This window comes from Gymnoscopelus braueri (genome assembly GCF_963280865.1).
Source record: "Gymnoscopelus braueri genome assembly, chromosome: 22".
NCBI classification, from domain to species: Eukaryota; Metazoa; Chordata; class Actinopteri; order Myctophiformes; family Myctophidae; genus Gymnoscopelus; species Gymnoscopelus braueri.
This window is the reverse complement of record NC_137624.1, coordinates 7,466,007-7,526,954: the sequence shown is the minus strand read 5'-3', so window position 1 is coordinate 7,526,954 and position 60,948 is coordinate 7,466,007. Positions and strand designations below refer to the sequence as shown.

General features: G+C 39.4%; 4 protein-coding genes and 1 long non-coding RNA gene across 6 annotated transcripts; 3 read left to right on the top strand and 2 right to left on the bottom strand.

Annotated features, from left to right (window-relative positions):
• The first annotated feature begins 2,257 nt into the window (after window positions 1-2,257).
• On the top strand, window positions 2,258-16,315 carry bcl7a (BAF chromatin remodeling complex subunit BCL7A). The gene is made up of 6 exons (XM_080418732.1): window positions 2,258-2,421; window positions 4,413-4,494; window positions 6,720-6,816; window positions 7,426-7,575; window positions 8,783-8,892; window positions 13,558-16,315. Exons 1-6 carry the CDS (start codon window positions 2,330-2,332, stop codon window positions 13,630-13,632), a joined length of 606 nt encoding a protein of 201 aa, XP_080274858.1. The 5' UTR covers window positions 2,258-2,329; the 3' UTR covers window positions 13,633-16,315.
• A 7,882-nt stretch (window positions 16,316-24,197) lies between these two features.
• On the top strand, window positions 24,198-28,072 carry eif2b1 (eukaryotic translation initiation factor 2B, subunit 1 alpha). 2 transcript variants are annotated; one of them, XM_080420086.1, is made up of 9 exons: window positions 24,198-24,522; window positions 24,636-24,737; window positions 25,426-25,562; window positions 26,486-26,602; window positions 26,717-26,829; window positions 27,182-27,250; window positions 27,341-27,416; window positions 27,533-27,658; window positions 27,913-28,072. In XM_080420086.1, exons 1-9 carry the CDS (start codon window positions 24,510-24,512, stop codon window positions 28,066-28,068), a joined length of 909 nt encoding a protein of 302 aa, XP_080276212.1. In that variant the 5' UTR covers window positions 24,198-24,509; the 3' UTR covers window positions 28,069-28,072. The 2 variants fall into 2 exon arrangements, with proteins under 2 accessions (XP_080276212.1, XP_080276211.1); XM_080420085.1 differs by having other exon boundaries at window positions 25,426-25,622.
• A 629-nt stretch (window positions 28,073-28,701) lies between these two features.
• Window positions 28,702-37,276, bottom strand: ddx55 (DEAD (Asp-Glu-Ala-Asp) box polypeptide 55). Its single transcript, XM_080420084.1, has 14 exons — window positions 37,148-37,276; window positions 36,464-36,514; window positions 34,877-34,963; window positions 34,640-34,731; window positions 34,475-34,537; window positions 34,093-34,242; window positions 33,462-33,651; window positions 32,847-32,929; window positions 32,419-32,550; window positions 32,150-32,242; window positions 31,751-31,865; window positions 30,653-30,821; window positions 30,086-30,390; window positions 28,702-28,904 (listed from the first exon to the last, which is right to left on the bottom strand). Exons 1-14 carry the CDS (start codon window positions 37,244-37,246, stop codon window positions 28,713-28,715), a joined length of 1,821 nt encoding a protein of 606 aa, XP_080276210.1. The 5' UTR covers window positions 37,247-37,276; the 3' UTR covers window positions 28,702-28,712.
• Window positions 37,277-39,416: 2,140 nt separating this feature from the next.
• Window positions 39,417-46,103, bottom strand: tmed2 (transmembrane p24 trafficking protein 2). The gene is made up of 4 exons (XM_080419716.1): window positions 45,789-46,103; window positions 44,682-44,874; window positions 43,226-43,333; window positions 39,417-41,817 (listed from the first exon to the last, which is right to left on the bottom strand). Exons 1-4 carry the CDS (start codon window positions 45,966-45,968, stop codon window positions 41,693-41,695), a joined length of 606 nt encoding a protein of 201 aa, XP_080275842.1. The 5' UTR covers window positions 45,969-46,103; the 3' UTR covers window positions 39,417-41,692.
• A 10,331-nt stretch (window positions 46,104-56,434) lies between these two features.
• Window positions 56,435-57,326, top strand: LOC308078499. The gene is made up of 3 exons (XR_013932526.1): window positions 56,435-56,570; window positions 57,054-57,157; window positions 57,262-57,326. It is a non-coding gene; the product is annotated as an uncharacterized lncRNA (long non-coding RNA).
• The last annotated feature ends 3,622 nt before the right edge of the window (window positions 57,327-60,948 follow it).

Below are 60,948 nucleotides of genomic sequence, written 5' to 3'. Positions count from 1 at the left end.
ATGCCAATACTTTTGTAATTTTACTCAAGTATAATTTGGAATGCAGGACGGGTACTTGTGCCCGAGTATTCACTGTATTGCTACTTTTACCTAAGTAAAAAGACTTCTTCCATCACTGCTGAGCTGCCACAGGTTATATATAGCCTCTACATACTACAAACTCTAGTGAAGCCACAGGTTGAATGATAATCAGACCAGAACAGTTTTTTCCATACCACGACTCACTGTGTGTCAAATGTATTTCACAGTAAAATGTACATACATTTTAAATGTCCATGTTAACTTTACTGCATCCTTGTCATACTGCCTGTTTAATTGAGTAAAATTTTTAATTATGAAACTTTTCAATACTTAGTTTCTAAGAAGGGAGACGCATTGAACATAGCAAAAGTCAAGATGTATTACATACAACCAGGGCTGTTGCTGAAGTCCAAGGTCAAGGCACAAGACAAATCTGCCACATTTCATATCAAGTCCAGTTGACAAACTAACTGAACTAAAATTAGAAAAAGTGCTCCTCGGAGCACAGGTCTCGGCCAGGTCAGGTAGTTTCTTTCAAATCTCAAGTTCAGTCATTTGTGCTGTTGACCTGCAGTACATGCACATACATATTGTTCTATAATAATTTTTCTGACAAACCTGTTACTTCATGTCCAAACTTCCAAAATACTACAAAATGCTTTACTAAATCTGAAAAGGGTTTTGGGAAATGAGATATGAATGAGACTAATCTGTGAATTTTACTGACAAACATATTTGGCTACTATTCAAAGTTTTGGTCTCTGAATGAAAATTATGATGTATTTTGTAAACAAATCCCCCTTCCCTGAAACTATATACACTAGTATTTCAACTTGGATACCCTGTAGATTTTGTTTGCAAACATATCATATTCAAGCCCTGTCTGTGTGTGTAAACCAAACCAAACTCTCTCTCTCACTCATTTGTGTTTCTTTTGCCTATTTTTTACTGATGCCAATAATTTTGCATTATATTAACTATTGACATGATTATGTAATTCTTTGGATTAACTATTCTCAAGCTTTTGTCCCTCTCTTGAGCTCCATTGTTAGTAGCCTACTAGAGTGGCCTATCCCTATTTTAGTAGCCTTCAACTGTTCCCACACTCCGAAGAATCTGGGTTGTAGTGCCTATAATAAGCACAGAGCTAATAATTAATAAATAACAAACAACGATTACAGCCTCGAATAATACCACAAAGAATCAAAAGTTTTACTTGTTGGATGACTACACTAGTGGTCACACACATAATAGGAGCCTTTGCAGGCAAGCAGCCTTTGTTCTGTGATCACACACACAGCAGGGAGAAACAGGACGTCTGTCTCTGCCACTAGTACAGCTGCAGGGCCCTTTTAGTAGCTCCGGGTTTTACACTCGTACGTCGGTGTTGGAAAGGAATAGCAGATCTACAAGCTCACCACGCGTCGCGGATGCGACCCATGGGGAGCTTGTGAATCTGCTTTATTTCCCCCCGGGCACGCGACACCACCGTACGTAAACCTCTCGTCACCAGGCGTTCAGTAGCACCCGTGGAAAGCCTGGATGTTTCCATTCCGAATTAACCAGCTCGAGCTGGTCTAGAGCGGAGCCCGCCTACTGTATCCGGTACAATTCCCCATACACGGCATGTACCGTTTCCGTATCCGCCCCCCAGCAGCAGACCGGATCCGCAAAGTTCGTTGCAAAGCGAATTCGACCCACAGAAGCCTACCGTCGTACGGACGAAGCGCAAAAGTCGGCGCACGCGCGTTGGGGGCCATCGTGCAGTGTTGCCATGTCTTTTCATTATAAGCGACTTTGGGCTTGTTTTTCTGTTAAGTGGCTTGTAAATATTGGTAGTTGAGACGTTGCTTATTTTGGGCTTGCTCAGTGTAATGTTATTTAAACCAGTGGTTTTCAAACATTTTCATGTGAAGGACCCCCCAAATGAATATGTATTTGTCCACGGACCCCCATCTAAAAGTATTTTGTGACCCCTGTACGGGCTGTACCAGATTGGTGTTGTTAAAATGTTCAAAAAATATTCAAAATGTTTCACTTTTTTCAATATTTTTTGTTGTTGTTGAAAATAGCAGATCTACAAGCTCGTAAATCTACTATTTTCAAATATCCGATGCTGATGTGGCTAGTAGTCGCTTCTTTTGGGCTTGTTTTCCTAGACTTGGCTCCTTATTTCTCTCGCGACATCTGGCAACGCGGGCCCCCGTGTGTTTGCATTGTGTCTGTCTGGTGAGAACTGAAACTGCCGGCCGCGTCGCTGAGCCTTTAAAAAAATATCTCTAACCACCACCACCAAGCACCCGCTGCAATGTCGGGCAGGTCGGTCCGAGCGGAGACCCGGAGCAGGGCGAAAGATGACATCAAGCGGGTTATGGCCGCCATCGAGAAAGTACGAAAATGGTAAGAAAAAGGAAAAGAAAGGAAATTAAAAAAAAGCCCCACAGCCTTCGTTCGTTACCTAACACACGAGAAAAGGCTTGTTGGGGGAGGAGAGAGAGGGAACGAGAGAAGAACCCATAAAGACATTTTCAACGGCGCTTTTTTTTGGGTAGATGCAACTTCTTCAGGTGCACCGACCGGGGCGCACTTGCGCGACTTTTATTCGATTGACTTATTCGATAGCGATTGGATTTTTTTTATCGAATTTCTTTCTCCCCCTCCTCCCTCCTCCCTCCTCCCTCCACCACAAGGGAGGAGGAGGGTTGAACCCAACAGAGAAAGAAGAAGCCATGTCGTTGCAGTCACATGAAGCCATATTCCTTTCTCCCTCGCCTTGTTTGTGCTCCCTGCGACACCGGGGGAGGCGAGGCGACGCTCGGGACGACACTAAAAACCGTCCATGTCGTCGCCCCGGGAGACAATATTATGACGACGGCCGCTCTTCTTGAGTCAGGAGTAGTTTTAGTGCACCGTTTCCCAAACACCGGGTCGGGACCCATTCGTGGGTCGCGGACCAATTTGTATGGGTCACGAGTAAACATGCCTTTGTTTTTTGTTTCCTACATTTTGTTTTTGATTATTATTTCAAAATATGAAAAAAAAATCACCAGAAATGTACACATTTTCAGAAATTAAATACACAAATAAAAAATATATATATCTTTTTCAAAATAATAATAATAATAATACAACTTTTAAGAAGTAGTGAAAATAGCAGATCCACAAGCTCACAACGTGTCTCATCGCGACACGTTGTGCGCTTGTAGATCGGCTATTTTCACTAGTTTGGGTCCCGGGGAGACAGAAAACTCCTCTTTTGGGTCTCGAGCTAAAAAGTTTGGGAACCATTATTTTGTTTAGTGAGTGTGGAGTTTTAAATGAAGCGCTTTGAGTCGCACTGAAGGGCGGCCAGAGAGAATGAATGCTGCCTGCTGTCTGCACGGTGGGGGTTGGGAGAGAAGGGAAGTAAGGCTACTGATGGGAACATGGTGAAGTAGGCTACTTTTATTTTGCCATAGGCTTCTGTTTATTCAGCTTTCAGCATGATCACAGATGTTTAAAAAGACACTTGCCATTAAAACACTGGATCATTTTGCTGATTACAATATAAAACCAAAAAATGCAATTGCCTATCTAAAAATCTAATAACCTAGGCTAAGACACAAATCTAAAATCCATTATAATTTAAGTCTGCACATGTATAGGATTAGTGATTTCTTGTATCTCAGTTCTGTACTGGTGGTAACATGGTGAAGTAGGCTACTGACGGTAACATGGTGAAGTAGGCTACCGGTAGTATCATGGTGAAAACACCTAGTGACTCAGTATAAAGATCTATTGACATAAAATGACCCCCCCCCCCCCCGAGTTGTAATAAGACTTGTAATACAAAAAATCTACTTGCTTTTGGATGTGTTGTGTTCGTTAATAGAGGGCTTAGCTCCAAATGAATATACATTTTCTACAACTTAGATTTTTTTTGGTTTGTATTTCTGTAATAACAAGCTAACTGGCATCTAATCATGTTTGTAAGTTAAAGGCAGTGCAAGGCATGAATAATAATTTGATAATTGTGCAAGCATGAATAATAATTTGGTAATTCAGACAGTAATGTATTCCTAGATCCAAATTAATATAATAATGTTGCTACAAGATATTTTGGTTTGTATTTCTGTAATAACTTGGTATAGATAAAAAGTTAACTTACAAGCTAACTGGCATCTAATAATGTTTGTTAGTTAAAGGCAGTGTATGCATTTGGCTACTTGATTTCTCTTTTTTAATTGCTTGCAAGGTATATTTATGTGTTGTCTGCTGCTACTTGCCAGGGCAACATGGTTTTGTTTAGCTTTGATTAAATTACAACAGCTTCATTTAAAGATGTTTCGTGTCCACGGTAATGTCTTTATATTATACAGAGTCTCATTTCACTTTTGTGTCTTGCTAAATAGGGAGAAGAAATGGGTGACAGTCGGAGATACATCTCTTCGGATCTACAAGTGGGTCCCAGTGACAGAACCCAAATCCGATGATGTGAGTTAAACCCTTCCTTACCATACAACAAACACTCATGTTTTGTCGCATATATGCAATATGTACATATATTTGCCACATGAGATGGTGTCTAGACTATACATGCTGAAAAGGGACAAAGCGCTTTACGAAGAAGTGAAGTTTGAGAATGCTGAAGCAAGGCTCAAGTTTAGCTGAACCGTTGTGCTGATGAATATATGAAAAGATGAATGTGTCATGTGCTCTTGTTCTGGCTGCATTCATAATTGTATTATTACTATGTCTCCTCTTATACCAAGTAAAAGCATTTTCGCCCAGTTCCCACTGTTGTCATAAACATTTGGAAGGCACATAAGGCCCGAATCACTGATATTAGAGTGGCACTGAAGCATTGTTATTTAAAATTATTATTAGGCTATTACTTAAGTGTTTTTATGGTCGCAAAAAAAAAATCTGCTGTACTGGATTAGGTTCTTTGAATCACACAATATTTGCTCGTGTACAGTTAATATTGTTGTCTTTAGACATTAGGTTAGAGATGGTTAAGATTAGGTATATAATAAGGTTCATATGGTTGTGTTTGGGCAATAGTATGGTTTGAGTTTAGATATAAGGTTTTGTTTAGTTTAGTTTTAGGCATAGGTTTGGTGTTGGTCAGGGTAAGGATCTGGGAGGGCATTCATCAATCAGAGCACCCAATGGCCTTTTTATCCACTTAAACCCTCTAGTCTTAGTGAAACGTACTTGTCTTGGACTGTTTTCTTTTCTTCGTCAACACATGCTGTGGGTTCAAGTGGTTAACAATAATAATAATAGCTTACATTTATATAGCGCCTTTCAAGAGACCCGAGGACGCTTTACATTAAGAAATAGTCGTAATTGTCACAAATTAAACAATTAATTTCCAAAGAATTGGGTGGCCAACTGGCCATAGGCTGCCTTGGCCAAAGTATATTCTACCTACCTGCTGTAAATGCTCTAAAGATGGTCAAGGAATAATAACTGGGTAATCAGTGCTATAGGATCTTTACTCATAGGCATCAACTTCAGTAACTTTGGCGACTGTTAACCAAACTGAAGATTTCAGCAATTCTAAATGTATAATATCACTTCACAGTTATGTGAATATTAAAAGACGACACATTGTCTAACGACAGTATGGCTTCCCTGTGCAACTGAAAAGGCTTTCAGACAGCTAAATTAATGATCAGTTATCTGGACGTGATATGCATACTGTATGTTGAACGATGCCTACACAACCCGATGTGCGATCCCATGATTGCCACAACAAGTCTGGTATGGTGTTCATATAGTCCAAAGCATTCTGCACTCCATGCTAAATGGCACAAGTAGCACAGTTACATTCATTCTCAATAGAAGTGCTTTGGCTTTAACAATTTAACCCATATTATTCACCATTATCAATTTCTGCCATTCTAAATGTTGGAGAAATACACTTTGGGACATGGGGTATTTAGTTAATTATTTCAATTTAACATTGACATTTATTAGGGATAATATCTTCTTTTTTTTTTGCCAAACCTGCTATGGTTCCTTTCTCTTTTATGGTGTGGCTCTGTAGCAGTCTACAGTAGCTGTCTAAGATGGTCTTGTCTGTCTGTGTGTGTGGAGCTAACCTTGCAAACCACTTGACGGCTCGGCGCCAAAGTTCGTGTGCACCCTGCCTGTAGGCCAGATATTATTTTATACTTAAAAGAAAATATTAAAATGTAATAATTTAGTCAAAAGTAAAAATCAACAAAGATTTGATCGAGATCAAACCTTGCCCACATTTGGAGTCGTATGTCATAGATAAGTCATAGATGACTGACATCACAGGATCCACATTGGAGCCATTCCGTTCCCATGTGGATCCCGAGATGCACATGATTCAAATGTTTTTTATGTGCACATTAAGAGGAACACATGTACTACATCTACACAAACTGAGACTTAGAACATAAGATGTCTTTTATTGTGTTGAATAACTACAAACTATAATGTCCACTTTTTGAGTTGACACCATTTAGAATAGTGTCTATTCATGTTTATTGAACTTCCCTCCAAAGGTTAGCCTATATCTGAATTTCCGCATATCTCTGTTCGGTGCTTGGCCCTCGTAATTGCTACTTACATTGCTATTTAATTTTATCCTCATAACCTTTTGCGCTCAAAAGTTACATTTTTACTTACTCATTATCCACACATGCATAACTTAATTATTATTATTCCGTATTTGTTTTTAGAAGAACAAGAATAAGAAGAAGGGTAAGGATGAGAAGTATGGCTCTGAGGTGACCACTCCAGAGAATAGCTCTTCTCCTGGGATGATGGACATGCACGGTGAGTGTAATCACACTAGAACTTGATCTAGAAGCACTGGTTCTCAACTAGGGTCCTTGATGGGGTTCCAGGGTGACGCCAGCTAAATAATTAAGGAACCAAATAGAACCTTACGGGACTGTAACTGAGAGAATTGAACGATCAAGTTATAGTTAAACCTTTTGAAAAATGTGGAATAATTTTGAAAGAATTTACACAAATCTTCTCTTATGGGGGGTCAGAATCATCTTTATTGTCACACCACAGGTTTACAGGTGTAAAGAAGTGGGTGAAATAAATGTTTGTGCAAGGATCGTTTTTGTTGTTTTCAGGAAGAGAAAAATAAAAGTAAGAGGGCGGACGGCAGGGAAAGCAAGGAGAGAAAGAAAAAAAAAACAGAGAAACATGTCGAGGATAGGCAAAACAAAGATATCTACATAATATACACATTGCTTAATCCAGCTTGTACAGTATGTACTGGCACGAAATCTTTTCAGATGGGTTTCCACAACCAAGTACATCAATTTGGCGGGGGGGGGGGTACTCGTCCTTTACATGAAAATGTTTGAGAATCACTCTTATTTGGTGATCAGTGACTAATATGGTGCACCTGTCCTGTGTCCATTCTAGACGAATGCAGCAATCAGAGTTCCATCGCTGACTCGTCCCCGGTGAAGCAAGAAAATAGCTGTAGCACCAGCCCCACCCCCGAGCCCGCCGCCGTCTCTCACCGTGACAACACTGAAGCCAAGAACGACCAGAGTCCTGACAGCAAGAGGGGTCAGACACACACGCACACACGCACACACACACACACACAATCCGATATGGAAAAAAAATCGAATATAATTGTTTATTGGTGATAATCTTTTCCCATTTTTTTTTCTTTGGCTCGTTTAGCTATTTTTGAAAGTATCAAACGGGCATTAAGGGATTAAAACCAGGAAGAGACAACACTTATCTCATATCACAATATCCCAAATCCCAGAATGTATCTAGTCTCGTATCAATTTTTCCCAGTCCCAGTAGAGGCCTAACCACTATCTCTTTGAGTTGTACTTTGCTTACGTGTAAGACATCTAGCTACAGGTGTTATTGTACCTGGGAAATAACGTGAGGAGCTGGGAAATTACGTGAGGAGCTTAATTATTATTTATTTTCTTATTCTATCAAAATGCTGCTGTATTACTTCAGACCTATCAACAACACACTGAGGGAGAAAGAGACGACTTGTTCTTTGCAGTTACAAGCACACAAGGGGAAGACGAGGCTGCAGCTGTGATGCTGTTGCCCCCTAGGGGCTGTAACTGCCATCCTTTCATCTTTCATCCTGTTGTCTCAGTCGTTAGATATTTCTGATAAGATACCTGATTTGCTCTGTGTATTACTTCAGTTAGACAGGACTGATCTCTTATAAATGTTTATTAACACAGAGTTAGTTCTGATATATGGTTATTCCGTGGGTGTTTCAGACTTTGAGTTTTACCGCCAGATACCGCCAGGTATCAAGTATCAAATACACTGTTTTGTAACTTTGGTTATTATAGTGTCAGGATAGCACTTGAGCAATGATTTGGGAAAACTACCTAACAATTTCTCAGACCAATATTGCAATTCAATTTGCGGTTTGAGTCAATCTGCAGTCCTATATTCAATGTTTACAGTATAAACACCACAACATACTGTATACTGTCAACACATAAACTATTTAAAGAACTATACCATTGTTATTGCATATGTAGCCCACTGACTACAAGTCATGTATATACTTTCACATTACAGCTGACAGTTTCACAAAGAATATCACAGTTCTTTTTTTTAAATGTATTACACAATTCTTTTAATTCACATTTTTAAGTGATAAAAGTCACCTTTTAAAATGGTCTGCTTCTACAGGTCATGTTCATTTAGCGCTAAAATAATGTACAAATAAGTGTGCATGTGGTGCTGTTATTCATGTGGGTGTGCCATATGTTGTTGTCCTCAGGTAAGAGCATCCCAGCAGCCTCAGAGACCTCAGAAAGAGCACCAAGTGCCAAGAGAGACAGCCAGTCCTCAGGGGAGAAGGACTCTCCTTCAGAGAGCAAAGCCACTCAGGTATGGAAAACTCCACACATTTATCTTTGTTGCTTCTTAACCACTTAAACCCTCTATTCTTAGTCAAACGGACCTGAGTTACAACTATACTTGGACCCTAACCCTTTTAATATCTGCACAGCCCTCAGCAAGCTATAACCCTACTGTTTATCATTATTATTTATTATATTTATTATTATTATCCTTCTTCTGCCATGAGATGGCATCATGCCACCTGGCAAAATGATAGATATCCATGTGCATTAGCTTCCTGAGAACTGACCACTGTTGGCCAGATGGGGGTGCTAAAAGCTGCTAAAAACTGTACGCCTCTGTAACTATTGTTGCTGTATAAGTATAAAGTGTGCTCAAGAAGATGCATCTAGCAAACATTGTGTGATAGCATTCTTTCTGTGCAGACTGCACGGTTTTGGCCCTCTTATACTTTCATCACATGTCACACTGTGTGACGTGAAAAAGGGTAAAATCATGATTATCCACCTTGTCAGGCTGCCTGCCTGTCACATGGTGACCTATGTGAGCCGGGGCATTGTTTCACCTCGAGAAAACAGGACCTGGTCTTGACTTGGTAGAAAAGGAAGACATGAGTTGGCAAGTCTCCAAAGGGAGCTGATGATATCTGCATGTCATTCTTCACTAACACACACACACACTGTGTGTGTGTGTGTGTGTGTGTGTGTGTGTGTGTGTGTGTGTGTGTGTGTGTGTGTGTGTGTGTGTGTGTGTGTGTGTGTGTGTGTGTGTGTGTGTGTGTGTGTGTGTGTGTGTGTGTGTGTGTGTGTGTGTGTGTGTGTGTGTGTGTGTGTGTGTGTGTGTGTGTGTGTGTGTGTGTGCTCCTAATATCACAAACTGCACCGATATTAAGCCGCTATGTCATGTGCCAGCAGGCCAAAAAACTCTGGCTTGCTGGCACAAAAGAAAATACTTTGTTTTTGTGAGAATTAATAAATATATTTAATAAATATTACAAATTTAAATTCACAAATAAATACATCCTATACAGTACACACCAACAGAAATATTATAATTAAATTAATACTGTATGTAAATGAGAAGTATTTGTGAATAAATATAATTAGAGTTTTAGTAATCTTGGTCCTCTAGCTCAAGGCTTGTTATCTGCGTCTCTGCTCAGTGTGGTGGCCTGTTGATACAGCCAGGGAAACTCAGATAGTGCCTTCTTCTGGACCAGTGTACTGTTAGTCTGAAAGAGAGAGAGAGAGACAGTTAGAGTGTGCGTGTGTGCGTGTGCGTACCGTCACGTGTGTGTGTGCGTGTGCGTGCCATGTGTGTACCTTTATATTCTGTAGATTCAGCATCTGTTTCTTTAACAGACTGGAGTCCTGGTATCTATATTTCAGCAGATCTCTGACTTCTCCCAGCACATAGACCAGGTTCTGCCTGATCTCAGCCTCTCCTTCCTGGCCAGAGCCTTCAGGCGAGTCCCTGGTCTGATCCTGGCCTCCAAGACTCTGGTCCAACATCTGACCAATCATCTTCTCATATACCTCCAAAAAACCGACCATTAGGACTTTTTTTTCACTATTCTGAGGGAGAGAAAGACATATAGTAAATAGATATATTGTGATATAGTGATATGACATAAGTGTTTGTCTCTTCCTGGTTTATAATCCCTTAATGCCAGTTTTATACTTAATACTTAAAAAAATAGAATGTAATAGATTTTATTTTTTCATATCGCCCATTCCTATCCTCTAATCACTATCCCTGATACACCCATCCATCTTTGGAGAATGTTTGTGGATTGTGTGTGTGTGTGCGTGTGTGTACCTCTATGTTGCTGTCTCGTAGGAAGTCAATGGAGAACACAGGAGATCCAGTAATTCCCTGTTTGTTAGCTTTCTGCAAAGTCAACAAAAACAAACATACAATTAATTTGGTAGCTCTGTGTGTGCGTGCGCGCCTGCCCGTATTGCTATCTTAATTGTGAGAATCAAATGTCCTCACAAGGATAGTAAGATGAGGAACATTACGCTAAGTGAGGACATATTACACAGCCTCATTTCCAAGAGGTTATTTTAGGTTAGGATTGAAGCTAGTTAAGGTTAGGTTTAAGTTCAGTCATATAGTGGTGATGGTTAAGGTCATTAAGAGTTAGGTTGTTAGGGTTAAAATTAAAGGACCATACTGGTGGTCTGACATGGTTTAGTCCATTAACTATGACTCGCTGTATATTTGACTTTACTGCTGATCACTTGTTCTATTTCTGAGGAAGCTGTAGGGTTCCATTCATTTTTAGTACAGTATGTAAGGACTATTCAAACTGAAACTTGCTTTAGAATCCAACACATATTGGGTGCGTTCGGAAATACAGCACTGAGCGCACTGGCCAATACAAACTAATAGGCGAGTGCGCTCCGGTGCGCAATATCCGAACGCACCCTAAATATCATTGGGTGGTTATTGTTTGTCAAAGTTATGTTCTTGTTGCGATTGATTGGAAAAGTCTAGCCGAAAATGGTCACTGGGGAAAGATTGATTTATGAATTAAATTCACATAGCCTATGACTCATTAAGCACACAATTATGTTTTGGCCAAGCAGTTACACTGCCACACATTAAAATCCTTACTCTGTTAAAAGGGAATCGTTCCCTCCCTAGGATCCCAACCCTAGTCCTGTTACTGTAGTAGTCACAATATTAGTAATAGCAGTACTAGTTGTAGTAGTAATAGTAGTAGTAACAATGCAGTAATAGTACTTACATAGTGCAGAAAGAGTTTTTTCAGAGCATTGTTCATCCCGCCTTGCTGGTTATTCATACTGCCCAGACCGACCGACAGACACACACTGAGACACAACACACGCATTACAACTGATGCCATGCCAACGCTCCGCTGTACTGTCACAGGTTCAATTCCACAGGCTCTGGTGGTTGCTTTAAGTCCAGTTAGTCTCTGTAGTGTGTGCCTTTAATTGTTCCTAAGGGAAGTGTGATGAGTTTAGTGAAGTCTTTTACTACTACTTATACTGTACCCTGAGAGAGCGAGAGAGAGAGAGAGAGAGAGAGAGAGAGAGAGAGGTGTGAAAACTGTGGTTGTGGAGAATTTCCTTTTAAATCACCGAAATTCATAGAATTGATGCGCGGTGCCACACATGCATGCTTCCTTACTACGCTCTGATTCTTGTTCAGTGGAATAGATACTTTCCTGTCATTCATAAAGTGCCACATGTCTACGCACACTCACACGCCATTTTAGAGTAAGTTGTGACATCATAGGTGATTCCATCATTGGCATTTGCCAGTCAAACTTGCACAAGAGAAAATCCCTGGGTTCTATGTAAACTTCCATCCTAGATGGACAGAGAGTGAGACAAGCATTCACTGGTCATTAGGGCTGCAACTATCCATTACTTTTTCGATTAACCCATTAAGACCTGGAACGCATCTGTGTCTTTTTTTTTATTTGAGCTAAAAAGCATTATTTTACACTTTGGGCTACAAGCTCGTAGCGCGGCACTCTGTGTCTGAGCTTGTAGAAAAATCGTGAAAATGTGTGCAAATCTTTGAATATATATATATTCTGTTAAAGCGAACATTTTAACTAAAATCTTTGCTTCTGGGGGTCCCTGGAATAACATATTTTGAGATGGGGGTCGGTTGTCAAATACATACAACGGTGTCATGCAAAAATAGTGCAAATATCATATGTCAACGCATTGTAGATCTCCTCGTTTCACAATTTGTGAACAAAGTGTCTTTATTCCTCTACAATGACATTATAATGACATCAGACCACTTGTTAATTCTGTGGTACCAGGGGTTTGACGCATGAATACATGGTATACTAGATATGACTGACTGACAGACAGACAGCTGCACCCTGGAAATGGGCATGGTGCTATGCATGGTAGAGGTGCTCACCACGGATATCCCCCTACACACACGCACACGCACACAGCGATGCAGAGGTGTTTATTTTAAAGAAACTTCTTATGTGTCACCAGAAAACCCCTGAAACTACTTTTCAGGAATTTCCACTTTATGCTCAGGTAAAAACAGGGTGTACAGGTTTAGTGCAATATCATAACTCGCTGCTTGGCATCCACATTTGTAGGTCACTTGCCTAACTAACCCCCAAGCCCACAAATTGGGCAAATTTACCACCAAATCCTGCTATGATGGATTTCATGCAATTTGCATAATTGCAGGCAGTTAGTCCTTTTTTATCTTGCATCGTCACTGTCGGGCAGAAACCTTGTATCCATATTACATTTTTTATTATTTAGTTTTTCTTGTAAGTTAATGCCCTACTTAATTGTACGACAGCATTGTGCAAAAGTAGCAAAAATAGCCGCTCTACAAGCTCACATCGCGTCACGATGTAATATGTTGAGAGCTTGTAGATCTACAATTTACGCTACTTTAGAAATGTCTTGAAAGTGGTTAAGTGTGTCTGTGGGTTTAAAAAATATATTTTACAGATAAAGTATTAACAAGAGTTTGTGACTAAATAATAACTACATTAGAACACAATCGGGTTCCTTTTTTTCCCATTTCCTGAAAAGTACGTTTTGACATACAAGGTTTCCACCGACAGCGACGATATGCTACGACATCTAATGGGCTTGAGCCTCACATTTGCATGTATGTCTTGTACAAAAGTGACGATTGTGATCTTTATGTTTCTGTTTTCTCTGTCAGGATCTGGAGGAAGAGACCCCACCCAGCAAGAAAAGCAAACTGGAGTCCTCATCTCAGGACTTTGAGGAGAATTAAATGCTCTGTGCTGGGTCATTTTGTCTCCTTCAACCTCCCGTACCTCCCTCCATTGACCCTAGATCATTTGGGGACAATGGACACCGTGCCGGCTCTCCTCCCCTCTCTTCCTTACTCCGTAGTTTCCAATACCTGCTGTTAACCACATGAACCCTAGCGTCCCCATTCTGGGAAAAATAGCCGATTTACAAGCTCACAACGAGGTTGTGAGCTTGTACATGCGTCTATTTTCAACGACGATATTTGGTGTAGAGGGAAATACTAGCGGACCTAGTATAGAGCCCTGTGGGACCCCGGTCAACTAAGTATTTAGGGTTTAAGTGGTTAATACCAAAAGGGAGAACGGACGTCTCTCTAACCCCCTTTCTAACCTCTGAACCCTCCCCGATGACCCCACCCCGTTCCCTAACACTCCTCCTCGGCACACAGAGGGAGAATGGATATTACCTCTATTCATTGACCCCCTCCTCCTCCTCCTCCTCTCACACAGCTCTCCCAACACTTTTCACTAAATGCCAAGAGAAGCTCTGAAACCCGGGCTGCAAAATCGGCCTCCAGGACCAGGAGTTAGTGCTGCTAAACCCAGCCCAGTTCCAGCCCAGAAGAGATACACTGACCTGCATCTGTGACAAAAAAAAAGAGAAAGAAAAATAATTAACACTGGGGATTTTTTTTCGCGCCGATGTCCACGTCGGTGCGATTTAAAAGGGTGAGGTTTGGTCCTAGACCCTGGTCTGAGAACCCGTTTGAAAAGTTTTTTTTATCCTAATGGTTAAATTAGCTCAGGATACAAAAGAGGCTAACTTGGTCCTAGATCAGTGACTTTTACCAGTGGTTCTCAAAGAGGGTCCAGGGACCCTCAAGGGGTTCCAAATAGACCCCCTTACATTTCATTAACTCTGAGAGTGTACAAACGGAACAGTTTTGTACACTCTCAGAGTTATGGGGGTCCTTGATTAAATAAAAAAAGTTTGAGAACCACTGGACTATAGGAAACCTCGACCCGTCATAGACCACATCACTTCACTCTTCCCAATTTGCCTCCTGTTAGACTAATGTTATACATTTAATTTAGGAAATGTTTAGGGTTTTTTTCTCAGGAGGGTCAATGCACTGTTATGGTATAATCACAATCGATCACAGATAGATTTGCTGCTGTAGTGGATGTGTCTTTTTCTTTTCTCTATCCATTTTAAAGTTCTTCATTCGGTTGTTTTTGATTAGTTAGTTCTCATAGGTAGAGGAAGAAGACAATGGCACTGGTTAAGTTCCAACTGTTCCATAATTAGTGAAAACAAGCATTTGGTACAATAGGTCCTGAAGGTGTGCCTTGTGTTGCAATGATTACTGGTAAACATACGTTTTTATTAGGTCAAATAGTTCCTAATTGACATTTCTTTTGGTGCCATGTCTTGTTTGCCTTACAAGTGTCACTAATTGAAGTTATTCGATATTTATTTCCAGCTATAACCGTATCAGTTTAATATTGGCTGTAACAATTAGAGACTTGAGTTCAAACACTACCCACATGTAACATTTGTCTCCGACAAATTAAATGTGTACGATTTTTAAGCCTGATTTAGGAAAGTAGCTAATCTACAAGGCCACAGCGCACCGTGAGCTTGTAGATCTGCCATTTTTGTCGTCGTTGCCAGACACGTTGTGCAACCAAGTATCAACCAGAAGTCAAATTGAGAATTTCAGCAGTTTACTCTATACCTTGGTTACTGATCTTTTTCTGCTTTAGTTGACACTTGGATTCTTTGTATAGGTTGTGTTCAGGTCTAAAGTTGAGATAGACTAGTGCAGGTACTAGTTTCCTGCTTGGTCCAGGATGATGGGTTGTCATTTCTGGAAAATGTTCTGTGCATCACTACATACCTTTGAACTACACATGCATTTCCTGTAGCTCACTGTAGAGGGTCCAGTCTTTTACCACAAGCATTGGTTAGAATCCTCCTTCAAGGTGCTGTTTATTGGCTGAATCCATACTTGTGGCATCAAGTTGTTGGTTTTGTAAAGCCTTTTCATTGACATCAATATGCGATTTTACTTGAATTTAAGAGGAAGAATTTAGAGCTATGACATCCAGTGTAAAACCTCAAACCTGTAATATATATAGTTGCAAAAATGAATATTTAGTTGTAATTAAGGCATGAAATCAATTAAATTCCTGTGAACCAATGACTTCATACAGTGGGGCTATATGGGAATATTTTTTGACACAGAATTACTTGATCAAAAGGTTTTTGATTTTTAGCAAATAAGCAGTCATCATGGATGGAGAGAAAATGAAATAAAAAAAAGAATCGTCTCAGTTTAGAGGATGGATTAGCATATACCTCATTCCCAGTCCAGCAGCGCTGGTACTTAAAATGCTATGTATTGACATTAACCGTTACAAACAGCATTATTATGTACACTCAGTTTAAAATAAATCTCACTTATGTTGTGGGTCTCACCTGATCGAGCCGATTGCTTATAGTTTGCTCATAATTGTGTGTAAAACGATCTGTGAGATATGAAAACGTGTATGTTGTTTTTTTCTTGGGACCATGTCGTTTCACTTTAGATTGATCTTGTACAGATTTATGGTTTGGTTTGACTTATTTATTCCATCAGTAGTGCTTGGTTTTTATCATGTACAATGGTTTGTTTTCTTAATAAAACTTCACAAAACGTTCTTCCGTTCACTGTGTTTTCATGGGACTAATCAGAACTAGATTAAACCGTAGTTTCAACCTGGTGTTCATATTTTGGGCGTGCCATTATAGGTGATATTTTTCAAAGAATGAGAAAGGCTGATTTGTAGTTTTCTAGTTCAGATTAAAAAAAAACATCAGGCTGCATAAGACTGACCTTAATACACTGTTATGTAAGCAATGCAGCTGAAGCTAACACAAATAATAATGGGTGTAGATTTGTGTGAATGCAAGCATTGACCAGTGGCACTCTGAGAAGACGTTAATCTAACACACCCATTTTTAAAGGTAGGGTAAGTCATATTTTTGGTGAAAAAGTCAAAGCTCTATATTCTGATATAGTGGGGCAGATAACCAAAACGATTGTGCATTTTGTGATAAAAGCGTGAAATTTGGTTCATTTGGTACAGCCAAAGGCATTCCCCCCTAAATGTGATATGAAGGCATCATGAATTTTCATATGGTACCCATGGCAGCCATTGTTCAAAATGGCCACCAACAACTGTATTATGAGTGATTGATATAATATATGATATAGAGGACAACGATTTACAACTATTTCATTTGTTTATGGAATATTTTGGTGTGACAGGGCCTGACGATTTAGCTTGCCCTCCTAAAAAAACATGCAAAAACAAGCTGTATTGCATCCAAAACCACATACTATCATAGTACACATGCTATTATCAGCCTACTATTTAGTATATACTAATCAGTAGGGTTTCGCTTCGGCTATAGGGCCTACTAAAAAGTAATTTGGCATACTAAATAGTATGTTAGTATGCGATTTCGGACAGACCGCTAGCACTGCATCCAAAATCACATACTAACATACTACGGTATTTAGAATGCCAAATTACTTTTTAGTATGTCCGAAGTGAAACCCTACTGCTTAGTAGATACTAAATGAGCACCATAGTAAGCACCATAACAGGTAAGAACCATAGTAAGCACCATATAGTAAGCACCATAGATAATGGGTGGGCAAACTTACCTAAAAATTTTACTCAAGTACAGTACTAGTAAATGTACTATCCACCACTGCAGCTGTTGCAATAGCATATCAGTTTTAGTTCAGTATTTGTTGCTGAATTTTAACAACCTAAACCCTATATACTTTATTCACCGGGATCCCCAGAGGTCTATATTTGGCCCCCATTTTTCCCCCCTCTAATCCTTCGCTGAAAAATTGCAAATCTACAAGCTCACAGCGTGTCTCAAATGCAGACTACATTATTCTCATAAAAGTTCATGTGGAACAGCCTTTACATTGGACAGAGCAAATCTTCTTTAGAATAATGGGAAACCAGCCTCATAGTGGGCCTGTTTCCTGACTGTATATTAACATGAACCCTAGCGTCCCTATTCTGGGGGCGAACATTCAGCAAAAAATAGCCAATCTACAAGCTCACAATGCATAGCAGCCTAGTGTAGTATAGACCCTGCCCGGGGGGACTCTGGTCAATTAAGTAGTTAAGATAGATGGATGCTTTATTTGTCCTTGCAGAAATTCATTTTGCGCCAAGGAGCCATCAGGACACAATACATTGACAATATTACGCAACACATCTCTTAAAGAGAGAACAGAATAGGCTACCAGTCATTTCATAACCTGTCAAATTAAAATAAATTGTCAAAACCCTCACAAAATTCAAGCCACAGGATTAAGTTGGAAGTTTAAAAAGTGTGAATTACTATCAGTCTATGACTGCCCTCTTGTGGCAGCCCTTATAGATGGGTTTCCGCGCGACGTCATCACAGAGCAGAGTGTGCGATCTGCGCATGCGGGAGGTAGAACGACCCGGAAGTGCCATTCACTCTATTGTTATTTTCGGGATTTAGATAGGCATAATGCTGCTATTATAGGCATAATAGGCATAATGCTGCTATTATATACAGACAGATCCAACTTCCGACAAATCATTTTTATTGAGTAAAGAAGATATTACAAACTGCATCATTTAATCTACTTTCATTAAACCCGGTGAAGACCATTTATTTTATCAATGTGCAATGGCCAGAGCTGCTGCGGGTAATAGCGCCCTCTACAGGCTCTTCCCTCCACTGCGCGCGCATCATCCTCTCATGTTTACCAACGGGAAACCCATCTTGGTTTCTTCTGCTGAGACCAAAAGTGACTGAGTGATAGTGTAAGCCAGGGGTCTAATGATCTGACTTTCAACTTAGAGGTTCCGTGTTCAAATCCCTGTCCTCCTTTAGTTCAATGTTGGAATACTTTGGAATTTTCAAGGCTAAAATACCAAAAAACAACTCAAAAGCATTAGAAGACAGTAAGACACCTGCTGAGGGCCCGAAGGTCCCTTGGCGCACTGGAGTCGTGTGCAAATCGGTTGCCTCTACTACAGAAATTTCTCAGGTTCAAGTCCCACGCCATCAAGGTACAGGAGGACCATCAGGTGGGACTGCATCTCTTTCCTGAGAGGTGAAGGTGGGGGGTTATTTCTGGAAGAACTCTGTCTAGCTAACCTTTCACAGAAATACATTCAAAAGTGCTGGAGTATTTCACGTTAACTTTACTAACTGAGGGCTATCATACAAATTAAATATATATTACTAAGACACTTCCAATATGTATGGCTGATTGATGGTGAAGTGGTCTACGCATCAGACTCTCATTGCAGAGATTCTATGTTCAAATCCCAAATTTCCTCTGGGTCAGTGCTGGATGGACTATGTCAATTTATATTGATTAACTTGAGGGTAACATACTGGGCACACTGCCAGCTCAGTCAGTGTATGATTATACAATGTCAACAGATAAGATAAATAATCAATTAAGTGTTCTTCATAACTGTTGTGTTCGTGTTTATTTAATTGTTCAGGGCTGGATTTTGTCAGCACGACAGCACCTGTAATTACCTTCTTTTGGCAATTTGGCATACAGGGAAAAGCCATCTAAAACTTACATTTTCAACAAAAAATCCTTAATTGAAGTTGCAAAAAGACATTAATATGAAGTTTTTTCAGCAGACCTCTCTCTGCCCACTGTGCACCCATACGCTAGCCTGATTATCAGCCTGAAGCCACTCAGAGAGTAGGCGGGGTCTATGGTTTGGAACCAGGTTACACAAACGCCGGACGGACGTCCATACGACGTCCATACGACGTCCAAGTCCAAGACCTATGTAACCACTAACGTCCGTCCGTCCACACAACGTCCGAACCAGACGTCCACACAACGTCGATACAACGTCCGACTCATACATCAGCTGCTGCTAAAAAGACGTTGAAACGACGTCGACACGACGTTCCTCTGTACGTCCATACGACGTCCATACGACGAGTCCAAGTTAGACCGCGTCCCAAAAAGACGCTGATGATTTCTGAAAATTAATGAAGAAATGGTAGAATACCCTCCCCTCCCTCTAAATCATTAAGCAAAGATATATGATTGCTATTAACGACCATAAATAACATAAGCAGCAACATAAGCAGGCTAAAATAATTATGTCAACAAGGCAGGAACATTACCTGGTATAATAATAATTTGTATTATTATTATTTTAGTATTGTTATTAATAATAATATTAAATATTGATGTACCTACAGAAACACCTTGATGTAAATACATTTGACTACAAAAGACACGTGACTATCAAGCGTTTTGGTCTCATGTTGTTCCCATGACACCTGCTGGCTGAAAAAAAAGTCAATGCAGGGCAACAGCACTGACAACATAATTATTCATGGCATTTTTATTTTGATTGATTGATTGAATATTTTATTAGGCAAAAAAAATGTAAAACAGCACAGTTACATTTAAAATACTTTGTCTAACAGGTCCGTTCATAAAAGTCCTTGCGGACTTGTTTCCAATGAGGGCCTTGGTATTTAATTCATAGGCATATATAGTGGCACCACAGTTCAAATATCATTACAAAATAAACAGCAAAAAAAATAACACTATGTACGACAAAAAAAAAAAAAGAGGGGGGAAAAAATATATATGTACAAGAACAGGGGGGGGAGGGTCTGCTGTCTAACGGGAAAATGGTACTACCTCCTCCTTTGGCCTCCTGAAAGGTGATTTTTTTAAGGCTCTTTTAAATGAGCCCAGCGAACTGCATTTTTTGAGGGATGGAGTTAGACTATTCCAATCCTGGGTGGCAGTGCTGTAGAAGGAGAATTTGCCCATGTTTGTTTTATGGGTGGGTGGTACCAAATTGTTGTTAACGCTCCCTCTGGTATTGTGACTGTGGGTGTCGCTAACCTATTGATGTAGTATAGTGTGACATTCGTCATAACCCTGTTACTGATATGATATGATTATTAGTAGGGGGTACTAAGCACAAAAAATGGCCAAATCGTTACGCGGCGGATAAAAGCATGAAATTTGATACAGATGTCCCTTGGGTCATCCTAAAACATCCTAGAAGGGGTGCCCAAAAAAATCTTAAACAGGAAGTGAGTTATGGACAAAATTCAAAATGGCCACTTAAACTTTTGACCGTTGACTCAAAAGACATCAAAAGAATCTCCAAAAAGCATAAAATTTGGCACATATGTCCCTTGGGTCATCCTAAGACATCCTAGAAGGGGTGCCCAAAGGAATCTGAAACAGGAAGTGAGTTATTGACGAAATTGAAAATGACCGCCTAGTGTTGTCGATTGACTCAAAAGACAACTAAAGAATCTCATAAAAGCATACAATTTGGCACACATGTCCCTTTGGTCATCCTAAGACATCCTAGAAGGGGTGCCCAAAAAAATCTTAAACAGGAAGTGAGTTATTGACACATTTTAAAATGACCGCCTACAGTGTTATCGATTGACTCAAAAGACAACTAAAGAATCTCATAAAAGCATACAATTTGGCATACATGTCCCTTGGGTCATCCCAAGACATCCCAGAAGGGGTGCCCAAAAAAATCTTAAACAGGAAGTGAGTTATTGACAAAATTGAAAATGACCACCTACAGTGTTGTCGATTGACTCAACAGACAACTAAAGAATCTCATAAAAGCATACAATTTGGCATACATGTCCCTTGGGTCATCCTAAGACATCCTAGAAGGGGTGCCTGAAATGATCTGAAACAGGAAGTGAGTTATTGACTAAATTGAAAATGGCCGTGTAGAAGATGATGCAGAAGACACTCATAAAAAATAATCTCATAAAAGCATGAAATTTGGTACAAATGTCCCTTGGGTGATCTGAATGCATCTTAAAGGGGAAATCCACCCATTTTCAATATTTAACTATGTCATTAATATAGCATAAAGGAGTTGTGTGGAAATAAGAAAAAATTAAAAAAAAAAATTAACATTGCAAAAAAATTTAACATTGCAAAAAAATTAACATTGCAAATTACACTGTGATGACTCATCATGGTGTAATTTGCAATGTTAATTTTTTTGCAATGTTAAATTTTTTTGCAATGTTAATTTTTTTTTTAATTTTTTCTTATTTCCACACAACTCCTTTATGCTATATTAATGACATAGTTAAATATTGAAAATGGGTGGATTTCCCCTTTAAGGGGTGCCAAAAAAAAGTTTGAATAGTCTCTCAATGGAAAACACTCCTCCCCCACGGGCTGCACTGCTACAACATTCAAATCGAGCAGTTTGCCAATCTGGCATTTGGTCCAGAAGCCTGAAAGCTATGCAATCTCTACCATCTCCTGACAAATATGGATGGATTAAAGTCGCTGATTCGTGGACACCTTTATGGACACTCTTGCCAGAGGCTGCCAAAGTTTGTAGAGAACTCAAGTGTGGCTGCAAAGCTGAGCCCTTCTGTTCGAGAAAGTGTAGATGCCGGGATGCTGGGGTACCTTGCAGAGCATTATGCCAATGTGCTGGTAATTGCGAAATGGCACACATGAATACATGTAGTTACTAAACACTAATCACAAAAAAACAGTAATGATCAAGAAGAAAATACATGAGAAGATAGAGTGTAAAACCAGCAAGAAGATGTAGAGTGCAAAATAAATAAGATGCAGAGAGTAAAATAAGAATATGCAGAGTAAGATAAGATGCAGAGTAAAATAAATAAGAATATGCAGAGAGTTAGATAAATAAAGAAGATTCAAAGAGTAAAATAAAATAAAAAATGCAGAATGTAAAATAAATAAGATGATGTAGAAATGAAAACAGAAGGTAGACTACAAAATAAGGCAGGTTATGCGCTGCATAACCTGTCGTATTGAGTCTGCATAATATGCAGACTGCCGTGGTCAACTGTTTAAACAGCCATTTAGAATTTCTTCAACATGGTCCCTTCCTAAAAAGTTTAATAAACAAGCAAACAAACAAAGAAATAACACCTTCTAGGATATATTAAGAAGCACTCAATGTACGTACCAAATGATACACTTTTATGACGTCCCTTTATGTTTTATTTTGTGTCAACTGCTTTAGGCGGTCACTTCCTGTTTAAAACCTCTTTGGGCACCCCTTGTAGGATGCGTTCAGATCACCCAAGGGACATTTGTACCACATTTCATGCTTTTATGAGATTCTTTAGGTATCTTGCATGATCTTTCACACTGTAGGCGGCCATTTTCAATTTAGTCAATAACTCACTTCCTGTTTCAGATTATTTTGAGCACCCCTTCTAGGATGTGTTAGGATGACCCAAGGGACATATGTGCCAAATTGTATGCTTTTTGGAGATTCTATAGGCTTTTTGAGCCAATCGCCAACACTGTAGGCGGCCATTTTCAATTTTGTCAATAACTCACTTCCTGTTGAAGAATGTTTTGGGCACCCCTTCTAGGATGTCTTAGGATGACCCAAGGGACATGTGTGCCAAATTTTATGCTTTTTGGAGATTCTTTAGTTGTCTTTTGAGTCAATCGACAACACTAGGCGGCCATTTTCAATTTGGTCAATAACTCACTTCCTGTTTCAGATTCTTTTGGGCACCCCTTCTAGGATGTCTTAGGATGACCCAAGGGACATGTGTGCCAAATTTTATGCTTTTTGGAGATTCTTTTGATGTCTTTTGAGTCAACGGTCAACAGTTTACGTGGCCATTTTGGATTTTGTCCATAACTCACTTCCTGTTTAAGATTTTTTTGGGCACCCCTTCTAGGATGTTTTAGGATGACCCAAGGGACATCTGTATCAAATTTCATGCTTTTATCCGCCGCGTAACGATTTTTCACTTAGTACCCCCTACTATATAGTATTCTGTATTTATTGTGATAGTGTAGTGTAGTAGGCTACAGTGGTTCTCAAAGGGTTTTTTTTATGTCAAGGACCCCCAAATTAATGTATTTGGCCGTGGACCTCCATATAAGCTCCATTTGTGCAGTTAAAATGTTTCAAAATGTAGGCCTACTTAATATAGTAATGTATCAGATCTACAAGCTCACAATGCATCGCATCACAACACGTTGTGAGCTTGTAGATCTGCTATTTTCAAATGGCTGAAATGTAGAGGAGCTGAAGTGGTTAATTTACGTTTGTAATAATAAGCAAAAAATAATAATCAAGTAACTAGTAACTACATTTTTTAAATAAGTGTAGTGGAGTAAAAGTACAACATTTGCCTCTGAGATGTATAGAAGTAAATGCACTGATAATTGGAAATACTGCAGTAAAGTAAAATATACCTAATTTTTTTTACTTAAGTACAGTATTTGAGTAAATGTGCTTAGTTACTTTACACCACTGAAAACTTGTAGGCTAGAGTCATAGAGGTATAATATCATGGCTAGAGTAGACAACCAGACTGTACAGGGTTGAGCATCAGGTGAACAAACAAACTAACTAAAATAGCAGATCTACAAGCTCACAATGCGTCGCGAAAGCGACGCGTTGTGAGCTTGTAGATCTGCTATTTTCCGGCGGATGCGCTGGGGAAACACGCGTCATCAATCCGCGACACACATTGCAGCACCATCACTGACGGGAGGAAAACAGCAGCTGAAGTTTAGTGGTATAAATGTGACCAGAATATCATCAAACACAGGCTCTTAATCTTAATAAATATTACATCAAGTTGAATTGAAGGACGAATGACCTCTTAGTTCGTTTACAGGACGTTTGTTTTGTTTTAGAAAGACTGGTTTCCCCCCGATCAAAGCAAACTCACGTGTGCACACAAAAACTGTCACATTGAAAGGATCATCAAGTGCAAGTCACTGAGCGTGTGATATAAGCTTAAAGAATCAACCTTTGTGGTTGTGTTGCTGCCTTAACGATGAATGAAGAAGGTGAGTTCTCTTGCTCCCAACACATTTAAAATTGATTTAAAAGTCATCCCCGCCATAGCTTGTTTGAATGTAATATAACGGTCCCTCAATTCTCACCTCCATATGCAACCCAGAACTGGTGGAGTATTTCAGGAATCAGATGAAGAAAGACCCAGACATGGCATCTGCTGTAGCTGCCATCCGCACCCTGCTGGAATTCCTCAAGAGAGATAAAGGTTTGAGCAGCATCACTCCACTGTAACCACCTGTACACTGATATTATTCATGGGATGTTGTTGTTATGCCACTGATTGCTTCCACATAGTAGTGATGATATAGTTAAGCATAGGCGGCTTATTGGCATGGCGTGTCTGAATCAGAGCTGTACTGTCTAGGGCAGAGGGGTCTTCAGCCCAAGGACCCCCTAGCTGAGAGAGAGGTGAAGCAGGACCCCCCCCCCCCCCCCCACTACATGTTATATAAAATTATGTTGCAGATACAACTTTTTCATAGATTGGCTTGACCGCACTATGTGTATCGTTGAGTTGGATTCATGTTAGTGTGTATTTTCAGACAGTTAATTATATAACACTTAAAACCTCAAAACTTGTACTTGGTCTGCTCTCTATCCCCTCTACACCACCAAACCTCTTTGCCGAAAATGGCTCACAACGTGTGAGCTTGCTATTTCTAGTCACTCTGGATTAAATGCCTAAATTGTAATGTTCCCCCCAGAACATGGATGCTGGGGTTCAAGTGGTTAATATAATATACATAAACTGCACTTCTATACAGCGAGATTTTATCTTTATCTGGGCATCCCGTATTTTTCTTAGAAATAAGGGACGCCCCGGCTAGGTGTTGGTAGTTGGCAACCCTAATACTGTCGACCCAGATCAGTTGTAATGGTGTTTGTTTTTCCAGGAGAGACCATCCTGGGACTGAGGGAGAGCTTGACATGGGCCACAGACTGCCTGACAGGAGTGGACTCGTCTGTGGCTGTGTCCTCAGGAGGAGAACTGTTCCTGCGTTTCATAAGTCTCACCTCATTGGAGCACCAGGTTAGGCGGCAATGGCATAGAACAGTGGTTCCCACACTATGTGCCGTGAGACAAGTCCAGGTGTGCCTTGGGATTTTGTGACAACCACACATTATTATTGCAATTAATTACACGGCTTGGTTGAATGCTTGACTCTGATTGGTCAATCACCAAATTCAGCTGTGTGTTATTTCTAGATAATGACTGATGAACTCAATAACAGACCGCTGTCTAATCAAAGGCCGTACCCAACATGGTAGCCATAAACAAACACACTATGTCGTTTACAGCCAAACATTGCTCTCAAGAATGTTTTTGAAAACATTTGAAGGTGAGAAATAGACCGAAAATGTATTCTATTTGATCAGCACTTCCTGTTGTTTTCCGAGGCGACACGTTGCACTGGACGCGCCGTGACCTGGCATAAATTTATGGAATACTTTAATTAACGTAAGCAATGAAACCTTGGACTTTTTGATTTGGACTTGCCCATTGGTGTACTGTGGGCACATTTTGAAAACCACTGGCATAGAACATATCATTTGTGTGAAACTAAAATATAGACCCACACAACAACTTTGCTACAAGTAGGGTTGAACAATATCACTATTTTTGACCAAATACCTCTATCGATATTGTGATTATATTGTACTGTGACAATTTCTTTGCTTCCAAAAGCTCGCAACGCTTTGTGAGCTTTTGCTATTTTCAATTTGGTTGAGTTCATAGGACTTCATAATCCCTTAGATTAATCAGCACTTGGTATTGGGTAAAAAATAGGGTTTAAGTGACCAAAACCAGCAAAAGACAACACTTGCAATATCACGACATCCAAAATCCCAGATATCATCTAGTCTCATATCAGGATATGCATATAATATTGATATATTGCTCAGCCCTAGCTACAGGCCTTCATATAATCTACTTCATGTGGTTTGTCTCAGGATCTGTCACGCTGTAAGAAAGTGATGGAGGAGAGAGGAGAGTTGTTTCTACAAAAGATCTCGCTGTCCCGAACCAAAGTGGCCAAGCTGTGTCACACCTTCATCAAAGACGGAGCGGTGAGTGGTGCCAGTCTTCATGGCTTGATTGAAAACATTCTTCATGTCCCATATACTGTGTTAATCCCGCTTTCCAAATTGACCCGCAGTTCTCTTCCATATTTCCTTCCACAGAAAATCCTGACTCACTCCTACTCCAGAGTTGTCCTCAGGGTGCTGGAGAAAGCGGTGGCAGAGAAGAAACGCTTCTCTGTCTACGTCACTGAATCCCAGCCTGATGCAGCAGGGTGTGTGAATTGTGCCACTAATTGTTGTGCTAGTGTTTCCACTGAAGGTAGTCACTAGAGCTGGGAAATATAGAGGTATTGATCTGGGATAAGTGTGTTGTAATCATTTACTTTCAAAAATAGCAGCTATGCAAGCTCACATTGTGTTGCAAGCTTGTAGATCAGCTATTTTTGCTACTTTGAAAAACCTTTGGAAAATCAACAGTACATTAGTCACAAAATTGATATCAAGGTATTTGGTCAAAAAATTGTTTTATTAAATTGTGTCCAAATCGCCACGCCCTGCTACACACTCATTGTTGCTGTTCAATGGTAACATGAAAACTTGTTGAGTCTGAATTTTCTTTTTTAGGCGACAGATGGCAGAAGCCCTCAGGAAACTGAATGTTCCTGTGACAGTAGTTCTGGACGCAGCTGTGGGGTAAATATTCAATTTACGACAATTATATATGTAAAAAAAAATAATTAAGAAACAAGTTGAATGATTAAATGTGTACATTCATTTCAACAGATATGTCCTTGAGAAGGTAGACCTGGTTATTGTTGGTGCAGAGGGAGTTGTGGAGAGTGGAGGCATCATTAACAAGGTGTGTTATGGGATATAATATAGAAACCAGCAAACATCTAATGAGTTAACCAATTCTGCTTCTTTACTGCAACATGTAAAAGCTGAACATACATACATGTCTCTTTGCCCATACAGATTGGTACCTATCAGATGGCACTTTGTTCCAAAGCTCACAACAAGCCTTTCTATGTAGTGGCAGAAAGTTTTAAGTTTGTCCGGCTTTATCCACTCAACCAGCAGGACGTTCCAGATAAATTTAAGGTATGCAGAACTTTACAGTAGTCACTAGTCATACCCGAAGCCAGCGGTTCCCAACCCTTTCTGGATCATCAGGGCTCACCTGAAAATGTAAAATGTTCGCAGCCCACCCTTGGTGGTCAGAAGGTTGGGCCGTGTGCACTTTCAGAGCATGTTTGTTTTTTATGATCAATCAATCGTTTGTATTCCGGCTTGGATCAATGGAACTAACATAATATACTTTAATCATTACATGTTTGTCCCCCCACCCCCCACAGTACAAGGCAGACACACTGAAGACTGTACAGAACCTGTCAGAAGAGCATCCTATGATTGACTACACACCACCTTCACTCATCACCCTCCTCTTCACTGACCTGGGAGTCCTCACCCCATCGGCTGTCAGTGATGAACTCATTAAACTCTATTTATAACTGTCCCAGAACTTTCAAATAAAACATACCGGAAATTGGTAACTGTTGTGCAGAAAACTTGTATCTCCATATTTCATCCTTTTTTCACAAGTTAATGCCCTGTTTTATACTTGTCAGAATGCAACATGTTGTGGACTTTAGATTGGCAATTTTTAAAAATGTTTTAAAATTGTTTTGAAATTCAGATACAGGTACACCAGGTTCAAACTGTTAAAGAGTGTCTGTGGGTTTTATAAATACTTTAATTCAATGAAAAGTATTATCAAGAGGTTGTGACCAAATAACTACATTGGATCCACTGGAACAGAATTTCTAGACATTAGTTTTCCGCCCATCAGAGACGATATGGTATAATTACCTGGCCCGCAACAATGCTTGGAAGGTTATAGTAATGTCTCTGTATTTCTAGTGGGAATGTGGGAACTTGTAATATTCAAGGTCAGCTTTTGTCACACAAGTGACACACCGGTGATCAGTTGCACCTTGACCACCGGTGTGTTGTGTGACTGTCTGACAAAAGCTGACCTTGAATATTACAAGTGGTACGGCAAGGTTGTCACCTTCGGATGCCGTTCGTATGGCAAGAGATTTCCCTATCTAGATTTGACTTCCAAAGTCAATGCAACTGGGTGGAATAGACCGTCTTAGTCATTGCATCGGTCTTCTGAGCAGTTCACTTCAGCTTGTGGTTGTTCTTGTGTTTCAACTTTCATCTTTTTGCTGCTTGTTACCTGCTCCTCAAAGTCCTCCTCAGTAATCTGTTTTTTCTTGAGCCTCTTCAGCAGCCAGGTGTCCTTTAACAGCTCCTGCATGTCCTCTTCATCCACGTCTGACCCCTACCGACAAAACAGTAAAGATTCTCATTAAAGGTGCAACCATTGATCCAACTATTTGATTTAATAAATTATAAAAAAATATTAATAATTTAGTAAAATAACCGATTAACCCATTAACTGCCAGAGGTATTTTCATATTATTTTAGCCAGTGCCAGAGATTTTTCATTGAAAAAAAAAGTACTCAGGAGCCGAGATACCAAATTTTTAAGTTTTAAGTTAACAAGGAAGTGGATAGGAGTTTTTTTTTAGTTCACGTAGATCTATTGGCACGTGGCGGCTTTAAATAGGTTCGCGTAGATCTACGTGATTGGCAGTGAATCAGTTAATAATGGATCCCTATTTTGGGCATGGCAGACGAAGAAATTCCAAAATAGTGACATTAAACACTGTTGTGCAATTATAGGGCAAGACCACTTTAATAGAGGATTTGGGTTGTGTAGTTACCTTGCCATGATGTAACAACAAAGGTGGGCAAGAAATCTGTAATTTCTCCATTGACTAGAAATTGATCATTTAAAATATGCTCCTCATTGACTTACATTGTACAGTGAAGAGGCTCAGGAGGAGCTCTTTTAGCCCATAAACAAACTCAAACAAAGCTGATTCTGACAATATAGAACATCACCAAACCCAGTACTGTTTTTTTTTTAAAATAAAAATGTCAACTTCCTGTTGATTTTACTATTTTTATCAGGAAGAAAACCCAGACTGGATCTGAGGATCTGGATCCCGATCTTCAAATAGTAAAATCAACAGGAAGTTGACATTTTATTTAAAAGAAAAAACAGTACTGGGTTTGGTGATGTTCTATACTGTCAGAATCACCTTTGTTTACGTTCATTTACGGGCTCAAAAGAGCCAGCATCAGAGTGGTCATGTAAGTCAATTGGGAGTATATTTTGAATTCTATTCTATGGAGAAATTATCTTTGATTTCTTGCCCACCTTTGGAGCTACATCATGGCAAGGTAACTACACAACCCAAACCTCTACCAAAGTGGTCTTGCCCTTTAAGTATAAAATAATGGTTAATAAAGGTTTTGAAAATGAAAAAATATAAAAATGTTCTTTAAAAAGTGCTTCCAGATGATTTGATCAATCGAAAAAGTAATCAATAGAATAATGGCTTAAACGATAATTGTGGACCTAAATGAGATCGTCATTTAGCTTTATACAAATACCTCATCAGTGTTGTTTCTCTTGGCAGCCCTCTTTTGGCGACGGTCCTTCCTGTTCTTCTGTTTGGACCAGGATTTAGTCTGTGTAAACTTCTTTCGAGTTGGATTGTTTGCCTCTTGCTCTTTTTTTAGAGCCAACTCAGCCAACATCTTTCGCCTCAGTTTCTCACGGTTCTTGTCCTGGTAGCGGATGGTGTTTGTGTCGATTGTAGTCTCCTCAAACTCGGGGAAGGTTTTCCCCCTCAGCTCAGGCATTCTAGGCATGCGGAGAAGGGCAAAGCCACGGGCCAAGCCAGGCCAGTCCAGATCTAACCAATGAAATGCGCCACAAAAACATGTTTTTAGTTCTGAGTTTTAACAACCTGAACCCTTGCGTTCCTATTCTGGGCATGTTATAATAGGTAAAGTCTAGTGAAAAGAAGTGAACATTCTGCAAAAATAGGCCATCTACAAGCTCAGTTGTCGGCTATAAAGTAAAGACCCCTGGGAGATAACGGTCAATGAAGTATTGATAAACTAACAAGGAAATGTACGTACACATTACTTCAGAGCTCTACTAAGGGTTCTTACCTTTGACTCTGAAGATAAGACTACATTCATGCTTGGCGTAGCCCTGGACGTAGGAGACAAAAGCCCTCATAGCCCTGTCAAACATGGCACGGTCTGCCAGTTGCAGGGCCTTCACTTTGGGCAGGACATCCACCACGTCTTTTATCTGACGCATCTTTTGAAGTGGACACTGCAGAGAGGACAAGGAAGGAACACTTTTGTTTTAGTCCCTCAGCCGATTAAAGTAACAGTCAAAGCCACAGTGCACTTTAGCCACGCACACCTTATTATGGGCATAATAGGCAAAGGTTCTACAAAAAATAGGCAATCATTTGGCAAAAACGACAAGCTTGTAGATGTGCCATTGTCATTATTGGAAATACCATGAAATACATAGGGTTTTTAAGTAGTTATAGGTACAGTAAGTGATATTTGTTTTTGTTACAATAAGTGTTAAATGCTATATATTCTGATAGTAATCATTGCTATAGCATGTATGTTCAGTAACAGGAGTCTCCCTGTGTCCAGCTCTTTGATAAAAAGAAAATCTATTTTTAGGGATACCAATTTTATCCTATCAAGAGGGAGAACTCACACAGGATACAGATTAAACAAGTGATATTGGAAGTGATGACACAAAGAAATGAGCAGACAAAATTGGAACTGGAGCACTATAAAAGTTAAGCTGAAAAATGGGTATTCTTTCCCGATTGGCTGAAATTGGCAACCCCGTCTGAAAATGTATTTTCGGTTTACTATGGAATTGGAGAGACGGGGAGATCCCTGTTACTGAACGAACACTCTATAGCAGTGCTAACTATCAGAATATAGTTTGTTTAAAAATTATTTTGTTTAAACCAAAACTATCACTTACCATACCTTTAAATAAGTTCAAATATTCTGATACGTCTCTCAGAATGTTAAGTCTTATGACAGTAATTTATTTATTTTTTAGGGCTACACAATGCAACTTTAAAGAGATAAACTACAATCCCAGAATGAGCTAATTGCAGTTCTAGTTCCATGGATTTTTGATTTTGAGAGGAATAGACAATAGAGGAATAAACACTACATCACCCAAATTCAGAGTTCAATAAAATGTGTAAACAAAACACTAACTTTCTGGTTGATGGACAGGAAGTTGATGTAGGATTCCTCCATTGGCAGCAGGAAGACAAGCGCATTACCTTCATTACCAATCCGTGCTGTACGTCCACACCTGTGTACGAAGGCACTGAGACACGGACAAAACCACTCATTAACACAGCTCTTCATAAACATCATTATGCAACTTGCCCAATTTCACACTACTCTAAACATCTCATAACGGCATCGCAGTGTTGCATGCCAAAAACTGCAGATCTACAAGCTCGCAAATACAACGCGTTGTGAGCTTGTAGATCTGCAATTTCTTTAGACAAAGTATACAAAGCATTACTCGCCGTCTCATTTCACGAGTGGGAGTCTGGGAAAGAAAAACAGATTTTCCTTCATCAGTAGATTGTCAATTCTGCCTACCTTGCACTACTCGGAGGGTCGTATTGCAGCACCCAGTGGACCTCTGGGATATCTACACCTCTGGCCATGACATCAGTACACACTAGGATCCCACTGAAACACAATACAAAGGAGAATTATACTAGTTATTCAAATATAATCAACCACTTAAGCCCTATTTAAAAAAAACTGCAAAAATAGGGGGGGGGGTTTGCCTATGCCCAAAATAGAGATGCCAGGGTTAAAGTGATTAAAGAAAGTATCTCTTCATTGGTGCCAAGTTCACTCACCTTTTCAGGGGCCGAAATTCAGCAAAGATTTTGTTGCGCTTATGTTTCATCTTGCCATGAATGCAGCGGATGTCGACATTCTTCACGAGGGCTTCCAGGAGACGGCCAAAATACTCCACGCATGCACACGTGCTGAGAGTAAGAAGCTCGTTAAGTCGTGTGCAACAACACTCCTAATAAAACCACTATGTGTGTCAAAGCAACCATATGGGTTATTATCACCTACTAGGACTGGGCGATATGACTTCAAATCAATTATTTCAAACTTTTGCCTCAATCATGATTAATAAAAGATTATTACACTTTTTTTAAAGTGAAAATAGCATGAATAGTTTTGTATCAGTTCGTCTATATAGAAGAAAACAATACATATTTTTTTTTTAAATTGCTTCTCGATTATAAGTCGGTTATTGGTTATTTTCACCTACCTAAAGAAGACTAGGTGTTTCTCCTGCTTGCGCTGCCTGAGAAACGAAACGAGGGTATTGAACTTGTCCTCGGTCCGACACATCTGAAATAAGAAGACCATGTTTTAATTTGAAATAAAGAACATTTAACAAATCCTTTTGTATCATATACAATTGCAAAAAAGGATGCAGCGGGAGAACACTACAATGTAAAAAAGAAGCCGAAGTCATGAAATAAACAGCAGAGTAAAACAACTCGTCTGTCTGCGACACGCTCATTCCCAGATCAAATTTAATGCCATAACTCCAGACATTTTAAGACATTTCTAGGCCTTGAATTTAACAAATTAAATTCAAGATGTTTTAAGCCTTTTTAAGGATTCGCGAGAACCCTGGCTACGTTGTAAAGAATGCGTATTTTAAAGGTCTTCTACCGAAATGTTGCTGCTAATCAAATAAAACTGTTTCTTTAGTTTAGACTGTGTGCGGGTGTTTTTTATTTTAATTCAGTATACATGATACTTCTAAAGCGTTCTAAAGCCCCAAATAGCTGATCTACAAGCTCACAAAGCGGTGTGAGCTTGTAAATCATCTATTTTCGGCATACAAGTAAGTAAAAACATAGGTTTCTAGTACAGTGTAATAGTTGGACAGCCTTGCAGGGGTCTTCTGGGTGCTGGTGGCGGCCACGCCCTTCTCCTTGACAGTGATGCGGACAGGGTTCCTGAGGCCAGCTCTGACCAGCTTCTCCAGCTCCTGGGTCTGTGTAGCTGAGAACAGGCCGGTACGCCTCTGCTTCGGCAGGTAGCCTAGGATCATGTTCAGACTGGACAGACCAAAAGGAACTCCATTAGAAGTGTGATTCCACCATGATGTAAAACACTATCTTTTTAAAACCACTTAAACCCTACATACTTCTTTCAGGGATCTAACTAACTAGGCCCCCTACATTTTTTCCCTCTATAGCCGAAAATAGGCGATCTTACAAGCTCCCAACGTGTCACACGCGTGATGCATTGTAAACTTGGAGAGCTCCTATTTTTGCCAAATGTTCGGCACAGAATAGGGACTCTAGTGTTCAGGTACTTTTCATCTGGTGTTCCCATTTAATATTTGGCCAAAAACGTAAGAAATTATAATTTTTCAAAAATATTAAAAATTACCAATCTACAAGCTCATAACATGCCACAATGTGATGCGTTGTGAGCTTGTCACCACGCTATTCAGACACAAATCAAATGAATAAACATTTCACGGTCCCTTATACCTGGCCTCGAAGCCCATGTCTAGTAATCGATCTGCCTCATCCAGAACCAGCACATCCAGACTCTTGACTGCGCTAGCCAGGTCCAGACCGTCCGTCTTCCTCTTAAACATGTCCTCCAGTCGGCCCGGAGTTGCAATCAAAATGTTGGCCCTGAAATTGAACAGCATAGATGCAGGTGCGATGTTATTATAGTCAACTAAATCTAATGATAACAATGAAAAAACTTTGAGTTAACTAAACTTAAATTAAAATGAAAAGGAGGCTTTACGAAAGACGAAAAAAGAAAACTGACTGAAAATAGGGGAGCTAGGTTTTAAGTGTTTAACGATCTACCCAAAATTGTACACCGAGATAGATAATATGGAGATTTAACTGCATTTACCCGTGTTCCTTGAACTTTTCCACATCCTCCATAGGATTACTTCCACCAATCAACAAAATCTGCCTGAAAAACAAATCAAGTTGAAATCAATGATGATCCAGACTTCCTGAGTTTCAAACAGCGTGTCCAATTGTGAAAATCCACCCACCCATTCTCTTTGCCTACCTTAAGTGTGGAAACTTTTCAATGAATTTCTCCATTACTTCACTGATCTGTAAGGCCAGCTCTCTCGTAGGTGTAACGATCAATGCACCAACCTGCCAAAATGTCATGTTAACTTATGCATACATAAAAAACGTAATTAACATAAAAAGTAATAGCAAGGGATGATGCTTTAGGATGAAGAGTTCAGTTTTTCTTTGACAACAGAGATACCAGCCTGGGAAATAATAAAATTCATACCTGCATTTTTTTCAGTTTTTCTTCTCGCTTCAGTAGGATTTCTATTACAGGAATGACAAAAGCAAGTGTCTTCCCACTCCCAGTTACCTAAAACACATATAAAGATTTAGTTATATGAAGCTGCTATGTGCTTTCTATGTACATTTGTGTGTCTGTCTAAATAAGTATTAAACACACAGAAAAAAGATATACTTGTATATTCTTGATCGCCTATCCAGTTTGATCCTATATCATTGTAGAGCAAATGAATGCAGGAGAACTGGGCACTTTTGCGAAGTGGCCACTATGGAAATCTGGGTGAATCTTTGTCTTAAGCATCGACTTTCATTATTTTATATCCTTATGTATAACTGAGTACACATAAATCAGAGCTAGTGTCTCTCAAGGGCCTCCAGTTCACAAAAAAAGAGGCTGAAAAGGAATTCTACTACGGAAACACTGTATTAAGATTAGGCCTGTCACAATAATTACATAATCGCAATTATTTGACATAATCGTCATAATCATTTCCATGTTAAAAAAAACTTTTCAAAAATAGTGGATATAGCAGATCTATAAGCTAAAAACGCAAGTTTTGAGCTCCACTATTAATGTTTTTTTATTTTTTTAAATGTTAATTGTTTTATCTGCCCTGTGCAACTTTTGTTTAAGGAAGCCTAAAAGCCAAACAGAAATGTTATTTGTATTCATAATGCTCTAATGTTCAATGACAGAAACACAATTAAATCAATAATCCCAATTATTTGAGTGACAATTAATCACCAAGTACTGTAAGATGTTATAATCGTGACAGCCCTAGATATCATAGGCAATGGTTTAACTATAGCCTTGGATCAAGACTATCATATTTGATCGATTTTTTACATCTACGATACGAAAGTAAAAGCCAGACTCGATACAGTACATCTCTGATTGTCTTGATCCAAGGCTAGTTTAATTATATCGGTGGTTCTCAAAGTGGTCCAGGCCTCCAGGGACCCTCAGGGTTACAGGTCCCAAATGGACCCGTTCCATTGGTGCACTCTCAGAGTTATGGGGGTCCTTGAAATGTTGGAGAAGCACTTAGTTAACCCATTCAATCCGGGAACGCATCTGTGTCATTTTAGATTTCTTTGGCTATTCAAAAATAGCAGATATACACGCTCATAGCGCGAGATCTGGTATTTTTGAATATATATTTTTGTAAGCTATCATTTGTAACTCAAATCTTTGCTTCTGGGGGGGGGGGTCCCTGGAACTAAATAGTTTGAGATGGGGGTCCGCGGCCAAACAGCCTACATATTATTGTGGGGGTCCTTGACATGAAAAAGTCTGAGAACCACTGATATAGCAACATAAGTTAAAAAAATAAAAAAAATAAAAGAAACCTTAGGATTTAGCAGACATTTGTAGAGTACATATTCAAAGATTTGCGCACATTTTCACGATTTAGATTTTTTTTTGCAGATCTACAAGCTCATAGTGCGGCACTCGGTGCCACGCTATGAGCTTGTATATCTGCAATTTTTGAATAGCCAAAGAATAGCCAAAAAGGACAGAGATTAAGGTTAATTCTAATAGTTAGTTTATGTGGTCACTGACACTTACCGCCTCGGCAGCCACATCTTTGTTCCTCATGAACAGAGGGATGCACGCAGCCTAGAAACACAACATTGTAACATTAGAACGGGTCAGTGGTGTAAAGTAACTAAGTACATTTACTCAAGTACTGTACTTGAGTACAATTTTGAGGTTCTCTTTTTTGACAGTATTTTACTTCTACTGCACTACATCCCAGAGACAAATATTATACTTTTACTCCACTACAATTATTTGAAAACTTTAGTTACTTTGTAGATTTTGATTATTACTACAAAACATACATTATCAACCACTTCAGCCCTATACATTTCGGCCATTTGAAAAGAGCAGATCTACAAGCTCACACACATTGTGAGCTTGTAGATCTGCTACTTTCCAAAGATATGTATACATTTGAAAACGTGTTTTTTAAGTACTTTCTACTTTTGGTATTTGGTACTCCAAGTACATTTTGATGCCAATACTTTTGTACTTTTATTCAAGTAAATTATTAATACCGGACTTTTACTTGTAACAGAGTGTTTCTACGTTGCAGTATTAATACTTTTACTTAAGAGAAAACATCAGAAGACCTTTTCCACCACTGTGCTACAGTACTAGCCAGTAGCTATAATGGTAGCTAAGTGACAGCTACCATTATACTGGTGGAAAAGTAACGTTACACTGTCTGCCAGACAAGGAGAACGTTACCTGTACTGGTGTCGTGTGTGTGAACTGCAGTTCGTCGAGTGTTTGTAAGATACAGTCATTGAGTTTCACAGGTAAACTGCTCCATCTTCCCTCCTCCATGTTGGAAAAAGAATAACACGCTGCTTCTGCTCCTTCTTCCGGTCCGTTGATGTTTACAGTCCGGGTAGAAACGGAAGTAGTTCATGCAATACATTCCGTTCCCGTGTTTTAGTTAGTTTTATGTTTAAAATGTGACTACTGACTTGAGCGGTGGGAAAAGTACTCCAATCTTTTACTTCAGTGAAAGAATCGATACTGCAATTTAGAAATACTCTGTTACGAGTACAAGTTCGGTATTCAAAATGTACTTGAGTAAAAGTACTACATCATACTTAAAGGAGGAGTTCACCCAAAAAATTACTTATTTTCTATCAATTGCACACCCTATGAAGCCTTGAATCCATGGATTCTTTTTGGTTTTTGTCGCATTCCTAAGCTAATAATTTGATTCCCGTCTCCTACCGGCTAATGTATCCGGTAGGAGACACAAAGTAGATTATTTGTGTCTCCTACCGGAAATACACACAGTCATCAAATTATTGTCTTAGGAATGCCACAAAAACAAAAAGAAATCCATGAAATAAAGGCTTCATGGGGTGTGTAATTGATAGAAAATAAGTCATTTTTTGGGTGAACTCCTCCTTTAAAGGACGACTTCACCCATTTTCAACCTATTAGGCCCTCACTAATGCTCATGATAAAATGGTACCATTTTTTTCTACTTGGTCTGTGTCTCATAGGAGGACTGTGGACAGTCCAGAAACCCGTCTACCAGTGACATCATCATTAGATTTAAAACATTCTATTTAGATTTTTATTAACGCGAGAACAAAGGCTTCTATTATTGCATTGCAACTTTCCAGGAATACAAAGCCTGCAGTTTCTATTAGCTTGGATTCCCCATCGATGATGTCACTGGTAGACGGGTTTCTGAACTGTCCACAGCTCTCCTATGAGACACAGACTGAGTAGAAACAAATGGTACAGTTTTATCATGAGCATTAGTGAGGACCTAAAAAAATGGGTGAAGTCGTCCTTAAGTACTAAAAGTAAAAGTGCTCATTATGCACAATGTCCCATTTCACACGTTTTCAAGTGTATAAAATGTATTTTATCACTTTACTTGAGTACTTTATGCTTCTACACCATTACATCTCAGAGAAACATTTTGTACTTACAATCATTTGACAGGTTTAGTAGTTACTTTGCAGATTTAGATTAATATAAAACATACATTACTGTGGCAGAATAGCATCATATGTTTTAATCTACCCAGCAGAACATACAATTAAAATCAGCCCCACCTTTATCAGCTGCAACATTAAAGTGATTAACACTTTAATCATGTATTATTACTAATTTACAATCCAATTATATGATTGTGAAATGGACCATTCTGCATGAGTACTTTTTACTTTGGTATTGTAAGTACATTTTGATGCCAACAGTTTTGTACATTTACTCAAGTTTTGAATACAAGACTTTCACTTGTAACAGAGTTCTACCTTGTGGTATTGATACTTTTACTTAATCTCAGTACTTCTTCCACCGCAGAGTATACCACACAATGTGAATGTAGGGTTGATGGTAGGGTTATGAGCATAAACTGACTACACTGTCTCTATACATTTGATGTTGCGTTTACCTTGCTTACTGTAAGTCGCTCTGGATAAAGAAAGCCTGCTAAATGCCTGAATTAAAAAAATGGTTGCCACTTAAGTACTGTAAAAAGTCCTGGACAAAATAATTATGAATAAATGGTGGTAATCAAAAGTTACTGAGACCTCACTTCCCCCATCACTGCAAAAGGTTTTTGTCAAAAGGTTAAAGCTATATATTCTGATAATAATCATTGCTATAATAGTGTTTGTTCAATAACAGAGGTCTCCCCATCTCTTTAATAAACAGAAAATTCATTTTCAGGTGGGCTGCCAGTGTAAACCAATCATCCCATTTATGAACTTCAGGTTATAGTGATCCCTTTTCAATTTTGTCTGCAACATTTTTTTGTCATCACTTCAATTTCACTTGTTTATCTTGTGTATGAGTTCTCTCTCCTGATTGGTGAAATTGCTATCCTGACCTGAAAATGCATTTTCTGTTTAAAGAGCTGGAGAGATAAGGACTCCCGTGTTACTGAACAAACACTGTACAGCTATGGTTACCATCAGACTATAGAGCCATTTAACACTCATTGGAACAAAAGAAAATCACTTACTGCACCTTTAAATAGAATCAAGCATTTACCAGCACTTTTTTACAAATACACGCACACTCCACATCATGGCATATAGCCTACAAATTCAAGAAAAATCTGTCAGTTCACCATGTCAAAGCCTAATAGGTAATCTCATCACTGCTCCACCCCTTTCCAAAACCAGAACCAGCTGATGAATTCACACCACACCTCCAAGGTGTGTGCAGTGCACCCAGCAATGCCACGTTGTAGTCGATTCCAGTGTGGTCGAGAACCATAGACCAATGGTTCCCAAACCAAACTAGGTAACCCAAACTACTGAACATAGAGGATCTGCTATTTTCTTATTTCTAATTTATGGAATTTCTTTGATTTTTGTATTTATTAAATTATTTTGAAAAATATTTGAATTTGTTTTAAATTTTTGTGGGACATTTTTTTTAAATAATTAAAAACAAAATGTAGGAAAAATAGGTATATTTAAACACTGCCATAGATATCAAGGTGACATTTTTTGCTTAACTATGGGGCCCACAAGTTTTCGTTATGAAAGTTTTATTTCATAATGGACACATACTGTAGCAAGTGCAACTGAGACATTTCAAGAAACCATTAACTGCCCACCACATATCGAAACAAGCCAGACAGATTTTTGGGATTTATCAAGAACGCTGGGTTATTATGAGACATTCTAAAACTTTTGACTGTCATTATCTTAAATTATACTTTGATGATCACACCAAGGTGAGTGTGTATTGTACTGTAACAATTATTCCTGTACTCTGCAGAAATAAAATACAAAATGGTGGCTTTGCCTCCACAATTATGAAGTTGCAGACATGTGTTGAGTCGAGTGCAAGATGACAAGATAAAAATAAAATAAAAAGTATTCTAAAGGTATTTTGTCCAAATGTAGCATCCCGCAGGATAAGCTCAAAAGGGAAAAAAACACAAACTTTGTATAACCTAACTTAAAATCCCAGAACCAAACAAATTTACAATCAAAGTAGAAGCAATTAAAGCACACCACCAATCATTGGATTTCAGGACTGACCCTCCCCCTCCCCCCTTCATCATGTAAGGTTCTACAGTGTTCTTCTACCCCAGCTTCAGAGCCACAATAGAAATACAGCTTAGCTTCCAAACCAGCAACCAAGAGCTCTTCAAGGACTTGCTTATGAGTGCATTTGGAACATTGGGGCAGTGGTTCTCAAACTTTTTTAAATTTCAATCTAAGGACCCCCAGTTTAATGGCCTTCATTAGGGCTATGGACCCCATAACGCTGAGAGTCCCTGTACAACATGGAACCAAATGGACCCGTAACTGACCCTGTTACAGACCAGTAAGGGTCCACTTGGTTCCTAACGATCAAGAATTTAGCTGGGGACTCCCCTGCAACACTCTCATGGACCCTGGGGGGGTCCCCGGACCCCACTTTGAGAACCACTGCATTAGGGTACGTCACACATGCTCGAGTGAAACAGTCGCATCCCGTTGTGCCGTTCACTTCCATTCTACGCGAGCGAAGGTGCGCAGCTTTCAGGTTGAGGTGCATTGGCCTGCCACGCAAGTTCGTCGAACTTTACACGTTTGATATTGGCTGTCACCGTGCATGTGTGACTGTACCCTTAAAGCAATCAACTTCTGAATTTCTGGGCTTAAGAACTACAAAGGTAGGCAACAGCCTGTGACCAAAAACAGTGTGTTGTGTGGCATGAACTGAATCAACAACAAAAAGGAACAGTATAGTTTCCCCACCGTGATCAACCAGAAAAGATCCTTCAGATATTTAGAGGCTGATTGTCTGCAACAGCAACAACATAGCCACCTGAACATCATTAGCTTGGTTGGCAGAATTGAGTACAGGCTCCTGGCACTTTGTGCCTTATTGTGATGCAGTATATTTTCAAGGTTTGAACTTTTTATCGTTCCACAAATACGGTAGCATTTGTACATCACATTTCACCTCATTAGCTGTCGCTTATAAGCCTTATTGTCATTGACACAGACTGAGATAAAACTGTACTAGAAAGTAAACTGTACAAACAAAAAGTGAATGAACTTAACTGACCAAAAATGCTAATCAAGTGACATCAATCCAGGGACCATGGTCTTTAGGTCGTTGCATAACCATAATAATCACGTTGATAAAAGGGCTGAAAACAAAGGGCTAACGGGGGGGGGGAAGAATATATCTAAATGTGTTTAGACTGAAAACAGCCAGTCTTATTTTTCCAGGTATAAATGACTGTCTTGGTATTGGAGTAAAATGGCGGCTTCCGCTTCACACGAGGACCACTTAATCAGGTTACACGACTCGCCGAACTTCGAAGAATCTCTTCAGGTAGTAAATCTGTCCAAGCGTCATGGCCACGAGGACGAGTGCTTCGAAGAAGGACCAGAGCACCACTCTACTGTTTGTGTTGTCGTTGACTAGACAGAGAGAAAAAGAGGATTGTAGATTAAACATGTGAAATGACACCAATACAACAAACACCATCAACTCGCTTCTGAGGATATATTTCATATCGTCGCTGTTGGGTGGAAACTTTATGTCCAAAACAATTACTTTTCAGGAAATGGAAAAAAATAACTTTTTATTTTAATGGTGCTTTTGCCACCTAGGTAACCCATGCACTGACAGGACCACACTGGAAAGAAGTATTTCATTATACTTCGTGTTGTCCTGGGAATGATTTATAATGTGTTTGGACTTAAATAAATGTATTACCTTGTAAAAAATTATCAATGTAGTTATTTACTCACAAGCTCTCGTTAATACTTGAAAAAACAAACGTTGAAATATGGAGATACAAGGTATAGACCGCCGAAGTCTGACGTCATTTACACATCCTTTGTTTGTCTACCTGGTTTGCAGTTTTCCACCCCCGTTCTGAATCCCATAGACGTATTGAATATCGCGTCAAATAAGAACTGTGTTCCAAAAATAAACACATGACCCCGGCGGGTTGACTCTTATGGATATGAAGCATCAACTGACGGTGAGAAAACGCTAATGTTACTTCCGCCGAATTAGTTACATTTTCGCCAGAAACAGACTGTATCAAATATAAGTGACTGACTATCATAAACGATACAGAACCTCCTCCCTGACAATAACGCCGACACGCAGTGTTTATTTTTGGACCACAATTCTTATATGAGACGATTCTAAGATGACCCAATGTTATTCTCCATAGAGAAATTACTTCCGCAAACCTGGGGATGAACGAGTGACGTCAGGACTTCGGTGCTCTATATACACAAGGTACAGGGACGATAACGTCTCTGTGGGGTGGAAACCTCATATGTCCAAAACTATTACTTTTCAGGATTCAAAAATAGCTAAAGTAGCACATTTACAAGCTCAAAACATGTCGCCTCGCGCCACGTTTTGAGCTTGTGGATCTGATACGTTTGATGCTTTTGTAGGATGATCAAGTAGGGCAGGGGTCTTCAATGTTTTCAGGCCAAGGACCCCCTAGCTGAGAGAGAGATGAAGCAGGGACCCCCTCTATATTGTATAAAATTGTGTTTCAGATCACTTGTTTTTGTTGTTTACTAGGTCTGCTCTTTTTTCCCTCTACACTTTGTCAAAAATAGCCGATCTACAAGCGCTGCGAGGAGTTGTGAGCTTGTAGATCTGCTATTTTTGGCTAAAGTTCTCCTCAGAAAATGGATGCTAGGGTTCAAACATCATATCACACAAAGATTTGGCGGACCCCCTGTAGTCACTCTGAGGACCCCCTGTTGAAGACCCCTGAAGTAGGGTGTTAATTTACGAAAAAACACAAAAGGTTTCCACCCGACAGCGACGATATACACTACGTAACTGACTTACTTGCTCTGTGTATCCTCTCACGGACCTCCATGTACTCCTGCTCATGCTTGACAGCTGTCATAGCAACCGCCAGCTCATTGATCATCTCCTCCAGTTTGTTTTGGTGGGCTGAAATAATGAAGGCAAACATCAGCAACTAATATAAATAGTTCTAGCGTTAACCAGCTGATCTAGAAATGGTTGCACACAGATCTACAAGCTCTCGTGTCTTGATTAGGGCTGATCGTGACATTTTAGTTGACAGTCATCATAACAAATAATTGAATTTAATGATTTCATTGCGTTTTGGGGACACTGAACATTGGAATATACTGTGTTAATAAAATTACATTTGTTTGCCTTTAAATATACAAAGAAATGACAATGACCAGTAACAATCACAATAAATAATGTACTATGGCCAAAACAGATCAAATACTTGAGTACTTTCTAAACAACGTGCTGCCGTTTCCTCTATTTTGGGAACTTTTTGAAAATGTTGAAAATATTTTTCAACAGATGAATGGAAGACGATTATGCAAAAAGATTGCGATTGGCTCAAATAATTGTGCTCATACGTTTTATGTAATAACTGTGGCAGGCCTAGTTGCCATGCAAATACATCGTGAGCTTGTAGATCAGCTATTTTCCGTGTGCAACCAAGTATAAATCAGGCTACTTAAAACACAGTGCACACATACACACGCACACACACACACACACACACTGGAACACATGCACTACTGTATCACAGTGATTTATGCTGAATCCCATGCCTAAGAGGCAAGCAGTATACCCATTACCAAGGAATAATTAATGCCCTCATGGGTTTAAATGCTTTCTGAGATGTTTCTAAAGCCATTCCCAGGCAGCATGAGGGGTGTATTCCCTAAATATAAGTCTCATACTCAATATTAGTTTACGCTTCAGTGAAAAAGAAAACACTTGTTAGATGGCTTTGTGTGCTTTACATGCCAAGTCCATTTCACATATAGCTTGCCCTTTGCCCTACCATCCCAGTTGTCACCACCTACAAGGAGGAAAGAAGAGTTCCCAAAATAAAACCAAGAAAGTGAATAAACACTCAAGAAAAGAATAAAAGCCAGGAGAGCGGCAGGAATAGAAATAAACTGGTTTACAAGACTCTTCTTGAAACACACAAAATTATGAAAGGTGTCATCCATGTATTCCTGTCTCACACACAGACACACTAAGGCTGCAACTATTTACTATTTTTTGGACATTATTCTATTACTTTTTCGATGAATTGAATAATCAAGATGGGCAGATATTTTATACTCATCAATATAAAATATCAACTATAAAAATAAAAACATTGAAACTTTTCAAGTATAATGATAAGCCCAAAATAGGGATTGGTTATTATTAAATTAATGTAATAAAATGATCGATTATTTTTAACAGTTGCACCCCTACACACACACGCGCGCGCGCACACAAACACCCCCACACGTACCCTCTGTCTCCATATCTTGTCCTTTCGGTGCCTCTCCGATATCAATGGTGAACATGACAATCTTAGGCGTCATGGTAGACATCTTATTGCTGAAGCAGAACTTGTAGGTTCCATCCATGTGTGCTGCCACCGAGTACTTCCCACTGGACTCTCTGTCCCCCTTGTAGATCTGCTTACCGTCAGGTCCTGTTATCTGGAAAGCATGAATGAATATCACATCTATTACACATAGACAGACATTTATTGATCCCAAGAGGGAAACCATAATCACAATCACTTTGATTGTCACATCACAGGTTCACAGGTGTCAAGTTCATTCATAGTTTATGAAAGAAAAAAACATAGAAAAGTCAAAAGAAAAATCTAAGATATGTACATAATATACATGTATTTTCAGTATACATACTGTACATTATCTTTTTTTATCTAAATGTACATCTTTTCAGACGTTTCTGGAATTCTGTTGTTATAGCAGCATCACTGCAGTAAACACACAGGACAGACACAGGTAAAGACTTTGAGAGAAGTTAAGATGCTGCTAAGCTTCAAAAGTAAAATAATAATAATAGCAACCAAATAGTGACATAAAAAGGTGCAAGTAAGATACAATATACAACTAGTGTTGGCAACATATGGCAAAGACAGATCATTAAAAAAGTTAAAAATGCATCTAAATATAAATCTTGCAATACAGCATTTGTGCATATGACATCTACACATCTTTGATGTGAGAAATCAAAGCACAATTGCTACAAGACACCTAAATAATTAAACAATTCAGCTAGACACTAACAGAACAGTAGACTTCCTGTTCCATCATCCAAGGGTTTCGACAGTCTACAGTTGCATGAACACATCGCTTAGCCTCTGATCTAAACCCTCAGTTTATCAACGTGCTGGCACCCACAGAAATTTGATCCGCAGACAGACATCTCCATTGCCAAAGTTACATATTATTATAAGATTATAATAAGATGTATACTTCCTCGTATGGCGGCTTCGCCGGCCAAAAACATAATAGCAGATCTGCAAGCTGTCGTGAGCTTGCAGATCTGCCATTTTCCCGGCAAGTTGTATAGATCATTATATACGTTAATGTAGGCTCACCTCCACGTCGATGTCCAGGAAGCCTCCTTCGGCCACCTCGAACATGAGGCCCATCTTGGTGCCGGAGTTGACGCGCTCGTAGAAGCACTCCTCGGCATGGGCGTCTATGCTAACGAAGTAGCCGGACGCGGTGGCACACAGCGCGGCGAGGACAACGGCGAGCTCCGAGGTGGTGAACATGGCCTTGTCTGTTTTTCGGAAAGTCCCCAAAAATAGGTCCAAAACGATGTAATATAAATAATAGCAGGGCTGATACGAGGCTAAACTGTGACAGACAGTTAGCTTAGAGGCGTACTGCTGCCTGCCTGGTCGTTCTTCTTCTTGCCTCCTCTGTGTGACTGCCACGTACGGCTTTGGTTTAACAACGTACACTGGCGTTGCCATGTATCGTGAGAGAGATAAGCAACCAGGTCTAGCAGAACAAGCCCAAAACAAGCAACTTAGGCCACATGAGCACTTTGAACCTATCTTATGTCCTCCTACAAGCTCACAACCCCTCGCATCGTGACGCGTTGTGAGCTTGTAGAGCTGCTATTTTAAAAAAAACTCTATATTATTTGGAATATTCTTTGAAACGTTCTAACAACACAAATGTTCCCTGGGCACAAAACATTTTCATGAAAATATTTGAGAACCACTGGTTTAAATAATAATTTAAACATATGGAAGCAAGCCTAAATAAGCAACTACACTTTAGAAACAAGCACAAAAAAACGCAAACCGCAACTATCAATATTTACAGAAAAAGAAGCCCCAAAGTCGCTTATACTAAGCCGACATGGCAACACTGGCGTAAACCCCTCGCGTCACTGCTGGTGTCTATTTAGTAGTTTAATGGGTGTTTCTGGTCTAAAGCCCGCCTACTTCCAAAACTGTGTCCGGTCATTTTCTACGTACACATTAGGAAGCCAGTTGTCGGACCTTTTCCGTATCCGCCAATTCTCTTTGGAAGCGGATGTGCAAACCATAGAGTTATATTAGGTGCAAAGCGGCAAAAGCGACCTCGATTCATCCCAGTCTAGTTTGAACGGGTACCTATGAGAACCAAATTTAGCGTTTTACGGAAAGTTAGGACTAGCCGACTAGGAGGACCAAACTTAGTACTACGGTTGAGGTTGACAGTAGGAGATATAATTTCTTCCATTTTCTTTTTGTTTTTCCATTCTCTAAAACTTGATTGCATTTAAATCAGCAGCCACATATTTTATAAAACAGGACGTTTGCTCCTAGTGTTGATGATTTCTTGTATGTTGTCACTTATGTTTCTATGATGAATTGAATACACAGGACTCCAAGGAAAGGAAACAAGCCATAGGGTCCAATCCAATCCTTTAAGCATTGTATTTGTATTAAACTGTACTTTCTGTGCTTTTTTTTTTTACAAACTGTTAATAAAGTTTTCAATCAATTATTCAATGTTATTGTATATCTTTAATGTCTTGATGAATTGATTATAGGACCTCAATGGAAACACACCCTCAGGGCTTTTTGTGTTATCCTTTTAGCATCATTGTATAATCAATCAGTCAATCAATGTGCGCGTGCGTGTGTGTGTGTGTGTGTGTGTGTGTGTGTGTGTGTGTGTGTGTGTGTGTGTGTGTGTGTGTGTGTGTGTGTGTTTATTTATTACCAGTAGCCTAAATAACATGAGTCTTACGCCTATTGTATAATTTAATGTATGAATTTATTAATGTATTAATACATTTATGCATTTATTTGGTGGGGAGAAAATGGAATATACTGTTTAAAACATTTTCAACCCCTTTCACTGTGGAAAATCTTGATTTGTTCAATTTGGTACACAATGTTACTACCTTCAGAAGCAACTTCATTAGTTGGGTGGTCAATAGTGTACATTACAATAATGGTTAAGAATGCATATTGTCAAATCAGACTCTCCCCTCCAAACTGTGCTGCAATAAATGGGTGAAGTATAGTATAATATCTTCAGAAAATTACTTATACATGGGAGGAATGAAGATTACAATGTGCAGGAGCAAGTATTGTATAAGGTTGAAGTCCAAAACAAGGCCATTCTTCTGGCCAAATGTTTATTTGAAACCAATCTGGGAACCCATCGCCAAATAAAAAAGGAAAAACAGCGCCCTCTGCTGTTTTTTTTTACAGAGCAGAATCTGTTCTTGAGAGATTAATTTGAAACAGACCTGTGACCAGTATAGTAGAGGCCCTAGGAGGGGTCCACGCGTACCCTCTTATTTTTTTTTCTAGTTTAGATTTTTGGCATCCATAAGACCTCTAGTATAGGGATTTAGATGATCCCAAGAAAAAAAGTGGTCCAAAGTGTGTTTTTTTCAATGTTTTATTACCCCTATGAGACCTGCAGGATTGCTGGCTGAAATGCCAGCGAGACTGTCTGTCGAAGACTGTGGCACGCTCAAATTTAGACGTAGCCCAAAGATAGAGATATCATTTGATTCTAGACAACCTCAGGTTTCCAATGGGACCAACCTTGTCATGCTATCTTGTAGGTAAGGGGGCTAAATACCTAAGGATTCAAAGTTAGACAACATTTTGTCGAGGGAAAAACGGCCATCAGTATTTTCCAAATGGTCCCCTGAGCTGTCACCTTGATATAAGTGAATTGAAATGGGTTACATGTATAACTACAAGCCTCCCCTGTACATAAATGCCACATTTATGCCAATCTCATGCAGTTTTGGGCAAGAATCATGCCGTTTATTGCATGCAGTAAAAATATGTAATTTCCGCCTATTGTAAAAAGGAGACCACTTTACTGTATCTATAGCTGCATGAGACCACTGTACTGTATCTATAGCTGTATGAGACCACTGTACTGTATCTATAGCTGTATGATACCACTGTACTGTATCTATAGCTGCATGAGACCACTGTACTGTATCTATAGCTGTATGAGACCACTGTACTGCATCTATAGCTGTATGAGACCACTGTACTGTATCTACAGCTGCATGAGACCACTGTACTGTATCTATAGCTGCATGAGACCACTGTACTGTATCTATAGCTGCATGAGACCACTGTACTGCATCTATAGCTGTATGAGACCACTGTACTGTATCTATAGCTGCATGAGACCACTGTACTGTATCTATAGCTGCATGAGACCACTGTACTGCATCTATAGCTGTATGAGACCACTGTACTGTATCTATAGCTGCATGAGACCACTGTACTGCACCTATAGCTGTATGAGACCACTGTACTGCACCTATAGCTGTATGAGACCACTGTACTGCACCTATAGCTGTATGAGACCACTGTACTGTATCTATAGCTGCATGCATGAGACCACTGTATCTATAGCTGCATGAGACCACTGTACTGTATCTATAGCTGCATGAGACCACTGTCTGCATCTATATCCCACTATACTGAATCTAAACCGCTGTACTGCATATATAGATTACTGTACTCCATCTATAGACCACATGCATTGACCACTGTACTGTATCTATAGACCACTATACTGCATCTCAACTCAACACAACTCAATGGGGGGGGGGTCCACAGATGTGTCTATACACGAATCCACGGAGCGCTGCCCTGGGCGCAGCCATTGCTGCGGTGTCAACGCTCCGCGGACGCGACACCGCAGCAATGGCCGCCTACAGGCAGCTACAGGCAGCGCGTCTGTGGATTCGTCTATAGAAGCACTAGAGGGGTCTACAGATCACGCCAGTGGTCTACAGATGCACTAGAGTGGGCTAGAGAGGCACTAGGAGTGGGCTAGAGAGGCACTAGAGTGGTCTACAGATGCACTAGAGTGGTCTACAGATGCACTAGAGTGGTCTACAGATGCACTAGAGTGGTCTACAGATGCAATAGAGTGGTCTACAGATGCACTAGAGTGGTCTACAGATGCACTAGAGTGGTCTACAGATGCACTAGAGTGGTCTACAGATGCAATAGAGTGGTCTACAGGTGCACTAGAGTGGGCTAGAGAGGCACTAGGAGTGGGCTAGAGAGGCACTAGAGTGGTCTACAGATGCAATAGAGTGGTCTACAGGTGCAGTAGAGTGGTCTACAGATGCACTGCAGTGGTCTACAGATCACGCCAGTGGTCTACAGATACACTAGAGTGGGCTAGAGAGGCACTAGGAGTGGGCTAGAGAGGCACTAGAGTGGTCTACAGATGCAATAGAGTGGTCTACAGGTGCACTAGAGTGGGCTAGAGAGGCACTGGAGTGGTCTACAGATGCACTAGAGTGGTCTACAGATGCAATAGAGTGGGCTACAAATGCACTACAATGGTCTACATACCACGACAGGGGTCTACAGATGCACTAGAGTGGTCTATAGATACAGTACAGCATTCTATAGATACAGTAGGTAGTCTATAGCTGTAGTACAGTGGTCTCATACAGCTATAGATACAGTGCAGTGGTCTATATATACAGTACAGTGGTATATAGATGCAGTACAGTGGTTTATAGATTCAGTACAGTGATCTATAGATGCAGTACAGTGGTCAAGATGCAGTACATGATCTCATGCAGCTATAGATGCAGTGGTCTCATATAGAAAGAGATGCAGTACAGTGGTCTAGATACAGTACAGTGGTCTCATGCATGCAGCTATAGATACAGTACAGTGGTCTCATACAGCTATAGATACAGTACAGTGGTCTCATACAGCTATAGATGCAGTACAGTGGTCTCATACAGCTATAGATGCAGTACAGTGGTCTTATACAGCTATAGATACAGTACAGTGGTCTCATACAGCTATAGATACAGTACAGTGGTCTCATACAGCTATAGATACAGTACAGTGGTCTCATACAGCTATAGATACAGTAAAGTGGTCTCCTTTTTACAATAGGCGGAAATTACATATTTGTACTGCATGCAATAAACTGCATGATTCTTGCCCAAAACTGCATGAGATTGGCATACATGTGGCATTTATGTACAGGGGAGGCTTGTAGGTATACATGTAACCCATTTCAATTCACTTTTTTCAAGGTGACAGCTCAGGGGACCATTTGGAAAACAGTGATGGCCGTTTTTCCCTCGACACAATGTTGTCTAACTTTGAATCCTTAGGTATTTAGCCCCCTTCCCGACAAGGTAGCATGACAAGGTTGGTCCCATTGGAAACCTGAGGTTGTCTAGAATCAAATGGTATCTCTATCTTTGGGCTACGTCTAAATTTGAGCGTGCCACAGTCTTCGAAAGACAGTCTCGCTGGCATTTCAGCCAGCAATCCTGCAGGTCTCATAGGGGTAATAAAACATTGAAAAAAACACACTTTGGACCACTTTTTTTCTTGGGATCATCAAAATCCCTATATTAGAGGTCCTATGGATGCCAAAAATCTAAACTAGAAAAAAAAATCACACCCTGTGTGAAGTGGGCGGTGTACCAATGATGTACAAAAAATAAATAATTATATAACTAAATAACTATAAATATATTTATTGAAACAGTCTTTATGAAAGTTATATTCCGATGTACAATGGTTAAAAAAAAATACAATATATTTACATATATACATAATAAATTATTTATTTAAAAAAAACATTTTCTGTTATACATTATTGAAAAAATATATATATTTTGACAATTTTTTTTGCCCAAATAAAACACAAAAAGAAAAATGAAATAAAACTATGTTATCTTATCCATTTCTAAAAAACAAAGAAGAGATAGGTTTCTCTCACTAAAGTTGAAGTATACTAATAACTGTATCTTAGTTAATAATATCAGTAATATTCAGTACACTAGTATTTATTCTAGTTTCATTCTGGTGTCGTTCTATTTTCATTCTATTCGAAAAGATATGTTTTGTTAAAATTAAGTTCAGTAATATTTGTTTGATATGGGAATATTAATAAGTCTGTCTCGTGTAGCTGGCATTAATGAAGTGGGAAGTCTAAATATCTTTTGAAATAAAATCTTTTTGGCAATAAGATTGTTTGCTAATTCTGTCAGCTGCAAATGTTTGGGTACAAAGTTTACTTTTAAACCATTAGCTGCAGACATAGGTGGCATTTCTCCCTTTGTAAGATATCTCTTACAGGTGTCACAAATATACCAGTTTAAAATAGAATCAATGTAAACACTGAACTTTGGATCCTTCAATTTGCTTTCAAATATTTCTTCAAATAATCTCTTATTTTTGTCATTGCATACTTTCTCAATAGTGTTCAGGACATTGTCATCAATAATGGAAACTCCTTTGTCAAACATCATTTGTTCACACGAGCAACATGGAAATATTGGACCATATTTGACAGTGGTTTTGAAGTTTTTTAGCCTCTGTTGTTGTGTAAGTCCTTTTGCCAAATCACCACTTCTAGGAAGACTCTTACTTCTCTCAAACATCTTCCTTTTACCGATTATCTTGGCTACTGTGTGCCAGGAAATCTTAACTGCAGCGGCAATTACTTTGTAAGTTTGGCCAGATCTGTGCTTTGCCACAATTCTGTCTTTCATCTCTTCTAGAATACGCTTTGATCTTTTATCCTTTTGCTTATCCTTTTTTGGGTTCTTCTTTATGTTTCTCACCAAGTCTCGTCTCTTGCATGAAATTCTTCTGTGACCTTGGACAAATCTATGCTTTCTTACAATTCCATCTTTAACTGCTAGCTTCTCAAACATCTTCCATTTACCGATTATCTTGGCTACTGTGTGCCAGGAAATCTTAACTGCAGCGGCAATTACTTTGTAAGTTTGGCCAGATCTGTGCTTTGCCACAATTCTGTCTTTCATCTCTTCTAGAATACGCTTTGATCTTTTATCCTTTTGCTTATCCTTTTTTTGGTTCTTCTTTACGTTTCTCACCAAGTCTCGTCTCTTGCATGAAATTCTTCTGTGACCTTGGACAAATCTATGCTTTGTTACAATTCCATCTTTAACTTTTTCTAATATATCCTTGGATCTTAAAGAGCCACTTCTAAGAAGACTTTCTATCTTCTTCCCAATATCGGTTTTCCTTTTTCTCATTTCAGCCATAGTGATCTTTGACTATTAATAGTCAGTAATATACTAGTGTTACATCACAGTGGTTTTAGATTAGTTTCGTCATATGTATCACTAGCCAATCACAACATGTGTGTTGCTAGCTAATCACAATACTGAATGGAGTCGATCAATCATGTACAAAGGATAAATACATTTATTGAAACACTCTTTATGATGGACAAAACCATAACTTGAAAAAAACAAAAGTTTTGTTTTTTTCAAGTTATGGTTGCTTATATAGGGCTATGCACATGTGTCATGTGACACTGGCCAATCACAGTCCTGAATAGGCTGTGATTGGCCAATCACAGCGCAGGATAATTCTACTAATTTCCTGGGCCCAGATCACAGGGCAGGAGTTAGTACATTTTTCCAAATCTCACTTATAGGGGCGGTTTCACCGCCCAAAAATAAGAGGGTACGCGTGGACCCCTCCTAGGGCCTCTACTAGTACAGAAGTTTTCAAATCTGCTGATTCACATTCTATGTTCTACTTCAAATTGGACATAGGGATTGGGCACCCGGCCGGGAGCCCCTTAATTATTTCTACGAAAATATAAGGGACGTCAGACTAGATAAAATGTCACAGTATATCATGTACCGTTTTTGTAACCACTTGAACCCCAACATCCATATTCTGGGGGGGCAACATCAGCCAAAAATAGCCGATCTACAAGATCACAAAGTCTAGAGGGAACCTGTATTATAGTGTATATGAGCTGTTTGAACTTGTAAGATGTGTCATTGATTGATTCCTAAAAATAAGGAACAAAGGGTGTCCCTTGGCCTTTTCAGTTCAATAAGGAACGCCTTTTAGTTTACAAATAAGGGACAATTCCTTATGTCAAGGGACGGTTTTCAACCTTGCTTTTAGGCTAACTTAATCAGTTTCATGACAAAATTACACATTTTCAAATGTAAAAACTGTCACAGTGACTGTTTTCCAGTTGAAAATATGTTGTTCCTGTCAACAGACACACGTCTTATGAGTATTAAACAGAGATATCTGCATGTCAGACAGACTTTTGTAACAAAAAAAAAAGCATGGGTTTCCGAGGCTAGACAGACAGAGGCAGCCCTCTACTCAGCTAGCTTCCTACTAATGACATCATTGCGTGTGTGTGTGTGTGAGTGTGTGTGTGTGTGTGTGTGTGTGTGTGTGTGTGTGTGTGTGTGTGTGTGTGTGTGTGTGTGTGTGTGTGTGTGTGTGTGTGTGTGTGTGTGTGTGTGTGTGTGTGTGTGTGTGTGTGTGTGTGTGATGGGTGGTTTCGGTTTGTGGGTTACCAACTTGTTCTTCCCTATTGCTAAAGCATTTTCAAACCAGCTACAGCCAGACAAGGTCAAATTTTTCTCACTCAGTATATTTATTGTTAACTAGTAATTATATAGTGTGCTATTTTGATAGACAGTCAATCAAGGCAGGAGAGGAATACCGTATACAACAGTTACTATTTGTCGTCTAGTTACTTTTCAAGCCTCTCATCCTTGTAAGATGTCTACAGATGTTCATGGCATACATGTCTTGACAACGAATGTGAGACAGAGAGATGCAGAAATGGGAGAGAGGAGGTACACTGAGGAGGAGAGGGGAGAGAAGGAGGAGAGAGTGGAAGCCATCTATGAGAATGTGACCGCGACAGGGAGACATACTCGGGTGAGTTTGAAATGTTGTCAAGGTGATTTCTTTGTTTCAAAGTGGAGAAAAAAAATGTATTGTGCAAAAACAAGCCTTTGTCTTTCCCACAGCAGGAAATTATTATTTCATTCAGATTTTATTAGAGCACAAAATGTAATGAGTGTATATTCAATATCATTCCTTTGATGAGTAAAAATATATTTTTTAAAGTGATTGTTGGTCAGTTCACAGCACTTTGGTCCAGCTGGGTGTATAGCTTCTAGACCAGGGGTCATCAACATGTCCGTACACCGACAAACGTTTCCGTGGCAACTGGCAAGACATGTCCATGTCCGTGGCACATTTTGTATTTTGGTTATCATAATGTGTACATATCCTTAATATTCACTTCTTTTTTTTAAAGAATTTGTTTGAATGATTTTGGTTACTCGTAAAGTGTCAGGATGACAAGTCATGCTCATATATTGGAGGAGATTTGTTGTATTGGTACCCGTACATGATTGCATCAGGTGAGGATGCAAGAAAAGACAGACAGCTAGAAGTAATGTTAATAGCTGCCTTATTTTTTTCATTGTTCCACTGGCATACCATGGTCTACTTTCTCATCAACATCGAATACTTGTTCACCTTAACAGAAACCACAACTCTTGAAACTAACTACAGCACCTTGACAAACAAACAGAAAACAAGTTTAGCTCATCCATTGTGGTGCAATTTGAAAACCCTGACAAAAACATGCATTCATATCGTCCTCCGTCCTACCATGCTCAGGTTTGCTGGTTTGAATATGAACCCCAACAAATGAGTGGGGCAGTGTGAAAAAGAATTGAAATTCAGACAGAAAAATAAATAAGGAACTGAAAACTGCGATGTCATCAGAATTATTAGTATTTGTCTCATTAGCGAGAACTGCACAGTGATGGTGAAGAAAGAGAACTTGGAAAGACACTTTAGGACAAACCACAAATCATTTGACTACACATTTCCAGCTAACAGAGAACTGAGAAAAAGAAATAAACTAAGGAACTGAAATTTCAACCATTTTTACCATATAAACATTGTCAAGTGCAATCATCAGTATGTTAATCATCAATCATGTTTTTATTATTGTTTGATGTGCATTACACTTTTTTCATAAATATACATATAAGAATAAGTCAATAGTTTAATAATTAAACTATTGACTTATTATCTTTGCATTATTTGAATTAGCGGTCTATAATAAGATGAAAAGGCAGTGGCTAAATAGATCTCTTGCCCACAATGAGACTGTTGGTGGATCCAGAGGGGGCCCTTCTGTTCTTGTTCTAAACTTCTTGAATTAGCACTCACGTCACAAATGTGTTTCATATACACACACACACGCACGCACGCACACGCACACACACACACACACACACACACACACACACACACACACACACACACACACACACACACACACACACACACACACACACACACACACACACACACACACACACACACACACACACACTCACAGTGGCTCAGTGTTTGTGGCACTAGTGTTTATGTAGAAATTCTAGTCTATAGTTTTAAAATGTGTAGCACACTGGCAAAGACACTATGGCACATTACATTTAGGGCTACTTATTTGAGTTTCTGGTAAAATTATTTTTGTATGTCTGTGACAAAAATAAAATATTGATGAAAATGTCCACCACAAGCTGGCATGGTGATGACCCCTGTTCCAGACTCTTGAGTCTCGTTTCTCTTTGTCAGTAGCTTTACTTTTCGTTGCAGGACAGCGCTCTAAAAGCAGTGAGAAGGCCTATCAGGAACCACCGTCTCAGAGTTGTTGCTCTGTGTCTAGGGATGCTGTGTGTTATGCTGCTGGCTGGGATCATTGTCCTGGTGCTGGACAGAAAGCAGTTACAAAGTGATGTAAACCAGAAAGAGTCAGCAGGTGAGAGAGGTTTTGAAGGAATCTTTTATCTATATCATTATTATCCTACATGGTAGAATTGATCAGTGCATTGAAAATCCATCAGTAAAACTCCTGTTTGATGTTTAGTCAAGTCGTGTCCCAGTGGGTGGCAGAAGTTTGGATGCAGCTGCTATCACAAATCTACTGAAAAGAAAACGTGGGAGGAAGGAAGAGAACAATGTCTGAAGACAGGAGCAGATCTGGTGATCATTAACAGTAAAGAAGAACAGGTTAGTGTCTGTGCGTGCGTGCGTGCGTGTGTCCAGCCAGGTGTCCCATCATCCACATACTGTAGATCACTGTTTCTCAAACTTTTTCTTGTCATGTACGCCCAAAATGATATATATTTGGCCGCGGACTCCCCACTTGAAAAGGTTTTGTGCCAGGGACCCCCAGAAGAGAAGATTTATGTAAAAAATAATAAAAATAAAATAGCAGATGTACAAGCTCGAAGTGCGGCACGAAGTGACGTGTTGTGATCTTGTAGATTAGCTATTTTTGAATTGCCAACATACAGTATATATATGGACAAAGTGGTTAAAATGAGTGTGATGCTATAATAACTACTTTTGCTGGGGACCCCTGGAACCCCCCAAGGACCCCTCGGGTCCCCGGACCCCACTTTGAGAACCACTGCTAGATGCATGTGATATAATTCTGTGAATATGGTGAAAACCTTATTAACTATGTCTCAATCATCTACAAATGATTAGGGATTCATCAGAGGATTGAGCAATGGGACAGTACCATTTTGGATGGGTCTAAAAAAGGCTGATGGAAATTGGACGTGGGTGAATGGAAAACCACTGACAACAGAGTAAGACATTTTTGAAAAAAAACTCTATTGAAATTCTACCAAAGTCACTACATGTGAGTGACTGAGAGAGGATGTGGTTAAAATGCATTATGTTTACTCTGCAGGTACTGGGGCACTGGACGGCCTATTGACGGTAAAGGCAAGAACTAGTGCATACTACTGGCACGGGATGGAAAATGGAGTAATCACTTTCCATGTAATCACATGGAAAGTGATTACTCCATTTTCCATCCCCGTGCCAGTCATACCATCCCCAACTGAGTCATAAACTTGCCTGGATCTGTCAGAAGATATATTTATCTTAACTTCATTGATCAAACTGCAGCTTAATGCCCTGCTTTGTGAAGTTAAACGGTAGTAGCTCTTATGGGAACCAACACTTCCTGAACCGTGTGGCCTTAGGTCAGGAGCATATCTCCTGTGTCTGAAACTAGATGTACAAGTACCCCCCCCCCCCCCCCCCCGGCCCCCTAGTATGTCGCAGGGATCGACTTATCCCCAATCCAACCCTTGATGCTGAATGCCAAGCAGGGACTTTGGTACATTGGGTACCAGTCTTTGGTATGACTCAGTTGGGGATTGAACCCCCAACCTCCCATTCTCAGGGCGCACACTCTAACCTAGGGGTCGGCAACCTTTTTGACATGAAGTGCCACGTTTTTATCTTCTTGATGGTCAGTGTGCAATATCAACATTATGTTTAATCATAACACCACATCAAAAAATATTCCCAACAGATTTTGATTGTCCATATAGGCCTATATGAAAACCTCATTTGTTTTTCTTATTTTCTTTCACATCAGGACATTGTAATGATAACCCACCCACCAGATTTTATTTTTAAACCAAATATCCTCTCTCTCACACTTACGCCAGTGTGCCAATGTTGGCACCCGTGCCTAAGGTTGCCTACCCCTGCTTTAAACACAAGGCCACTGAGCTGTTTGGCATTTAATATTTCTTTATTTTATTCTGTTTAGCAAGAAGCCATGTGTTTTGCTTTTATTATGGATTTTAAATCTTCTACTAGTATTTAATAAAAAACACTTGCAGTACAGGCCTTGCTGCATGTTGTCTTGTCACTTTCCTGGCTCTCTCAATACCATCCCATATAAAGGTAAATTAAGTGCTACACAGTACAATACAATGGCCAAGTCATTTTACAGAAATAGAAATGATATAATTAATGATGCAAATGGCACTGCCGTTTTTACTGTAGGCAATAGAACAGACAGGAAGTGGAGATGTACTTTTAAATGCATCCTGTTTCCTGTGTAATAGAGGTGTTACTGAGTACATACTACTATGTTTTCATTATTTGTCACACATCATACAGTGCTATCATTGTTGTCTACAATACCCAGTGTGACCACTATCATCTATTTTTTGTTAACTGTACTTAGATAATAGGCCATTTAGGCATATTTTGTCTTTCTGATTGAAAGTCCGAGCATTTATTCCTCAGCTGGCAGTACCAGTTAGACAATGACCCAGACTAGGTTTCTCTGATAAATGAAATCTAGGGTGTGTTCAACCTGAAAACAGTGTGCACCGTATTGCTATGGTTTCTGGGTTGTATGACATATTTCCTGTGAAAACAGTGTGAAACGGTGTGTATCATGCCAATCTTTCGATTTTTAAAATAAGCATATGTAACAGGCGTAAACTTTTTAACATTTTTTTTTTGTTTACAAAAAAACTCATGGCATTGTTGTTAATTGAAGGAGACCATAATGCCAAACTTATTAAGCAGAGGGTCTACACTACAGATCAGATTTGGTAAGTGGCAACTGATCTCTGTTCTGAGGATTGCAACAACGAGGCCTAATTAAATCAAGTTAAAAGGGTTACAGAATCAATTTGTCACTTCAGACCTTTCTGGAAAAGGACTTGCCTTCAATAGATATATATCAATCGATAGATATCTGGGATTTTGGATATCATAATATTGTAAAATGGCATGTGTTGTCTTTTCCTGGTTTTAAACAGCCCTATTTTATACTTTCAAAACTTGCTTTTTGGTATACAAAAGCAAAAATATTCAATCCACAAGCATCACGAGTCAACCCGTTGTGAGCTTGAAGATAATCTATTTGGGAACTTTTGGAAAAAAGAAAATTGATATTCACAACACAATATTGTCATCAAAATCAGCCCTAGGTTGAACCAAGCCTAATTCATACTTTGTTAAATCAACTAATGTTTGACAGAATTGTTTTTGCCAGTATTCTCTGCACATACTGTAAATACCCTCATATAGGGTAATGGAAATAAACATTTATCCTCTTTTGAGAGAAAAACAAAAAACTAAGAGACAAAACCCAAGTCCATAAATCACACAAAGAAACAACGCAATGAGGCATGAGTGAGCCATTTATTGTTATTGAGGAAGTTAACATGTTTACCTGCATTGAAAGTCATACAATACAATAAACCTTTTAAGCTTTTTGAACAAGGTCCTTCTCCAGTGTGATGGAGACAGACCCATAGGAATATACATACAGTATATCTTATTGGTAAGTAGATATGTTTAGTGAGTACATTCTCCTCTACAAGGTATTCATGTACAATATACATGTTAAAAATATAGTTGTTTGCAATCACTGTTTTTCCTTTTTTGTTCAGGATGACAGAATTCACATTTAACCACTTAAACCCTATACTAAGTTGACCGCATCCTTATGGGCCCTATATTTAGTTGACCGTATTCTTATGGGTTACACTAAATATTTTCGGCAAATGTTCTCCCCAGAATAGGGATGCTACGGTCCAAGTGGTTAAGTGTTATGGGTTCTACGTCCTTGAATGGTGGTCGAACTAAGGAGCACTGTTTCTTTTTCCCCAAGAGAATAGCTATCACATACACGTATAGGCATATGCATAGAAGGCACCATCTACGCATCTATATTGTTTACACAATAAACACAAGGGGGGGAAATGAGAAAGCGATTTCATGGTCTCAGGAAAGAAAGAAAAAAGTTTAAACAAGAATAAAGGCTGTCAAAGTATCAAAGAAGAACAAGGTGGCTGAAACCCAAAGCAGTTTTTTCTCCTCCCCTGGAACATCCTCTTGATTGCTATGGTGTTACACAAAACGCAAGCACTCCATTGGACCTTATACAAGTGTACATACAGACAGACACACACATTCTGCAAGAGAATAAAAATGGGTAATACTGCATACAGTCCAAACACACTGAAGAGGATCTTATACCTCAGTCAATGGATGTTCTCAACCCATTAAAGAAAACACCTCATCTAAAAGAACACTTGCTGACACAACCAGGTATCAACAGAGCACTCCCCCACACACAGAGCCAAGTACACCAACAGTAACTCTCCATTTTTACGCATGCTGAAGCCAGTCTACAAGCTCACAATGTGGCTCTTCGCTGGCTATTTAAGAAATATGAATCAGGGAATGGAAGTTGGACCCGTCTGCTCTGCTAGTGAAGCGTATTGCAGAGGATCAAGAGAAGGCGGTTCGATTCCGGGTCAGTGGTTGGTGTCAACTGCCCTCAAGAGGCAGAGAAGAGGCGCTTCGTTCTCAACTCATTTATATCAATTCTGAGATCATACACACAGTAAATTGAACCCAGTGTGTTAATTTAACGCAGTGAGTATCCAAATGGGTAAATTAACACAGAGGATGGTTTGTGCATGGTTTAGAACTGGTTCATTTAAAGATTGCAGTTTCTCAAGGCAAAAAGACAGTGAGCAATTGAGAGATGGGGAAGATCTTTCTTTTGAAAGAATATCAAGTCAGGAATTTGACATTAAGAGGATAAGAA

What these genes read in the sequence shown, in the direction of transcription:
- bcl7a (XM_080418732.1), top strand. Translation starts at nt 2,330, where the DNA reads ATGTCGGGCAGGTCGGTCCGAGCGGAGACCCGGAGCAGGGCGAAAGAT. An exon ending in TGGGATGATGGACATGCACG is followed by an intron (nt 6,817 to 7,425) that starts GTGAGTGTAATC and finishes TGTCCATTCTAG; the next exon opens with ACGAATGCAGCAATCAGAGT. An exon ending in GAGTCCTGACAGCAAGAGGG is followed by an intron (nt 7,576 to 8,782) that starts GTCAGACACACA and finishes TGTTGTCCTCAG; the next exon opens with GTAAGAGCATCCCAGCAGCC.
- eif2b1 (XM_080420085.1), top strand. An exon ending in GTGCCGTGAGACAAGTCCAG is followed by an intron (nt 25,623 to 26,485) that starts GTGTGCCTTGGG and finishes GGTTTGTCTCAG; the next exon opens with GATCTGTCACGCTGTAAGAA. An exon ending in GTGGAGGCATCATTAACAAG is followed by an intron (nt 27,417 to 27,532) that starts GTGTGTTATGGG and finishes TTGCCCATACAG; the next exon opens with ATTGGTACCTATCAGATGGC.
- ddx55 (XM_080420084.1), bottom strand. Translation starts at nt 37,246, where the DNA reads ATGGAGGAGGGAAGATGGAGCAGTTTACCTGTGAAACTCAATGACTGT. An exon ending in AAAAACTGAAAAAAATGCAG is followed by an intron (nt 34,732 to 34,876) that starts GTATGAATTTTA and finishes ACATTTTGGCAG; the next exon opens with GTTGGTGCATTGATCGTTAC. An exon ending in TCCTGTCCATCAACCAGAAA is followed by an intron (nt 30,822 to 31,750) that starts GTTAGTGTTTTG and finishes TCCTCTCTGCAG; the next exon opens with TGTCCACTTCAAAAGATGCG.
- tmed2 (XM_080419716.1), bottom strand. Translation starts at nt 45,968, where the DNA reads ATGTTCACCACCTCGGAGCTCGCCGTTGTCCTCGCCGCGCTGTGTGCC. An exon ending in TCCTGGACATCGACGTGGAG is followed by an intron (nt 44,875 to 45,788) that starts GTGAGCCTACAT and finishes CATGCTTTCCAG; the next exon opens with ATAACAGGACCTGACGGTAA. An exon ending in TGAGAGGATACACAGAGCAA is followed by an intron (nt 41,818 to 43,225) that starts GTAAGTCAGTTA and finishes CTCTCTGTCTAG; the next exon opens with TCAACGACAACACAAACAGT.